The sequence below is a fragment of the Haliotis rufescens genome, unplaced genomic scaffold, assembly GCF_023055435.1.
Source record: "Haliotis rufescens isolate VD_foot unplaced genomic scaffold, xgHalRufe1.0.p SCAF_16, whole genome shotgun sequence".
In the NCBI taxonomy this organism is placed as follows: Eukaryota; Metazoa; Mollusca; class Gastropoda; order Lepetellida; family Haliotidae; genus Haliotis; species Haliotis rufescens.
In genome coordinates, this window is record NW_025963846.1 from 14,262,270 (window position 1) to 14,334,358 (window position 72,089).

The 72,089-nt window shown below is 40.4% G+C and overlaps 2 protein-coding genes across 4 annotated transcripts in view; one reads left to right on the forward strand and one right to left on the reverse strand.

The window, feature by feature from the left end:
- LOC124136268 (paired box protein Pax-8-like) overlaps positions 1-14,622 on the forward strand; it is a 17,102-nt gene extending 2,480 nt beyond the window's left edge. For 2 of the 3 annotated variants that reach the window (XM_046502149.2, XM_046502158.2), the window contains exons 2-5: positions 5,147-5,202; positions 7,948-8,168; positions 8,961-9,405; positions 13,628-14,622. In XM_046502149.2, coding sequence (XP_046358105.2) covers positions 5,190-5,202; positions 7,948-8,168; positions 8,961-9,405; positions 13,628-14,046 — 1,098 coding nt within the window. In that variant the 5' untranslated portion in view covers positions 5,147-5,189 and the 3' untranslated portion in view covers positions 14,047-14,622. Of the gene's footprint in view, positions 1-4,858; positions 5,041-5,146; positions 5,203-7,947; positions 8,169-8,960; positions 9,406-13,627 lie in introns of those variants that run through there. The other variant, XM_046502142.2, reaches the window with a different exon arrangement.
- Positions 14,623-33,585: 18,963 nt separating this feature from the next.
- On the reverse strand, positions 33,586-53,244 carry LOC124136286 (protein mono-ADP-ribosyltransferase PARP3-like). Its single transcript, XM_046502169.2, has 11 exons — positions 53,123-53,244; positions 47,388-47,601; positions 46,562-46,687; positions 45,853-46,038; positions 44,180-44,533; positions 43,663-43,725; positions 42,931-43,026; positions 42,361-42,444; positions 40,694-40,871; positions 39,787-39,930; positions 33,586-38,900 (listed from the first exon to the last, which is right to left on the reverse strand). The coding sequence occupies exons 2-11, from the start codon at positions 47,580-47,582 to the stop codon at positions 38,725-38,727; spliced, it is 1,602 nt and encodes a 533-aa protein (XP_046358125.2). The 5' UTR covers positions 47,583-47,601; positions 53,123-53,244; the 3' UTR covers positions 33,586-38,724.
- Positions 53,245-72,089: the final 18,845 nt, after the last annotated feature.

A 72,089-nucleotide genomic window follows, 5' to 3' on the forward strand; every position in this document is an offset into this window, starting at 1 on the left:
GCAAATGATGGTTCTTTAATTTTCCTTAAAACTAAATAATCGTCGCGCATGCGCACAGTCCCAGACAAAATGATTGTTAATACCATATTGCCTTACATGCCCTAAACAAATTACACCATGCATGTTTAAATTCAGAATGTTCAGATTTCATCCGTTCTCGTGACTCCCTTCAGTATGTCAGATTAGATTATTCGACGGATACTGTTTTACTATTTCTTGCCTTTATGGAACATATTGTATACCCCCCACACACATTTGTTTTATTTTTACAACCGGTGATCGCGCCACAATTTATCGAAAACTGTTCCAATAATGTACACTCTGGTCTTACAGAACTGATTGTTTTTCAGTGAGTACTTGTCCCGCAAGCCTACATGTTGCGGCACTGGAATTGGATGGTATTGCTGACAAAACTATCTTGGTTCAAATCTGTTTGAAATTAGCTATTAAATAGTTGTAAAATTGAAATCGCTGTATCCGACACACACAGTTCGTGAGGGAACAAATACCATATTGTTTAATGACACCTTGGGTGTCATTAAAATTTCAAGCTGTGAAATAATCGCTTCCGAAAATCTCACAACTTTTCTCAAGACTGCAAGTATTGAAATGGTTCACCTCGTTGTATAATCAGTATTTCAACCCGCTTGGTGGGATTCCGTCAGCACAGTGGTAAAACAACATGGGTTTATCAACCGTTATATCTGTAATTATTTTTACCCAGCGAGGTTTGATTATTCTAAAGAAATCAAAGAAAAAATGGTTCAGAATTCGTTCAGACGTGGTTATTAAGCCATATTCTGCCCAACGTCCCGCTGGAAGACGCGAGCACGACACCCCCTTAGCTGGCTAACACCTCGCTTGGTCGTCTATGAGTCTCACAGCAGTTCCATCGATTTGTTTCAGAGTGTTAGGGAACACAGGTTTGCAGCAATCTGTTCCCCCTAAACTGGCGTTAATTGAAGATGATTAAGTATTAAACTTGCTCTTATTTTGGTTTAGTAATCCTATGATTCCCTCCTTAAGATGCACCGGATTGTATATATTGCTGTCAGGCGAAGATACATTGTGTCATTAAGGAGGGAAACCATTGTCCCAAAGTAACTTTTATATCCTTTTATGACTTAACTGTTTCGGGAGCCTCCCTCGTGATCGGTCTTTGTCCGGTGGTGTCTATCTTCTCGGACGTCAAGCCGACAAAAGGACGCACAAGTCTGCTCTAATAAGACAAATTATCGGATCTGAAATTGTCCTTATTGTTGTACAACAATGACATATAACGTTTCTTACACCCGTAAGAGCGCCGCCGGGTATTGGGACTCGGCGGGTTGCGTCTCCTGCAGCAGTTCAAATGTTTCCTGGTCATCCCACCAGAAACTGGGGTGGTACTGATTCGTCACACAGGGCTGTATACTAGAAAGGGTGGGTTCACAAGTTATAGTTGATGCCCGGCCAACCCCATATGTCTCTTTTTTGGGCACCAACATACATGTGTAGCCGTTCGTGTATTTTTTTTCTTAAAATCTTATAGTGATGACGAATAACGCTTCAGACGTTGCAGAATATTGAATGTTCTAAATGTATAATTATATTTAGATGACGATATTTTCGTAAGACACAGTTGAAATTTACCTTCTCGAAAATTAAACGTTCAAATACTTTGCTTATTATCACTGGTCGTGAGAAACCTGAACATTGTCAACGTTGCCTCTTAATCAATAAAGCACTTACATCAAGCAAAACATATTTTGAAACATATCCAATTTAAACCCGTTCTTTCTTTATGCTCGGCCCGATGCCATGTTGTTTTATAGAGGACAACAGCTTTTCCTTGTGAATACGAACATCAATAACACAGAAACTATAATTATATAATGAAATTCCCCAAATTTTATAATAATTTCCGTATGGTTTACATGCTGCTGATGTTAAATGACATTAAGAAAGTAAACCCAAGTCTCTTTTTATTAATTATTCTGTCGTAACTAAATTTATCTTTAAATTATAAAAATACATGTAGATCACGTGCCGGTTGTAGATGAAGTGAATGTTGAGGTCAGATTGCGTTATGTTAACAATTGTCTTCGGTTCTGTTTTACACGACACACATCCTGCACCTGCAGTACTCAATTTGAATCAGTTAACGTCTAACAGCCGTTGTTGATGAAAGTTTGATCATTATATGCACCTTTGATGTGGTACGTTCCGGTAAACTCGTGTCAACAAACTGTTGCCAAAACGTTCGGAGCATTGTTGTTGTATTTAAATATTGTTTAATGTTGAAGTTTAACAGCCTGTTAACAGGTAGTTAATCATTTGTCGTTTCTGGTTCAAGGTAAATGGTTTCTATTTTGTTTTAAACCTTTACAATGATTCTCGGTGTAGTGGTAACAGGAGAGAGAGATGGTAGCATGTGTCGCAGCTTCTAAAGGGGTTTCAATCGAACTGTAATCTTTCATCGTGCAAAAACAAACGCTCTCGTCGAATTTACACCGTGTGATCGGTGAAGCGACATATAATTCACTCAAACGTGTTTATTCTCAAACAGATTATTTCATCAGGCTTAAGTTTTTCCTTAGACCTAATCCTTCATTCTCACCACAGAAGAGTCCGAACTAACGACTTGACAAAGGAAACATGTTCCTTTTGCGGCTTATCCACGTAACATTTTACTGCAATACTAGTAATTGCTTCAACGAACCCTCTGATCTGACCGCGGCAGAAAAAGGTGATGAGTCGATGAGAGGCTTTTGAGAAGGGTGTCAATTTCGGAATGTCCCATACACCACGGACAAAAGGAAATACACGATCGCCTCTGGCCTTGGTCATTTCTTGGCACGTGTAGTCAATCTGTGTCCTTAATCGTTCGCTCCGGAGCGGAGGATCGCCTTCTTGTTCCTGTGCTAAGTAGATAACACCCTGTCTTAATCCCCTGTAAGTAGCATCGGGAACATCTTGCATCAGTGTCTCCTCCCCACCTCTTCGCTGATAGATGTCACGCTGATTGTAAGAGGTAACACGATTTTTAAGAGGTAAACACGATTCACTCATCTCTTAGATTTCATATTTCATATATGTCTGTCTAAAGTTTGCGGAAGCCTTTAAAAGCCACTTGCTTTTTGGGTATCTTAAAATTTCTATATATCATCTTGAAATGTCAACTTGGTATCTTGAAATTTGAACAAAATAAATAAGCAGATCGCTCTAAAAGGATTCCGTAAATGTTGATAACATGTACATAATTGAATAATTTCACATGCGACTATATTGATTATTTTGTTCGATTATCTGCATCAGCTGTGAAACAGAATATGTGTATTTCTTCCAGTGTCTTTATATTTACAGTTTCCGTAGATTTGTAATAACCATGTAATAACAAATGTTTTCACTGGTAATACATTGATATGTTTCTGCAGACCATGATGCTTTAAGGTAATAATGGCAGTATAGGCAAATAGGTATCACATTATCGTAGCTGTTTTTACCGAAGTACTATTAAGTCAAGGTGTGGTTTGGTAACGGAGGTTTGTTTTGGGGCTTGCTTCTTTGTATCGAAGGGGTGGTCAGGTAGCGGTTAAAGCGTTCGCTCGTCCCGCCGAAGACCTGGGTTCGATTCCCGACATGGGTACAACTTGTGAAGCCCATTTCTGGTGACCCCTGTCGTGATGTTGCTGGAATATTGCTAAAAAGCCGCGTTAAACCACTCACTCTTTGTTTCGAGTTTCGTCACGTTTCCGTAGATGTTTGAAGTGAAAGACGCGCGCACACCATAACCAAGTCTTTACGGCAGAAATACTGTCAGGCCACATGCCTACAGAGCACTTGTGTGGAGGGTAGATGTATTATTTTATTTGTTTATATCGGTTGTTATATCATTTCTTACGTTTGCTTGTTTGTTTATTAGTTGTTTGTTGTTGTACGCCACACTCAGCATTATTCCAGCTTGGTCATCATCTCTTAAATTTATTACATGACATATATATGCAGCTAAGGACTTTAATACTTTGATATTTACTGACGACATATCTTCATTATAGTTAAAGCTATTTGGAGATTGATATAATGTCACCAGATATATACAACGTAGACTTTGATACAAGTGACTATAATCTTGTATAAAATTTGTTAATTTTATTTGATCAATTTAATAACGGGATTTAAAACGGTTGTGATAAATTACTTCAAACTATCCATCCATGCTTTGTGCATGGGAAAACATACCCGAAACAAGTTTCCAATTATTATAATGATGTGTTTGCTTAAACCTTTACACGAAAAGGATACCAGTTTTGTATTTGATTATTGATCAAATCACATCACCGTTGCCTCTAATGCTGATCAAACCACACCACCGTTGATATCTTCTCTAAGAACATATACTATCATAAGATATTCGTGTGTATTTTGGTTAAAAAAAACCTGTTTCTGTGATTATCATATGTTTATCATTATCATATACCCAAGCTCCGTGTGCGTATCGGGTAGCCGGTGATTCATATACCCAAACAGTGTAGGCGATTATGCTGGAGTATATTTACCTCAGCTCACATACATAAACATGACAATGCACGAAGTACTGGGCAGACAGTGATCTCCACAACAATACCTTCACTACTGTAGCGTGCAGAATAACACTATATGTGACGAAATATAAAACTTGCACTGAGTAAACTCCTAAAAAATGCACCCGTTTACCAAAGACATTATCGTCAACTAAAACTCGCATTTATATGCAACAGCGTATAGAAAGCGCTTGTTTGTAACGCGGCTACCCGTGCATGTGTGAGTAACGATATCTGATAAGGTATTTATATTCGCTCCGAGTTTGAACTTAACCTAGTCATGTGCCCCATGTCTAAGTGCTATCGGTCTATCTACATGTACATATTTCCCATCAACATCGTACAACCTCACAAGGATGTGGGGGATCAGAGTGGTACTTGGAGCCGCCTCGCTGCGCGTTAAATCCACCCGTTTTAATAGCTCGGGAATGCACCTATAGCTCCTAACGCTGTGAACTAGACCCTTAGAGTCGTTGAGGCAAGTACAGCAGCAGCTATGTATGGACCAAAGGGCCTGCTTTAACCGTTTAGAGTCTGATTTGCGCATGATTATTTTACTTAATTCCCCTTGTTTTTGTTTTCAGGTGAAGAGACGTAAATCCTACAACTGTGGAGTCGCCAGGAACCATGCCCCATACAGGTGAAGTTTGGTTCCTTAACCTTGTTGACAATAATCTGGGTGCCGTTGTACAAGACAGCCTTAGCGCTACCTAAGCCTATATTAACATGTGGGAGTTACGAGAGAGAGAGAGATATCAACTTTTGATAGGGATATTTTGTATATTTCCACGGTAGACAAAATTGTTTCTCGTAATATGTCAAGTCTATTTAACTGTATCTGACATACCCCTATCAAAAGTTGGGTAGTATATTTTGCATTTAGTAACCTGTTGTCCACGGTGTGAATTGAGTCTGTTTTATACCTCAAACTTGGACACAAATACATTTGACTCTTTTGGTGGTATAAAAAGCTAGGCTTAACTTGTGATTAGGTCAGACGGAAAGGGTGATAGACATAGACATAGTTTATTAAAGTGTCACATGGCATGAAACAATAACAATACATCATATTTAATTTATCATACCATCCAGCCTAGCTAGGCTTATGAGACACTATTTTAAAACAGTGATATATGCAAGTCACTTTTCCTCACATTTGTCGTATTTGGTGAAGTCAAGTTTTAATCGTTACATTTCACCTTGACATCAAATATTTGACACTACTGTTTCACGTTTGTTACAATAATTGATTGAAAATGTATGATTACAATGCTTCATAGTGAATCATTCATGTAATTGTCATCACTATTTTGCCTTTTCGGTGGATATTTGACTGCTTGTTCTCCAGCGTTTACGTTTTGGATTTGTAACTAGTTTTCTTTTTCCGATTTATCACACGTTCTATTGTTTCATGTTCCACTGCCAGCAGATTTTGTAACATTACTTGGAGATGCAAATCGCCATATCACACGATCTTTTCATGTAAAACAGTCTTCATATTGCGAGATTCTTCCAATGTCATCAGATACATGCGTTCATGTACATCTTATCATAACAGTAGAACTACATGTCAGTCGCATTATGTGTCGCTTCGATTCTCTTTTTCCATCTGTTTCCATATTCTTGTCACAGTACCATGTATCATCACGATTGTGTCAAAAAGTGAGATTGTCGAAATAATTGTCATGTCATCATAATTATTTGAATATCCCACTGATTACCATTTCCACGTTACTCAGAGGCGCCAATGTAACCTTCGTGTTAATTGGTCGCTCGTCACGCCGAATATCCGTGTTCAACTCCCTATACGAGTACACTATGTGACGTCGTTTCTTGGCGTCAACGCTGAAACAATTGAGATACTTCTTTACATGCGACTTAAACACTCATTCGCCCACTATTTTATACATAATCGTTCTGTAAACAAACTGAAACTTCTACACGTTACAACATGTCTTTAACTATTCCCATCATAAAACAGCACGTCGCTCTCGCTGCAAAGGAAATTACGAGATTTTATCAGCTACACATTGAACGATGACTTAACTATGCGAGATTCCCCCGTCCATCTGTCACTTGAGTAGGTAGCTTCTTATATAGCATTTGTACTGTACAATGCAGCACCGAACAACAGAATTCACACAGACACACCAAACAAAACCGAACAATGCGCTTCCTCATTATCCCGGCGCAGAGACGAACGCCATCATGGCTAATGTACCGGCGCACTGTGTTCTCCTGAATTGGCCATCGCGAAGTAAGAGGGGTTAACACTGCGTTATTCACGCACACCTTTGATCAGAGTAAAAATCACACCCATAGTTGCTATAATACTAGATGGTATTTTAACCAGCAAATGCAGAAAATTTCTCAATTGGTCTGCTCCCAACAATTACACCAAGCACACCCGCAGTAACATTCGAGCTTATTGTATATGTCCAGGAAGGCGGGTATGGTTATTAAAACGTACTCGTCGAAGTGTAAGTCTGAGAAATTAAAAGACATATGATTGTGTCGCGGACAAACGACAGGCGGGTATAAGGGAAGATGGAGACCTATTGAGTGCCGCGTGTTTATGGGCGTAAAACGACACTCATAGTAGGTCTTACATCTCTCGCTTCATTAAGACATCCTCCGCCGTTGCTCATTCAATACCACCGGTTTCAAGCTGTGAGTTTGTTGAATACGATTCTATAAAATACCTTTCCATAGAAAGTCCGGAGCTTCAAAAGCTTGTTCCCTATGTCGAATGTACGGCTATTTACGGCTTCATTTACCTAGGCAGTCATACGTAATCGACATATATTATTTAAGGTCAGGGTAAAATATTTTTATTATTAGTGTGGGCGATGCTGCTCCTTTCAGAACAGCATAAAATGTCTTCTTAAGTAGTTGAGGCCCACAAAACATCCACGTTTGGGGTGAGATTCAAATACGGTTTTTTTCAAAAAACGCATTCGCTAGTCTTGACAGATCTAGGATGTTTTATAATCAGTGAAACTACCAGATGAAAATACCACTCTCTTTGATCGATGGCGATGGTTGTGTCAGGTGGGAACCGTGTGTCCAAAGAAAACTAATCATTTTTCTCACACGGAACCTTCAGCACATCGTTGTGATGTTGCACACAGGTATTCAAGTGGATGCCAGCTATCATGTTGCTTACAAATGTGGGGGCAGTGTGACGGGAGCTGTTTGACGTTTTATGCTTTACACTATCGACCATCTTCAATGTTTCGCTAGAGGAACACCTAGTGAATACTGTTGAATCTATATTAAACAATGTCATTTTGATGGAATATACATTTTGAACTTTTAATGCACATGTACTGCATGAATTACCTATGTTCTTCATTTAATTACCTATTTAATGTTTACCCTTCAGGCCAGACAGGGGTTAATCAACTGGGAGGGGTCTTCGTGAACGGCCGTCCACTTCCTGACCATGTACGACGACGCATCGTGGAACTAGCTCAGATGGGCGTTAGGCCATGCGACATATCTCGCCAGCTTCTTGTGTCCCATGGGTGTGTCAGCAAGATCCTCACCAGATACTACGAGACGGGTTCCATCAAGCCCGGCTCTATTGGAGGTAGCAAGCCAAAGGTGAGGGTAACTTTAATCTACAGTAGACTACGGTTATAACGAACTGGAGGGGACCACTAATTTTAGTTCGTAATAACCGTAGTTCGTTATAAGCATACATACAGCCTATATACAACAAATGGTCGGGACTAAAAATAAGTTCGTTCTATCCGTCAGTTCGTTATAAGCGTGTTTGTTATAAACGTAGTTTACTGTATTTCTAATCGTATCGTCACATTTCTACTGTTGGAAACGATACACTGAACATGTTTAAATATAGTCGTTCTAAGAGTGTGGGTTCGAATCCCGGATGGGGCCCAACCCGAAAAGTACTAGAATTTGTACTTCACTAAGAAAATGTTATCCCAAACATAACATTTGTTACATTTGGCCACTTTCTAAATGGCATTGTGTGTTCAAAGACAGGAGTTAATTAATTTCTCATTGACGTCTCAAGTCATTTAGCGACTCCATCCATTCTATCCTTGAAAACATTATCCGTTCAGATACTGTCATATATGTTTTCTACATTCATAATGTATTACAACCAGTGGACATACCTATCCATGGATCTTCAGCAACCCATGCTGGTCCTAAAAGGCGACTAACGGGATCGGATGGTCAGGCTCGCTGAACTGGTTGATGCATGACATCGTATCCAAATTGCGTAGTTCGATGCTCATAATGTCAATATTTTGATTGTCGATTCGATTATTTACAGACTGATGTCATATATAATATAGCTGAGTTTGACGTTAAACGACACGCAAAGTCAACCTGTGATGTATATTAATTGCCCCTGTCCCTCCACAGCAAGTGGCCACACCTCTGGTGGTGAGGAAGATCCTGGAGCTAAAACAGCAGAACCCTTCCATCTTCGCCTGGGAGATCCGCGACCAGCTGCTGGCACAGAGAGTCTGTGACGACACCACCATACCCAGCGTCAGCTCCATCAACAGAATACTCCGCAACGCCAACGCCTGTGCCTCCGACCAGTCTCCCTTCGCCATGGACCTGGCCACCAGGTTTTCCCCAGCCTGCTCCCCCGCCCCCATGCCCTATGTGTCCATGCCGTCCTACCCCGGGGCGTGGTACCCCCTACCCATACCCGGGCTCTCCTACCCTCGCCTGGTCCAGCCTCTGGGGGGTGAGGCAGCTGGCAAGCTGGGGGAGAGGGATGAAGAGAAGGAGAGAGAGAAAGAAAGAGACATCGAGAGAGCGTTGGGAATCAAAAGGAAAGCGGAAGACAAGGTTAAAGGTTAGTAGAGTAATTTCGATCATCTCAACAAACCAAAACCTGACAAAAATATAATTATAGTCTTAATAGGAATATTACGCTGATTTTAACTCTAGCTGAAAAAAAATGTGACGAAAGTAACAATCGATTTCAATGTAAGTGCTAAGCAACAATTGTACGTCAGGAACACCACATAAAATTACAGGGTTAATTTCTTTTCTGAAAATTGTTCTTAATGCCGACCAGGAGCGCCTGAATATAATAGTGAATTCATAATAAATCAAGGATCTTTCTTTGATAGGGCACCTTATTTGTTCTAAAATACAATGTTTTTATCAAGATGGATTATTTTCCCGGCCTACCCCAGGTGATAAAATGCTGGATACTTTCGAAAGTCTGTTCAGCTAAAGTACAGGGGGTATATTATCTTCTCGGGGATAATATAAAATAATAATTTCAAAACCTTTCTCCATATCATTTTTAAAATAGGTTAATAAATATTTAGAAAATGAAACTTAAAAATATTCAAAGACAGCTTTTTTCAGGTTGTTCCTAATGGTCTCAAGGCACACCTTATGACATAGTAATTAAATTTGCATTATAGCTACTTTTGATAATGTTACAGTAAGAGCATCAATGTTTTTATAACAGCCCCTTATTAATTTTAAACTCCTTTAAACGAAGAAATCTGCACCTTATGGCAGATACCGGCAAAAGTGTCCGTTTTTTCTATTTTATGAAAAGTACAAAAAAGTCAACTGGGTATATTGTACGGTAAAGAAGCAGCGTGATGGTGACCCTAGAAGAGCACGTTTATTGTATTTGCACATAGCTCCCACGTAAATATGCAAACGGCGTGCGCTAAAAAGTGAAAAGCTACACACAAAAGACTCTTTAAACGAAAGGGCGATAACATCAAATCATTTCTACGACAAAACTAAGTGATCAATCAAAACGGTCCCGATCCATCAAGCTAGTATTTCATTACATTATTAGAAATTAATAGACTTAAGGCTAATTTACTTATTAGTTTGACACGAAGCATACGCCTTAATTGAAATAAAACGCCTCATTGCTTTAAGTGAAATCCTAGCGAACGAAGCCGCGGCATATGGGAGAAGTAGCGGGTAGAGCCTCTCCAGACTTACGTGCTGGGGTTAGCAGATTGTTGACCATATTGTCGAATTAGGATGCAGGGGATCCTAAAGATCTTACAAGACGCCAAAAAACATGTTGTTCCCCTCAAAAGAGAAATATATTAAAGAAAGAGACGGAAGAAGAAAGCCGCCCTCCACCACCCTAATTCAGCCCGGGAAGGAATTGTTTCCAAATATGAATAAATCATAACAGTACATGTTCCTTTGGCGAACACCGAGAAACAGTTTTCAATGGATACTTGTTGGCTGTCATTGTACTGATGCCCGTCAGTGTTAAACATTATACCACCGGGCAGTTCGTCCTGAATATAGCCAGATCATAAATCCAACCCTTGTCTCACACACGACCTATCACCCGCTTCTTTTTGTCAGAGCGATCGTAAACAAACGTTCTTTAGAAATGTCGAAAAAGCTTTAAGTTGTTATTGATACAAGCAGATGGTAAAACCATGACTTTTTTAAAGTCCACCCTCCCCTTCGCCTAAAATTAATCTATATCGCACCTGAAAACGGTCTTTTCTCAATGACTAGAAAACAATAGGGTATTTTTACCTGATTTTTATCAAATTGCTTATGAATATTTAAAGCTTTGTGACATGCTCTGACGAACCCCTAATATTGCCCTGTTGAGCTGTAACAGCGCTGGGTAAATCTGGGATTAATTAGCCAATTAATGAAGGAATCTTTATACTGATATTCAGCCGTGATGAATTCCCCTCAATGGCTAACACCCCCTCTATTGACTGGTCACAAATGATTTGTAGAGGTCGGACCTGAATGGCTTGTTTCATTCAAATACCCTGGGTTCGTGATTGAATTAAAACAACTAATTAGTGAACCTGTAGCAATCTTAATTAGCGACATCGATTGTTCATACGTTTCTTGAATTAAAGGGGTTTGTGGCATGTCAAATAAATTCAAGAAATTTATAAAGAATCCATAAGGAGAAAATGACCCCAAAAGAAATTTCAAAATTGAAATAGTAATTTCGTTTATTATTCACACACATTCTATGGTAAAAAATGAAATAAAATACTTCATATGCGCAAGAAAAGAAACGAAAGGGATCACGGTTCATTGTGCACAGCACCATGCCTAGACACTGCTGCCGTGATCAAGTCAGGCAAACGCAATTTATGATAGTTTGTGACGCAATCTCATTAGATTTTAGTGTCTAATTAGAAAAAAATGAAAACAATCACAGTAGAATATAAGAAGCAGATGGGTGCTACTTTCACAAGAAATAGCATATTTTGTTTTATTTATTATTATAACAAGAGCATTGATGGTAGAAAATTAACATTAGACAAATATATATAATAACAGTATGTTTAGTCATGAATTCCAGTTTGTTGTTTATATTTGTATATGAGACAATAAAATCCCAAACTTAACGCCTCTTTAACAAAGGTAAACACAGAAAATACATGTTATTCCATTTCGGGATGTTTAGATTGATACCAACATTCGATATTATTTACTACATAATATGCAAATAACTTCAACATACTTTAATATACAAATGTGTGAGACATGCTCACACATTTCTTGAACGCCTGGTGTCATAATTAATTTTCAGTGATCCATTCATACATTTTCACTGCTATTTTGCCTTTAACGCACAATGGAATTTGTTTCGGCAGATAATCGAGACCGGTTAATATCTGGCGTTGACGTTATATATATTCATATATCATTGACAGTTCAGTTTGTGTGTTATATACGTTTATATACCATATGTATTCAGGTGGTTGGGATGAAGAGCCAGATGAATTAAATATACCTATGTTATCAACATGCAATTCAGAACATTCAAAATCAAATACATCATTACGTATCTGTTTGCTTATCAAAACAGACAAGTAAAGTTATAATTTTAATACAACATTAATAGTTTACATCCCATCTACACGTCTCTAATTTTACTATTTTTACCAATACTGAACAAATGTATGAAATGTTTAAACAAATGTCATAAAATGTGTAAAACTGTCAACCGGCACTACATAAACTATGACAGAGAACAGGTTATATTAACGCAAATATCATTATTGAGGCTCAAGAGAAAATAGATATAAATTCATAAAATTACTTGTTGAAATTTTAGATGATGTGACTAGCAAAAAAATAAAAACATGAGCCGCCTAAAACTTCACAGAAAGCTCGATGTTGATAGCTTGTAGTTGTGGATAGAGCATCACATATGGCGGACAACTAGTAATTACAAAGAAATAAAAAGTTGGGGCCGTGGGGTGGTTAAGGTCAGAATAATGTGGTTGTCAGTTAGAGAGCTGAAAAGAGCCCCCGGGAGATGAAGACGACACCGCAATCATACCAGCAGGTGCTACAGCTCACAAACACAGGGCAGATTAGCGCTGTGAAAAGATCCAAATGTTTAGCCAAATGATTTGATCGTAAAGGTTATAAATAATTCAAACTGAGAAGCATATTGCTATTGTGATTGCAAGGTTTTGTAAATAAATGCTTGGGCGAGAGGTGGCCACAAAGCTATCGTCACTCGCTCCGGATGTAAGCTCGCGTGAGACTGGACAGAAGACGTGATGTTGCACCGCGATAATTATACAGGTTTATTTATCATTTTAAGTACACGTAGTGCACGCAAAGCAAAATGAGAAAAACGCAGAATAGTGTACACTAGAATTTGATCAGGAAATGGTCCTCTTAACTCAGGGTTAGATGTGCAATGATGAGACGAAAGGCAACAAATAAATACATGTTTGTTTGTTGTTTATCGCCGCACTCAGCAATATTCCAGCTAAATACATTATGTAAATGTAAGGACGAGAACCAAATTCAATGATCCCTTTATCATAATAAAAGTTATGATCACACTCATGACTGTTAGGCATTTTACGCGTTTTTAAAGAGCGATAAATGAATGTAGTGCGGGATTCGCATTGATCTTAACGCAACTTTAATTATATATTTTGTCCCATTTGTGTCACACTCCTATCATCAATTGATGCTCAAAACAGCTGTAAATGTCACGAGTCGGGTGACCCCTACGCAACAGGCACTCGCACTGTCTACTATAAATGTTGACAGTTACATTTTCTTCTCTTCAGTTGAGGACAAACGACAGGAATCGGACGATGACGAAACACCTGAAAAGAAAAGACGGTTGGAAAAGTGTGAATCGGATTCTGAAGAAAATACACCGGTGTCTAGTTCCCGGACTAAAAGTAGCGAGACAGCGACGGTGAGCAAGCGAGAGAGAGACAATTCAACGCCTGCAAAGTGCACCTCAAGTCGGACGGAGAGCAAATCGAAAACTTCCGAGGACTTATGCAGTGTGACTTCGCTCAGTAATTCATTCGGACTGTGTGCACGTACGCCGATTTGCTTCTCACGAATGCTGCCGTATCCACTGATGCGTTCCAGCTTTTCACCCTACCCAACTCAACATCCGGGCGCCTCAGTAGGCCTGTATCCACTACACGTGACTCCCATGCGCCCTGGTTTCAGTCACGTGCCAGCATCATGAAAACACCCACTTTGAACATATAAAAAAACCTCAGATCGTCGGTTCAAGTTGGCATCCTGTATGCGACAACTTGTGATTGATAGCCCATGCAAACGGCTAACATCGACGGAGCAAACATCGCTGTTACCGCCGCTCGATCGCCTTCGACCTAAATGCCACTTGGTATCGTCACGCTAGTGAACAGGAAGTGACGTGGTTGTCAACATACCAACAGAGGCCGAAGTGAAGGTCGGTGATAGTGCCAGATCGCCAGCAGAGATCTACCAAATGGACACACCCAGCAGTTCCCGAGTTTGCTTTCTACAAGGACTGTTAGTGTTGAATTTGTATTTATTGAACGGAACTGTTTCCCAGAAGGAAATATGTTTGTTGATTTCTGTCACACGTCTCTACTGCATTTGCATTTATTTAAACACTTACATGAAGTGCCCCCACTGGTTTGCATTAATCATATCTAATACTTTAAGTGTGTAGTTACCAGGTCTTCGAAGTGTAAATATTCCTTGCAAACTTTGCTAATTTATTTTGATTCGTATTTTGCTGTCGAAGCTTACGAAATAAAATGTTAAAGAATTATTTGATATTGTTTGTCTTTACTTATGACTCTATCAAGGATCACATTTTGTTTCAACGCAATCAGTTGAAACGCCATAGTGTCACCGGATTTTCTGGTTCATCGATCTCTTGTTTACACGCCGCCGTCGCGTGGCAGGAGTATTGCTGTACGGCGTCAGGAACAAACACCTTTTTTTTAATGCAAATTGTTTGAGTGGCAGGTGCTATCCGCAGGGAAGGACATGTTAACTCTTTTAACGAACACCTGGTGTCATAACTGGCTTTCATTTATCCGTTCATATAATCTTCACTATTTTGCCTGTTATGCCAATTTGGATCTGTTTCGTCGGATAATCGAAGTTGGTTATTCTCTGGCGTTGTATATTTACGTACACCTGGTAACCATTTTCACTTGACGGAAATAGCAGGGTGCACAACAAACCTTTGTTAATTCTTGTTTATATCATTTCTCTACAATCGGATCCGATTATGTCAGGCAAAGTTAAATGTTAAATAACTGTTGTAATTATCTATGATGTGATAAGCTCACAAGCCTGTCATGTTGAAGTTACAAGAACAATATACATATAACTTTGTTTGTTGTTTAACGCCGCACTCAGCAATATTCCAGCTATATGACGGTGGTCTGTAAATAATCGAGTCTGAACCAGACAATCCACTGATTTACATCATGAGCATCGATCCACGCAATTGGGATACAATGACATGCATCAACCAAGTCAGCGAGCCTGACCACCTGACCCCGTTAGTCGCCTCTTACGACAAACATGGGTTGCTGAAGACCTATTCTGATCCGGATTTTCACGGGCCTCATATAACTGAATATATTTTTTGTTATGAATTTCAGTTTGCGAGGCGCTTGTGGTCAGTGTTCTTATATAATCAGGATCGTGCAATGGACTCTGCGATTAGTAGGCACTTCTTATGATTATGGAACTGTGTTTTGTCGCATTTATTTACAATTGTTTACACCTATAGAATGAGTCGAATATTGGTGTGAACTGAATCCGAAAACACGGTAGTCGGACTCGCTGGCTGTTCGAGTTTGATTCCTCAGGTGTCAGGATCCGCAGTTCTTGAGTTCAAATCCTTTGATCATTGGTCTGTCAGTACTAACCCATGCTCCTGGTGTTCTACGAAGTGGTAACGTATACACTAAACGACCGGTGTCACCTAGGATTTCCTCTCTAACATGAAGCTGACACTACCGAAATATTGGGTCGGTGGGACAGCTTCGTGGTTAAAGCGTTCGCTCGTCACACCGAAGGCCTGGGTTTGATTCACCACGTGTGAAGCCCCCTGAGGTATTGCGAATAACTCTAATCACTCACAGAAATATTGGTCAAAGTAGCGTTGAATTGAAAACGACGATGCCTTGGGGGACGCCTCTATAAGGTATTCCCTGTGAAGACGTCTTCTCGTTGTATATGTGGCATCATGTACAGATGTACCAGCGTGGTTCTCTTGGCACCTATGTCAATTGGAAACATTTGACTTTCTACAATCTCGAACTTGCTTCTTCTAGAGTCTATATCTGAAATTATATACCAACACCTACATAATCGCCATGTCATATTTACCACAATTACTGAACATCGACATATGTTTATCCACGTGGTATGAAATGTCATGATTCGAGTTACTTGAATTGTCAGGGATTTCATAGACCTTGGTCGAATGAGAACTGGGCCCCGATCCTCAAAGCGATCTTAGCGATACCACGTATGACCTCAACCACACTATATAACCTCACAAACAGGTGGCCACGTAGGACCTCTACTGCCATATAACCTCACGAACAGGTGGCCACGTCTGACCTCTACTGCCATATATAAGACCACAAACAGGTGGCCACGTAGAACCTATATTGCCATATAACCTCACCAACAGGTCATATAATGGCCACGTATAACCTCTACTGCAATATATGACATCACAGACAGGTTAGATTATGTAAAAACAAGAATTCTGGACCAAAAACGAAAATGCACAGAATTTCTGCAGTGCTAAATCGTAACAACCACCTCTTAAATGACACGTTGTTTGGCGAAAACGGCACTATGTTTTGACTGGAGAGAAAACTGAAGCTTGGACACTTTCAAATTAAGTAAGGTGTGTTCTGATATCACGTTATCGGGTATACAAACTGAAATACTCAGTAATTATAAAATACTGGATCAATGTGGTATTGACAGTACGAAACCTAGAAATGGGCTTCACACATTGAACCATGTGGATTTTTTGTTTTGTTTTGTTTGTTGTTTAACGCCGCACTCAGCAATATTCCAGCTATATGACATCTTCCCGAGGCAAGAAAGTTAAGTGACTTTAAAAGTCCAGTTTCCACCCTTGCTGAACTAGGCTGGAATTACTGGGGTCTATCGTAGCGCCACCAGTGGCTATTACCAGTTATGTCCCTGCTAAGCCTCTCCTATGGACCAATCAGATTCCACCTCTCGTATCACTTGCGTTTGCTTCACACAAAATGGTGGCGCCCAGGCAGGACGATCTGATCTACAATCAAGATCTATATTGTGATAAAACGGGAAATGCATCAAAATGCGTGAGCACCTTGATTAAAAACATGAAAAGATTTGGAAAATATCTGCTGACGAGTTGGCGGTTCACATGCTTTGCAAATCCTGCAATCGATCGAAATCTGCACGACAGTTTACGAACCGGATTTTGATTTCGTTGCGCGATTTTGATTGGACTATGCATGGACTCGTTAGTCCAGCCAAAATGTAACTCGATAATACCAGCCTAGTTCGGCAAGGATGAAAACTGGACTTTTATAGTCAGTTAACTCTCTTGCCTCGGGAAGATGGCTATATGACGGCGGTCTGTAAATGATAGTCTACACCAGACAATCAACTGATAGCAATATTCCAGCTATATGACGGCGGTCTGTAAATAATCGAGTCTGGACCAGACAATCCACTGATTGACATCATGAGCATCGATCCACGCAATTGGGATACGATGACATGTATCAACCAAATCAGCGAGCCTGACAACCCCCGATCCCGTTAGTCGCCTCTTACGACAAGCATAGTCGCCTTTTATGGCAAGCATGGGTAGCTGAAGACCTATTCTACCCCGGATCTTCACGGGTAGAACCTATGTGGGAAATAGGGTCTTTGGCGTGACGAGCCAACTCCTATCCAGGCTGCCCCCTTTTTGTGAAGAGAGCAACACATTAGGCTAGGTACACGCCTGCCTCTGTGTATATTTAATTTATATGTTTTACATTTTAACTTAAGTACTTAGTAAGTTAATGAGTTTGGTTTAACGCCGCTTTGAGCAGTATTTCAGTTATATCACAGTTTGCTAGCTTTTGGAGGTATGTGTGTAAGTCCAGCCATATGCGGGGTTGTGTATGGTATTTAAAAACACAGAAACATAATCAGGGCGAACCGGGATTCGATCCCACGACCATACGTTCTGACAGGGAACGAGCTCTACATAGCGAATTGCGGTACCTCAGACGATTGGGTTACCCTTGCGACCATGCGTATAGTTTGCAATAATTGTTAACAGACGTGGAACAAATCCTTCACTGTTTACCTGAACTATATCTTCACTATTAAACCTTTCGCCTAAGGTGTGTTCAATATGTTCCTAGTAACATAAATTATTTCTTTACTATTAACACTTTTACGAAAACTTATGAACCCTGTTACTATAATTAACTTGAATATTGTTTTAAACCGTGCATTGTTCTATTCCTACTTTGAACATAAAATAAAGTTTTGAATGAAAATATTTTGAATAAAAAAAATCATATTGTTATTGTATGATGTTAACTCGGTTGCACCTATAATACTTTTGTCTGACAATTTGTTTTATGATAAAGTGAATACAATTATTATTGTCATGTTGGATTAATATCTATTTATAACCAAATTAATGACGGGCGTAAATGGCCATTAATAAGCTGGTAAACAAAGCTGAGAATGAAGGACTTCCTGTAGGTGTAAGTTTGCTCAACTTCAACAGGACATAAGTACATGTATGATTATATTCACTCCAGTAGAAACATCTGGTAGAATATGCAAATACTTGTGCATGAGAATATTTCTGAAATTAAACCTGCCTTAACAGACAGTTCGTATTGCGATATTGTTTGTTTGTTTGTTTTTCGCCTATAAAATTATTGCGGTGGTCTGTTTGTTTGTTGTTTAACTCCACACTCAGATATATGTCAGCTATATGACGGCGGTCTGTAAATAATCGAGTCTGGACCAGACATTCCAGTGGTTGATATCATGAGCATCGATCCACGCAATTGGGATCGATGACATGCTTCAACCAAGTCAGCGAGCCTGACCACCCGATACCGTTAGTCGCCTCCTACGACAAGCAAAGTCGCCTTTTAGGGCAAACATGGGTTGCTGAAGAGCTATTCTACCCCAGAGCTTCACGGGTCGACGGTGGTCTGTACATAACTGAGTCTGGGCCAGAAATTCCAGTGATTGGCACCATGAGCACCGATCCACGCAACTGTGATACGATGACACGCATCAACCAAGTCATCAAGTCTGACAACCCGATCACGTTAGTCGCCTCTTACGATGAGCATGGGCTGCTGAAGACAAATTCTAACCTGGAATATTCACGGGTATATAATATATCTAATTATATCATCATAGTGTCTAATTATTATCATCTTATGAATCCTAGTATGCGCATATCTTTCACATTTACAAAGAGCAAGGAGTGTTTAGTTGTAAAGAATATGTAGAATTTAATGTGTCGGGATTGCCTCTGTGCTTCACCATAACAATGCTCGGCGGTTTTGCCTCTAAAAAGAGCTGTAAAAACCCATCCAACAGGCAGGGAACCACAATGGCACATGATTAGCAGAACCCTTTCCTTAGTTTCCAAACGTCGTATGTTCAAAAGGAGCACAATATCACATACTGTAAAACATCGAAATTTGTTAAGAAAATTGGTTTCCTATTTAGAAATTATTATCTTCACGCATCTTGCTTCTTCCTTTCCTAATTTTAAGACAAGGAAATATCACAAACTGGAATCAACGAAACTATTAGTCGTTGAGCCATACCAATAGGACAACGATTCATTTAAACGGGGAATATTTACTTAACATGAATATTTATGTAGTGTCCACAGTGTGAGCCAGCGAACTGAATGTAAGCGCGGAAAGACGTTCATGTCGAGACGATCGCATTAAAACAACACGGGCAGCTGATTTAGCACTGATATCCTCTCATCCCGCCTCCTTCCAACACTCAATGTTAATGACAAGTTAATCAGGACGGTAGCTTCTCTAGTCGCCTATTAGGATATCACACAGGCACCACCCAATGAAGACGTTCATTGACGCTGCCCCTTTAATTAGCTCTCCCACCGCCGTGATGTCCCCGTGATGACAAAAGAATACACCAAGCAGCGATAGCCTTCATTTATTATTAAAAGCGACTGTGTCACAACTTGAACAGTTAAATGACACAATTAAGATGAAATGGTGAAGTTTGAAAGGTAGAAGCGCTGAGGACGTATCTGTCTGCCCGAGGGTCTCTGAGCTGAGCCAGTGAGGCTACACGACAATGGAACCATGAGTGCTGGGGCCTCATCATTTGATACTTTGAACAGGGAAAGATTGGAATTGATTCGCGGTATTTGTTCACAATTTTATGTCTTGTTTGAGCATGATTTTAAATATTTGCACCCGGTATTTTTCTACACATTTCTATTTGTCATTGGAACATCAACACTTTGAGAGCCTATGGCGGTTGCTTCATATCTGTGACTGTGACTACACACGTAGGTTGTGTACAACCTTGAAATGGGGTGTACACTTACCGACAGCAATTTGAATATACAACAAACGAAAATAATAACATATAAAATACACGTATTTCAATTATTTCGACGGCGAAACATGCATGACATCTATTTTCTAAAATATTTTCTGAAACAAATTTCAATAATTTGTTTTTCATTTTATTTATAAATTATGAAGTATATAGGAAATGTGCAAGAAATTATAATTGGGAACCGAAATACTTTTTGTATTGGTAAATCCCGAGGCTCACAGCCCAAATGATACACAGCAAACCAGTTTCCAATGCATAGACATGCATTGTCTTCACTCCCTTATAGCCCGATATTTGTGTCTGTATCGTTTTCTAAGCAATGACTTAACAAAATATATAAGTAGTACATCTGTCCATTCTTATCAAATACCATGTGTATTCTATCTCGTGACCCACGCCATTCATTTAAACATATCCATTTTGTCAGGTCACTCGACGAGATATACATGCTATTTGACAAGAAAAGCTAAATGTCCTCTACACATCTGTGTTAAATTCACACACAAAAATTATTTGAGGGTGAGAGCAAAATAAAAAGACTTAAAATGGAGAAAATTTGCCTTCTTTTTAGACGGTACCATTCTGCTTATTTATCGCACTCATGTGTTTTATGTTGGAAATAAGAGTATTTTAAAAATGACTTGCTATAGATTGAAAGGATATTTTTTATTGCGCACCCCTATGTGACATGTTTCAAGCAAAAAATTACTGTCAATTTGTCCGACAGACTCAGACATAGTTTCAGCAGCCCTTGAAAGCTAATTCTAAAGAAATTATACCAGTAGCAAAAGAAATCCTATCCTGTAAAGCGACCTATATCGTACTTGTGAACTAATGTAAATTGTATTTGTAGCTGAAGGAAGTTCAGAAGCTGGTTTGGGAATGGGAATATATTGAGAGTGAGATAAGATACAATTGGTTAATGTATGTCTTGTAGCATGGGTCAAGTGGAGACATTAATTTATCTGATATAGGTTTCTACGGTAGGATATATTTCCCTATATAAAGTTGGAGATGTATGCTCAAATTAAAAAATATCAACGCCCAATTAAATCATTGATAATTGAAAACTAATAAACTTATGATGATAATTTAATGGAGTATTTGTGCAAACACATCAAAACCGCTTGTCAAGACATGCCAGGACAGACTGACGCCTAGTTTATGGGTATGGAGGTCAAAAGGAAAGTCACGTCTCAAATTGTCTTTTCTTTTCAAACCACAGTATTTGTTACATGGCTGAAACTTGCTGGTGCGACATTAACCTTGAACTCACTCATCTCCTATGAAGATGACAATAACCCGATATTTCACCATTACCTGTGGAAAGAGCATAATATTTGCTGCGCAGAATCTTTTTTGTTGTGTCTGTGTGTGAGCTTTTATTTCAAATTATGAATTTGTTTAAGTTTTTATTTGAAAATATTATTAATGATTAGTCAGCCCATGGTGTCCGCATTCAGCTCAATGAAACACCAGTACATTCGTCTATATATCTATATATTAAAGAGCAATGTTGCGTTATGTCCATAAACATACTCCCAGTTTAATAAATAATGCTTTTCAGTGTATCATTTTTTTCTAAATTTTTATTGGCTGCCTAGTATGCTGTAAGTTGGTGATTGGTTTATTAGCGCGGACCTTGTTAGGGGCTACTTCGTCAAATTAGAGATACTACTGTTTGGAGCAAAAATCCTTATCGGAAACTCATCAAATAATCAACACTTTCATATCAACTCTTACCATAGGATGACAATTCTACATGAAAAGGTCATTAGTTAAAAACGCTTGTCACCACATTGGACGAAGTAATATAGCGATACATCAACACTGTACCAGTGTATCACACTTGGAATTACAAATTGAATCCTGACTCCTAGACGACTACCAACAAAAATGGACTCTACGAAAGGCACATGTTATTACATTGTTAAAACTTAATTAAACTAAATCATAAATCATAAAAGTAACTTAAATCCTCACAAGAAAATATTCCGAAAGTCTGTCAGACCTCAAGATAAGCTGCGTAATTATGTAAAATACGCGAATATAATCGCCATTACCTAATTAAGTTTGAGTTGCCTGTGTACGCATGAGAAATTTCGAAAACACAGTTTGAAAACACTGCGGGATTACCCAAAGTATCCCTAACAATTTGGTACCTGTATTTCTTTGCAGATCTGCAGGCATCACACGTCTGATACTTGAACAGTGCAGTGAATAACGCATAAAAACTGCTAGGTCTCGCTTACTGTTAAGTTGACATGTATATCGTTATTGTGAGTTTATGCGACATGCTACACACTTTGGCCAGCACACAAAAATCCACAAATTAGAAGTAACACGAAAAGGCATTTTAAGCAGAATTATCTTTTTAAAATGTCTATTCATTGGTGTAAAAATACCCAGTAGCCTGGACCAAAGGAAGTGAAAACATATTGAATACCCAAAGAAACTGTCAACACCCAATGTGAATGATTACAGATGAGCAAGTTCTCAGTGGCTCAAAACCTATCTTGAGCCCTGTACATGTAAAACCCCATAAACAGACAGACAGACAGATTTATTTGTATAAGGCCATTTGGCCCATTGTACAAAATAATTTACATTATATTTATCTAAGAGTTACCCAATTGATACTTTTTTGTGTCTGTTAAGAACACGTACATTAATTTTTTTGCAAAATTTATCATTGTATCGTTGTTGGATAGTTGACAGAGTCTTTCTAAACCAAATAATTATGATTCATTGTCTTTGGGATATACATTTCCCCCCGACTTGCATAAAACCCCATAAGCAATGTGTACCACTGAGTACCCGACGCTTGTTTTGGAAGTTAATAACAAGCAAACTTTTACCTGGACACATACACGCAACACACAAATCTAAGTCGAAGAGGCACTCTTATTTTATAACAATAATGTATCAATCTTGCGAACATTGACAAAACTGCGCCAGCCTATATGTCCATTCTATTTAGGAATCAGTACGAAGATGTGAATATCTCTTTCCGTAAAAGTATGAAGATGGCTATAGGTGTATGGTTACCTCTAAAAGCCGCTGTTAGTTAGTGGATTAAAATTTAACGTTGCATCGGCATTTTATTTCGATTATATTTCAGCCATATAGCGACGAGTCCTCTGTTAGAGGAATGAGCCTTATAAAGTTCAGTTCAATCAATAAGATATGGCGATTTTCTACGAAGGGGCAAACTTTGGAAATGACGTCGACAAAGAATGTTTTGCTATGTTGCGAATTGATGTCATAGCAAGTAAAACCTAGTTTATGCTCAAGTATACACTTTTGTTTGTTTGTGTGTTGTTTAACGCCGCACTCTTGCAGATATATGACGGGTGTCTGTAAATAATCGAGTCTGGACCAGACAGTCCGGTGATTGACATCATGAGCATCGACCCACGCAATTGGGATACGATGACATGGATCAACCAAGTCAGCGAGCCTGACCACCCGATCCCGTTAGTCGCCTCTTAAGGCAACCATGGGTTGCTGAAGACCATTCTAACCCGGATGTTCACGGGGTCCACACACTTTTTGCGTGATATGATCATAGCAAGTCCATTTCTTTCTAAAACAATCATTTAAAGATGTTTGGATGAGGGATATGAAACTCCATCGTTTCTTGAAATGAAATGAATGCATCAACTCTTTATCAAGATCTTTAAAGATCAGTTAGTCCTTTACATTTGCTGGAACACAACACCTTGTTTTTAAATATACACAAAGCGCTGTGCACACACACAAATGATATAAATCCAGAGCTGCAGATAAACATCGTTTTTGCTGTTAAATACGCCCCCCAAAATATTCAAAACCCAATTACTTTCATTTAACTTGCGTACAAAAACGCATGCATTAAATGAAAATCTCAAATGTATGAAAACAGCACGCGTAAATACCCAAAGAAGCTTTTTCAGCATACGTACAAAGGAGCTAATTAACACAATTACGAGATAATTTACTTTCCGAATCGATCCCATATTTTTAGAACAGTTATATACATCTAAAACATTATTTCATTTTTTTAAATCTTAAAATGTTCTCTCTATTTTTGAAAACAACAACAACAGAGTGATGAATAGATGAGTGAAAAATATTGGTTACCCAATATAAAATGTAACAACCCAATTAAAATAGATACCCTAGAGTAAAAACTCGATTACTCAAAAAATTATCTTGAGCTCTGTCAATCTTTTATTATCTGTTGTTATTTATCTTTCATATGAAGCCCAAAACACATAAATAACACATTACATGCGACGTTATTAATACTGATACATACAATGAATGTATGGTTAAATCTATTTGTTCGCGCAGAAGCCATGTCGGTGGCATGCACCGAAACGCACGTTTAGCACGTGCAAAATGGCGCATGAGTGTGTATGGCTTCAACCTGCCCATACGACCTTGTTTATCTTAAACACGAATTATATTGTGCACAGATTATTCCATTTGGATGTCACACGGATAGTTGGAAACGCACGATTTGCACGTGTGTTATGATTGCGGCGCAGCAGAGATCAAAACAACAGCCTGCCTCCCTGCTCTCAATAAACTTTCACCCCCGGGTGGTCGTGTCGAGGTAAGTGAATTATGATGCTATTTTTTCCAAACATGTAGGGAATACAACTATGGATTAATCTGTACTGATGTATCCTCTAAACATTCTATGTTTGAGTTGTATGCACTGTGTAGTTAAAACATATTTTTATAAATATTACCCTCTCAAGCATAACTCTCTTGCTCTTGGGCCAACTATTTGTAAATACCCACATAAACGATGTTGCTAACACACATCTAGTGTTCAAACTAAAGCTAGCGACAAGGTATTTATTCGCCTTGTGAGTGAGATTACATGCCTACAGTGTTAGTCATAGTGCACCTACAGTGTTAATTTTATGATACATCTGATCATTTCTATGTTCAAAATCAATAAACGTACACCATGCAGCCTAGTGTTAGGACATAACTATTCCCACTGAGTTGAATAATACATCTCTGGGTACTTAATTATGTATGGACATTGAAATCGTTGTGATTGCAAACCCATCATCTAAACAGGACAAGGGGGGGTAACTCTGTTTTGCGACCGAGCTCATTACAATTATTGTACTTACCTCCCTTTATGATCAGTTTTCTTCAAAACCATTAGTTATTAAACATTTAAAACACTCAAGTAAAAATATTTATATATCTTTGACGTTTATATTTCTAATTCACAAGCAAGCCGGTAATACAAGTCAAATAGTCTGTGATGTTTGTAGAATATAATCATATTTGGGATTTGTTAAGAAACAAAACTGCAAGACATTTTTTAAAGAGAAAAACTTGCATGTTTTGAACAGTATCCCGTGGTAGTTTTGCCTGTTGTCAAAATCTGTCCCCTGTCCAGGTCTAGGTAGGTGGACATCAGATACATTTTTGTGCATAATATGATTCAGTCACTACTGCACATTTCATATGGTATCTAAAGGTGACTAACGGGATCGAGTGGTTAGACTCGCTAACATGGTTGATGCATGTCATTGTGTTGCAATCAAACAATGACATATGTGTCTGTATAAACAGTGTCCGCATTAATCGAATATACTCTTGTTTGGTGGCAATCTACAAATATGCTAGGGTCGGTGGAGTAGCCTAGTGGTAAAAGTGTTCGTTCTTCACGCTGAAGACCCGGGTTCGATTCACACCATGAGTACAATGTGTGAAGCCCATTTCTGGCGTCCTCACCCGTGATATTGCGGAAACATTGCTTAAAGCTGCGTAAAATCATACTTACTCACTACAAGTACACGAACGCGGATATCTTCAAATCACTGAACCCTTGCAGGAACTTATACACGTAGTTCGGTATTTTGAGAGTCGAACAAATTTATTCGGCGTTCCAGTCCGTGATCTATATACTCACCGACAAACGAAATGCGAATACCATATATGTGAGGTTAATGCACGAAGAATTACTCATATTCAAGGGATATAAGATTGGTTTGATGCACAAACAAATATACTGGCATGCTGTGTGAACCGACTCTTATGAACGCCTCACATATGACGTCATAGATCCATGACTCGAGATGCACCATTTGTCTCGTGCAGGATTAGCGTGTACAGTTTTGAAATCATGGGCAGCTTATATATGATAAGAATAAGGACACTCTGTGGTTACACTTGACTGATTGTTAGTTTTGTCCATAATTGGTACACATTGGAAACATCTCTTCTTTACGTATATACTTCTCTACATGTTTTCTATTGTTCGCGTTTCTTTTGGCGGTGGGTATAATGCGTTTGTGTCTAAGGGACTGTGTCAGGACTACAGGACATTTTCGTCTTTAACGATACATCGAGATAACAAGAGTTCGAGTTACCGTGGTTCCACTGTCTTAACGTCGACTACTGTGCAAAACGAAATTGTTTACCATTATGTTCTACACCAAATGGACAATCTGTTTGAGCACAGGCTTCCAGACGACCTCAGCTGACACTACAACTGCCTTTCTACGGTAACTGGGGTATCATTGGGTGTGGACAGCACCCGCAACTCATTCCTACACTTCACCATGAATGCGGAAGGTTATACTTTCCCCACTACTCGGAACATTCTGACCAGCAAAATACACCCCTATATCTACTGACCACATTCTTCACAGGGGAAGTCCAGCATGTCATAGCTTTCTCAGAATGGAGCCCACGTGACCACGGACAGTTGCAGTGTGTAACCCATGTCCAGGCACCTAGGTCGTCTAGGTATAACCTACTACCTGTATAGTTGAGGGACAGGCAATCAAATACGCGTATAAGTAAAAGATTAATCTTCGATACGTAGTGGACCGCCTCCGTGGTCTAGTGGTTCGATCCCCGGCCGCGTCATACCAAAAGACGTTAAAAGATGGTACGTATTGTTACCCTGCATGACGCTCGGCATTAAGAGGCAAAACAAGGACCGGTCGGCTCGGAGTCAGTATACTGTGTACAACCAGACACACACACACACACACACACACACACACACACGCACAGGTGCTTGCACGTCGCTATACAAATGCAATAATCTTGGACGCAAAGGTAAACTCCATTTCAACTCCCCTCATTAGGTAGTGCCGGTTTTAGATCATAACGCCGAAAAAGATTCCACCGGGACAATATAGCTGCATCGGCTTTAGATCTGCATTACATCGAGTTAATGGGGATTGAAGCAACGAGGTTTCGCTGTTTAACTAGTTAGTGTTAAACAGTACGGGACTGTACCTAACTGTTTGAATGGCATTTTTAATAGTGGTTTAGTGTATGCATATCCATAATAAAACATCGAGACTGCCATTCATAAAATATCTTGTCTTCACTAAACAGTACCTATATCATGTTAATTACGAATTTTTGGCGAGGGTTTTTATGGACGACAATGCTATTGATCATGAGAGGCCTCTTAAAGGTTTTCTCACGTCCTTAATATGTTGTAAATGTTGCACCGAAAGGCACTTTTTATCGAAAAGCTGGCATTGATTCGAACATGCTTTGTAAAAAAAAATCAAAAGATTAGAATTTAGTTAGTGAAAGAGTATGATTTTACGCCGCTTATAGCAATATTCCAGCACATTGTACCCATGTCGGGAATCGAACCCTGGTCATCGGCTTGACGAGCGAACGCTTTAACCACTAGGCTACCCGACCTCCCGAATTTAGTAAGAATATGCCATGGTGACGTCTTTGAATAAATGGAATCCATGTTTAAAAAATGAATGCATATATACAGTTCTAGTTCTTGGTAAATACAATCTGCACAGTTGACCCGTGTAATTCAGGTATAATGAAAAGTAAATATTTTTTTATAATCATGTTTCTCCATTAAAGTTTCTCCGTGTATATGTTAGTCAATGTCTACAATCAGGCAGTATGTATATTGACTAAAACGTATAGTAAATAAATCTATACTAGTATTGACTGATTCACACAGGCAATGTACATATTGCCTAGAAATTTAGACCGGATTTTAGACAGATTGACTAAAATGTATTTTATACCCTCATTTCAATTTGGACCAATATACATATTGTCTGATTATAGACATTGACTGCAACATATACATCGTATTTATATGCATGAGATACCATATGGTTATGATTGGTATTTTGGTTTTCGTTGTTTTGTTTGGGGATCGTGGTGTGTCAGGGTATTTGTGGTTAGCAAGGTGTTTCTTTTCTGTTTTATTGGAAAATGGCGGCACAGTGTGTCATCACTGCTTATGGTTGAAAGATATGAATGGTTTTTATAAGATTGTATATAAAATAATCACCCAAGTTTCCATTTTGTTGTCTCACGTTTTCAATTTGCCCAAAATCGTGGCATCAGTGAGCAAACAATATGACAATTATTGTTTATATTTGTTATTTTGTCATAGAATTTATACCAGAAATGGTTAGATAGCGTAGAGATTTTACAGTCGCTTCCCGAAGAACTAATCAGTGCCATTACGGCAACTCCAAGTTGTAGCCGAGGAATTGATTTAAACAAACACTGATACAAAATGTATTATCCCCTGCCACAAAGTGGGCGGGATATATAGGTTTGGGATTTTTTCTTGGAAGCCAATATGTCTACTAGGATAACATTTTGCATTCATCAGTGAATAATTCATATCGTGAGCGAGTTCGAAAACGATAATCGCCAATTTACATTTTTCAGAGTTATTGACCTTGTTTGATCTTTTCAACATCGGGCACAGTCACAGGGGCTTGAAGACGCTTGCTCCAAAAGTACGGCTTCGATTTATATGTTTACTTCATCTATGTCTCACTGTGAAGCTAAATGTATTGGCTTTAAATGAGTATATAGTTTTATAGAGGTATTTACAGTGGAGGGGCGGTCGGGTAGTCTAGTGGTAAAAGCATTCGCTCGTGACGCCGAAGACCCGGGTTGGATTCCCGACATGGGTACATTGTGTGAAGGCCATTTATGGTGTCCCCCGCCGTGATATTGCTGGAATATTGCTAAAATCGGGGTAAAACCATACTCACAATTTACAGTGGACGTTGTTGAATTCGTCCTCGCACGAAGTTAGTGAGTTGGCCTCGTTACGTCCCTTTCCTTTTTTTACTATACTGACACTGGGTTAGAGCCCCTGTGCGCTATGTAACGGCAATTTTCTTTTCGCAAAACACTATAGATGACATTGTGAATACATTATGAATTTATGAATATATTATCAAGGTTGAAAACCACCATCGAGAATAAATATTTTATAGAGTTATTGCCCTTGTTTTTTTACGTTTTCTCAAATGAGGTTAGGGTTCGTTTCCAGGGCACAAATCATAAATTGTTTCATACATCTTCGTGCAACTTTTTACACACGTACCGGCCGCGTCATACCAAACGACGTTAAAATACGGTACACGTTGTCTGGTCGGCTCGGTATACTGTGTCCGAGTGGGCTATTTATGTCAATCTGCGGCATAGTATCTCAGTAGGCGAGCACTATAAAATCGGGATTAGTCCGGACTAGTTAAAGCGAGCGAGCGCACGCGCACACACACGCGCACGCACACACACACACACGTGTGCATGCACGTCGCTATATAAGTACAATAATGTTGGACGCGACGTTAACCCCATTTCACCACACCAAATCCCACCTCACCTCACCAGGACAAGCCATCACCTTGTAGCCTTCATTAAACACATCTCATACCAAACATTCCAAAAGAGATCATTGTAGCGCGTACATTGTAGGAACATCAATAACATTTCTCTAAGGTTATGTTCATGGCAGTTTTAAAAGAATAATCTTACCCGCTTGTTGGAATTAATTTGACATACACCAATGCATACGCCACTTCTGCTTCTATGACGTCTGGTAACGCGCATTAAAAACTCGTGCAACGGAAGAGAGCCCTGATTGGTTTAACCCGTAACCATGCCATCACGTGCCAATGCTGGCGAACACCTGCGTGAAATATACAACGCTTCAAAACTGATCTGACATTTGTTTATGCGTCGTACATACTCTGAGGACGACGAAGCCAACTTGGGAAGAACTTTGTCCACGTTCTTGTGCCCATTCTCAAGCTAGGTCAACACTTTGTAATTAGCTATTGCCAGCTGTGAACTAGATTGTATCTGCGTAATTGAGAATCATCATTGCAATCACGAGCAAGATATGCAATCTTAAATTACTTGAATTAGACTTGTTAATTGGGCCTATAATAATTATAACAAAGTCATAATAAATGTATATTATAAAATAGATGTATATAATGACTTTCTATAATAGCACATAGGTAAAAACAAATCAGCATTGAAACATTGTTTAATATATGCTATTTGGTGTGAGTGAGTGGTGTGTGTGATAAGCATTATAATGTTGTTTGATATTGATTTGCCATCTCACGTGCATCTATTTTAAATCCCTTTTATATTCTTCATTATGAGTGAGTGAGTGAGTTTGGTTTTACGCCACTTTTTGCAACATTCCAGCAATATCACGGCGGGAGACACCAGAAAAGGGCTTCACACAATATACCCAGGTCGGGAATCGAACCCCGGTCTTCGGCGTGACGAGCGAGCGCTTTAACCACTAGGCTACCCGACCGCCCCTCCTTCATAATGGAAATATATACTACTTATAAGAAGTTAAAAGAACGCCCTATATTTAAGTAAATAATATACAATCGGGTGTCCCTTATCCTCTTTTTAGTAATATATTTTAAAGTGTGTTTTAAATGATGTAATATTTTCCCCACATTAAACGAAGTAGCATAGGGAGATCAGTTTCAAATTTTATTTAAATCAGGAAATATACATACTGTCACTTTATATGTATCAGCAGCCAGTGGATGTCGGTCGGCGAAGCAGTACATAGGGATGCGATGTCACAGCTATTATCACTGAACATGAAATTTAGTAGCACTATCTCTGTTGTACTGTCGGTGCTAAGAACAGCGATAATCAGAACTGGGGTTCACTAGCATAAATAAACACACCATGTACATTTCAATAACAACAGTGCAGTAATGCCGGGTTCTGCACGTATTTGCTAAAAATTATGTCTAATGTCACCTTCGACCCTCGGTTATCCAATACATCATATCTCCATTCTATTATGATGTATACCCTTTACCTATTCGATACTTAAGTACTCATGGAAATGAAAAAAACCTGTTTTGCTGGATTTAATAATCGCCACAAAGCATTACGTAGATGTAAATTGAAATAACAAAACAACTGGAAAAGTACTAATCTGGATTTGCTAGTTTTATCTCAGTGCTCAATACAAAATGTACTTTACAGGAGGTAATTTGTAGGCACTTTCAACATTCAAAAATATAACTAAGTCCAAATTGACATGGCTGAAACAGGCTATATGCATTATGCAAATTAGCCTTGGAAAAAAAGTTATCAAAACAACAATAAAAATAACAGCTATGTTTATGTACATAATAATAATGACATGTAAGTTGTTGTTTGAGAAGGGAATATGTTTCTTTTACGTTCTGATATTTTGACGATGATTCACTATCCCACAATGCCACTCACAAATCACTAACCACTGACAAATCACATGCACGTGGGTTTCAAGCACCTGTTTTCACCTGTCGTCAAGGTGTCATAGGTCATGGACATTCACCTTGATCTACTAACACCTGGTTATGCTCAGTTTCACAATAGTCTGTTTTGTTCATATTTTTACACACTTTTACGTGTGAAAAGACATAAAAACCTTTGATACGCTGTATTTGTGCCAAGGCCCAATTAGTACTAATTGAGTTGTTTGAATATTTATATATTTTGTATATCAATTGCATTTATTTAAAATCTGAGATCGAAAAAAACAGGGTTTTTTCATTTCCGTGAGTACTTTATACCTTCATTTTGCGCCCGGTTCGAATGATACAAGGCTTAAAAAGACGCCCAATCAAATATCCCTTTTTGGCTCACCTGACACGAAAGTCAAGACATCTCATGTCATGGCCTGCTTGTCCGGCATAGGAACCTGCGTCTTAAACATCGGCTTCATAAATATTGGGCCGGAGGAGCTCAAATTTACCTTGCTTATTTCCAGCAATGATGACACCTGAATGTGTTGTAAAGGTTCAAATCCGATTTTCAATATGGCAGCCATATGGAAAAGGCTATGTTTTGTTTGTTTGTTTATTGTTTAACGCCGCTCTCGGCAATATTGCAGCTATATGACGGCGGTCTGTAAATATTCGAGTTTGGTTCAGACAATCCACTGATTGACATCATGAGCATCGATCCACGCAATTGGGATACGATGACATGCATCAACCAAGTCAGCGAGTCTGACCACCCGGTCACGTTAGTAGCCTTTTACGGCAAGCATGGGTTGGCATGCACCGGATCGTCACGGATCTGGTATTTGAGCAGTGAGTATTGAGGCTCCACAGACATGTGTAGTCTGTTTTTTTCGCGATAATTTATATTTTGAACTTTATTTGACCAGTGCAATTTGACCATGTCCTTAATTCTCTCAAAATGCATTTCGTCGCACTGTAAACATCATCACATCAGAAACCACTGGACTAATAAAACACATGCTGGTAGTCCTCAAATAATTTTGATGTGAAAACAAATTTTATTTTAAGCAGTGAACGAAGTTAAAGTGATGGATAGGTCCAGTGTGTGAAGTGGCACGGGTGGCCTAGTCGTCTTAGGCGCCACGATTTGCCGTGCAGAGTTACGTCCCTTGGACACGCCAGAAACCTACGGATGGGTTCGAATCCCGGTTCGCCCCGATTATGTATCTAGGTTTGGCAGCACCATGCCCGTACTCGTGGGTTTCACCAAAGTGGTAAACGTCTGAGACCTGCATCACTTCGGGCTTTCCTCCCACATTAAGCTGACACCAGTGATATGGAATACTGTTAAGAGCAGCATGAGACCCAACTCACTCACTCACTCACTCTAGTGCATAGTACATGACACTTTTTATGTACAACTTCTTTTATTATTCTTTTAGATCCAGTGTATTTATAATAAAAGCACGGAGAAACAAGGCACTGGAAAATCCAAGTTGTTCTGTTCCTAAATAGATTATATATTTTTCAATTATGTGGGGGAAAATTCATTAAAAAAATCCAAACTCAAATTGATTCTAAATCTGTTTATTTCACACTTTAAAATGTTTATAAAGTCACTTTACAGGAAATATAAGAAAATGCTTTTACAACCAGAAGCTAAATGTACAGCAACACAACACACCCACACATTTAGCTAGCAGGGATGACCAGGTACTTGAGAGTTGTCTCCCTCTTCACTTGTATTCCAACTAACACCCTTTGGACAAGTTGTTTATTTCATATCTTTTTGCACAATTGTTGATTTCAATAAATATCCCCAAATAGATTGCAAGCATAATGCTGTCGTTTAACAAATGTAAGCTTTACTTATAAAATCCTACAAGTCTGAAGGTGCCAATGTACTTCAGAGTATTTAATCAGATCACAATGGGGAAAACAGCCTGGTCTTGTCTGGTTGTCTGTTCACAATTATAAGTCTGCATTCACATTCACTTTGATGTCCTGACACTGATATCCACATCTAACATTTAACTGCTGAAGATCAGTGAAAAGTACTGAACACTACAAAAGGTACAATAAAAATCCGAACATATTACATCAACTTAAAGCCTTTACACATATGACTTGTGATGAGAAATGTACCGGAAATAATGGTGATACAAACTCGTCGTGAAACTATGGGTACAACCACCTAGCTATGACAGCCCAAAATGTGACACCAGTAATGGCTTTGGTGATCCATCCTCACTATTCTAGGGAATATTATTTCCTCTCTGCCCAAATAATACCATTGGGGAAGTACAATTCATTACAAGTAAGGGTACAGACATCATAGCACATGAAACCGAAAATGAGTCACATAATGTAACCATTTGGGAATCAGGCCAGAACGTTATGCATGAAGAGTGAACACATGTACTATTAGGCTACCCTACTACTCCCTGACACTATCACAACATGGTGGCTTTATCCCTTGGAGAGAGAGGATGTATAGTGATTCTACGCTACCTGACAACGACAACAGGTGATATGATGGGTGCATGACATAAAGTCAGCTGATACGGGATGAGGGTCTGGATATGTGACATCTAGAAAAGTGATTAATGGATTGGACGCAAAGTGTCCATACAGCTAAAACTTGCTTAAGACAATTGATGGAAAAATTGATGAAAATGACATTACAGTACAAATATGTGTTTTACTGAAACATGATAATCCATTTATTTGATCCCATTTCATGGTTTTAAGAGCTAGGCTACCCACACCTGTAATGATACATTCAAAAATTGTTCAATTAGTATTATAATTGAAATTATACATGCTTTTGGTAAAATGATTAGTGGATAAATATATCAAAGTGTTAAGCTGATGAGATATCATAGCATTTGAACTGTTGATAAATATGTCAAAATGTACAAACAGTCAAGGGAGATAATCGAGTTTTATCTCCACTCAAGGGAGGTAAGTAATCCGAAGCTCAACAACCCTGGACAAAATATGAACTATTATTTCAAATGTAACCACTACATGTGAGAGTACAGCATGCTTCGAAATTCCAGAAAAGATCATATGATAAATGTATGTAATATACAAAGGAGAAAACTATTCTAGTCTCTCATCACAGTCCCACCGATGAGCCAGTCAGTTGCTATGGCAGCAATGACCGAGGTGCCCCAATGTGCCCCCTGCCTGGCTATGTGCCTGACAGCACGCACACACCTTGGGTTTATCACAGTCATGCTAAGCTGAAGTGCACTAATTACTGTCTAAAACAGGTCGGAGAAAGTACCAAGAGCTCTAAATTCTACATCATATTAATTCAACTCAAAATATTTTTCCTTATATATAAATATCAATTTGAAATTTAAAATGTTATTTGACTTTTTCGATTCAGTAAACCTGATCATATTAAATGAAATAAGATACTAAATTGTTGATGTCAAATTGCAAATAACCAAATTAAAATAATAAATAATTATGATTTTTAAAAATTCAGTAACATACATGTTAAATTTCTTCAAAAAGTTACGACATGAAATATAAAATTTGTTGGCTCTTGATAATTTCCTTGCCTGGTGAATAAAAACAATGTGTTTGACCCTGGGTCGAGCCAGATATGGAAGAGTGACTATGTCCTCAGTAAAGAGCTACTTGGTGGTGTTGCCTGTAACGCTCTGGTTACAAACATTGGAGCAGTCATCATGTGATGCTAGGAACCCTGACATTTTGGATGTTGATCTTTTCAGCACTCACTCCATCACATAAAATATATACTAACATACACTGATAATCTTACTGGAGGAACAATCATGATATTTCTACCCCTTTTTAGAATCGGAAGACCATTTTATGAATTAACTGAATTTTTAAGATCATTTTATAACTTTGGATTTGAAAACTAAAATTGATCAAAATGCTTGAAAATAGGAAAGTTTAAATTAGCTTTCTATGTTTTCAATTCAGAATTAAAAGTGTATGTGAATACAGTTACTTTATGAACTCTGAACATGTACCATCTAAGACTAAATATTAATGAAACAAATAAAACTAGCTACACAATGATATACCGACACTACAACACACTGTGTGTCCTATATATACAAGCAAAGTGAAGAGATAAGACCAAGTATGTTACAGCAGTCTGTCTCAGCTTCCAGCATTCGGGGCCCAAGAAACCCATCACATTATCCAGATGGGTAGTCTGTCTTACAGACTCTGATAAAATATATCCAATACAGCCCATGCAAGTCTATAATATTTGGCAAGTCTAGATTACTGCTGAAAATGAAGAGAGTCTCTAAGCTCCTTCTTATCATATTTTGATTAAGATAATTTAACAACTGTCTTTTTTCTGTAAGATATGTTCAATTCAGAGACTAGATGTCAGTCAACCAGATGGGTAACACTGGACCGTACTGGAACACCCACCCAATCAGACGAGTTGGGTGAGGAAGATAATTCTGTTTGGGAATGAGAACACTGCTAATAACAGATATGCTGTTAACATACTTCTTCTCATATGTTGCGGTACTTCTTCTCCCTGCATCCCTCTGTTAACGAGGAATGCACAACAGTAACAGGACATACAATTTGCAAAAAAATAATCCGGAAAACATTTTAAAAAGAAGCGAACACATCATGTGAAAATATTTTTGGAATATGCTGATTTGAATTTCCCATGATTTCTTGATGGTAATTAAATACTTATGGTTCATTTATTAACAGAAATGATTTTTTCAAAATCAATTTAAAAAAAATTTTTTTTGCATATATTAGGAATGAAAATGTTATGACACATTTTCATCTTGGGTATTATTTGTCAGTTAGACTTAGCTTCATCAATATCTTCATAAACATAAATTGAAAAATGTATGCTTTCAGTACATCCTTGGTATATACATGGTGTTAAGAGGGATGGATGGAGAATGTTATGTACATTCCAGCTACCGATGTGTTCTAGCCTACAGTGGCAATCTATACACCTATGCACAAGTTACACAGCAATGTACATATATATATATATATACATAAATATTTTTTTCAGGCACAAAAGCCTTAATTTTCATACACCATTTGCCCTATAAAAACGGGGTTATTTTCAGATTGATAAATGCAAAAATATTTCCTGAAAATATGAATATTTATAGAAATGCCATGGTCCTTGATTGATGAGGATGGTACAATACTTCCAGGAAATGGGTCCTTTATGTTTCATGACACTAGTATTATGCAATTTAGAAATGAACAAAAACAAAGTTTGCTGTTTCTTGTTATGAAATACAATACAACTATTATACCACTCAACCTTTGATAAGGATATTCAGATATGTCATTTTATTTAAATATACACGTGACATATGATAATCAGTTTTGTGTGTCATGATAAAAATATCCCTGTCAAAAGTGGAGTAGTATATTAAAAAAAAATTGGTTTTAAACAAATAATATATATGATGTAACATAAAAAAGGGGTTGATGTAACCTTAAATGAAAATTAAATAAGAGATATATTTATTAAAAAAATGATTGTTCTTCACAAAAACATGTCTTAAGAAAACAAGTAAACAACAAATATGCAAGTAAAACAAATTCAAATATACAGGAATGAGATAAATATTTAATATCATACCAAATACCATTGAAAAATCAACTCTTAAAGAGTCTAAAGAAATATACAACAAATTGAAAAGTTTTTTACAACAGTTAAGATTATTGTTTACTGAAAGCTAAAATGGAAACCGAGAATACAAATTAAGGATAAAATGTTAATATTAGTAACAGGAGTAAATATTGAACTTGCAAAATGATGAAATATTATGACTTGCATAACAAGGAAATAACAAGAACCTGTTATTTAAACTAGAATCACTACACAAGAAAATAATGGCACTTGGTTTGAGCTCACAACCTCAACAAGGAGCTACGACTATAAACGTATGAATATCAACAAGTAATTACGACTATAAACAAAGAATATCAACAAGTAATTACGACTATAAACGTATGAATATCAACAAGTAATTACGACTATTAACAAAGAATATCAACTAAGATATTCAGGGAAAACAGTCATAAACTATCTGTATATAACACTTAAGGTAAAATATGTTTTAAAATACCAACATATATATATCAATTTGAAACTCTAACAATTGTAATGATATTGTCAACTCTTAATCTTTCAACCATTTCTCTCCATTGTTTTCATCTGTATTGTAAGTAAGTAAGCATGTAGACATGCTACGATTTGACTTTACAGTGCATACATCTTCACACATGTGTGCCAGTACCTGTACCTGTAACGTGATATGCTTATGATACTTATCATACTGCAATACCTACTGATACCTGAAATTAATTTTTACAATTGATGTTGGGTGAAACCTCTTTTTGAGTAAAAGTTAAATGCTTTGAACATGACGGATGTTCAGTGGATGATGTTACACGGCTGGAGGTTCTAGCGAGACATGAAGAATTATGATGTTCAGTTGGTGATGTTAGAGCTGATGTTGATGTTCAGTTGGTGATGTTAAAGCTGATGTTCAGTTGGTGATGTTAAAGGTGATGTTGATGTTCAGTTGGTGATGTTAAAGCTGATGTTGAGGTTTCAACAACAAAATTAAGGTGATGTTTAAGAGAGCTGATGTTGATGTTTAGCAGGTGATGTTAAGCTAATGGTGATGTTAAATCAGTTCCTGAGCCGATGTTCAGTAGGAGAACTCCATGAGCAGCAAGTATCTGATGCGGTTCTGACTCTCCTTGTAGATGAGGTATTCACTTTGGGAAAAACTACTCCCAGCAAACTTGGACTGGTGCGTGGGCTTGCCTTGTGGGACGGTCACCGTGGCGCCATCAATGGTCAGGGTAGTGTCCAGCTTGGGGTCTGAAACAGACAAGGGGGTCTGTGTCATTTTCTGAATAAGTAACAGCAGCACCAATTACAGAACATGAGGCCAATAGCTGAGAACTTGTTGTGTTTGTTTGTTCGTTGTTTAACTATACAACAGAGGTCTGTAAATAATTAAGTCTGGACCAGACAATTCAGTGACTGACATCATGAGTACTGATTCTATGCAAGTCGACCAGCCTGACCACCGAATCCCGTTATAGTCACCATTTATGACAAACATCGGTTGCTGAAGATCAAATCTAAAACGGAGTTTCAAGTCTTCATATGAGGGGAGAACCATTATCTGAGAATACGGGTTATGCAGCGGCAAGGTCTAAGACAACCCAAACAGCCGTGCAGAGTGGCTTCCCTTATGAGTGCCAGGTTCCTATTATTGTTTTACAAATCCCAGATATGCCCTGATTAAAATCCTCTTTGTGAGAACCGTACCCTAGCTCATTGGTTTTATGCACATTTTGAGTGGTAAATGTCTGAGGCCTGCATGACTGGGATTCCTCTTACATTAAGCCTACACACCATGATATATACTCTTCACTGATGTGAAGAACTCCATTGTCGCAGACCACAGTGGGGATTCCGGGATTCTGCTCCCTAGCAACCGATACTGGTCATACGAGATGACCTCATGGATCGGGTGGTCAGGTGCGGTGACTTGGTTGTTTACGGGTCATCATACCACAGCAGATCTTTGCTTATAATATCAATCACTGGATTGTCTAGTCCAGACTTGATTATTTACAGACTGCCATCTTACAGCTGAATATTGCTGACTGCATCATCAAATGAACACACAGACTGACATACTGGTTATTAACCAGGAGTCACATTGATCATTGATCTCATGGGACAGACCACTCACCTGGTTCGGTCCGCCCCTTGGCCACAATGGAGTCAAATCCTTTTGGGGCCGTAACAAGGCTGCAGTCGTCTCGGTCGATGTGCTTCTCCTTGCCGAGGGCGACTTCATTCAGGAACATGATGCCGGTCTTGCCATTGGTGCCGACTGGGGAAAAGAAGCAGATTGGCAATATATAGTACTGATACTTAAATGACATCCCCATTTGTAAACAACAGGGTAGTATGGTAACGTCAACACATGACATCACATATAAATGAAGAGTGAGTGAGTGAGGTGAGAGTGAGTGAGTGAGTGAGTGAGTGAGTGAGTGAGTGAGTGAGTGAGTGAGTTGGGTTTAACACCACTTTTAACAGTATTCCAGTTATATCGCGGAGTGTCAGCTTCAGGTGGGAGGAAAGCCTGAAGTGATGCAGGTCTCCGACGTTTAGCACTTCAGTGAAACCCACGAGCACGGGTATGGTGCTGACAAACCTAGAAACATAATAGGACCGAACCGGGATTCGAACCCACAATCATAGAGAGAGGGCATCAGGACTGCCTCTGTGATCTAGTGGCTAGACAGTACATAGTTTGAACCCTGGCCATGTCATACCAAAACACATGAAAGATGGTACTCATTATTACTCTTCCTGACACCCGGCTGTTTTGGTATGAGTCAGCATACTGTTTCTAAGTAGGGTATTCATGTTGAACTGCAGCATGGTATCACAGTGGGCCAGCACCATAAAACTGTCAATAGTCTGTACTAGTACACACACACATGCACACGCACACAGAGACACACACACACACACATGCATGCATGTCACTATATAAGAACATAATCCTAAACACCATTTCATCTGGCCTCTCACGCATCAGAGTTGACGATACACCTGTGTAATCCTTGCCTCCTGACACTACTCACCGTAGCCAGCAGACTTCCCGTTTTCGGAGGCGAAGTAGATGCCCCTCCCTACTCTGCCACCACTGTGTGGCATGATACGCAGACCGCTCTTCAAGATGGCTGCAACGACGGCCACATTGGTTCCATGCCAAAGCAGCTTCCTGTTGTCAAGTTTGTTATGAACTGCGAACCGAGAATCCTGTAAAGCAAGCAACCCAAATAACTTTATACTTTATTCCGACATCTTTCACAGCTACAGTAAGCTAACTGAGCACTGAAAATTTCATATTGGGCCCCGTTCCACAATGCGATCTTAGCGCTAAGACTGTCGTAAGTCTATGTTAAAGTATGGGAGTTACGATCGTCTTACGGCTACGATCACTTTGTGGAACGGGACCAAGATATATACTACTCAAAATCAGTTAAGGATCACCTGATTCTTTCATATTACAAAAGTTAATCTGTCGGGCTTTGAAGGAATCGGGTGGTCCCAAACTTTTTTTGAGTACTATTCCTACCTATCTATTTTCATCTGTTAGTTAAACTTTGTAGAGGTCCACTGCATGAGCATGGGAGTCCAAGGATGATGGGATGTGGTATGCAATATTACTTCTAGTTCCAGTTAAGCTTACCGTATTCGACGTAATAAGCGCCCAGGGCGCTCTCAAAATTAGAAATAGGGGGATCCTATTAGAATACTATTTTGGTGAAAAAAAACAGTCGAAAGATAAATTTCGTGGTTTGTACTGACAGCCTGAAATGTTTATATACGAGAGATACATTTTTTTTCGGAATTTAATTGCCCATAATTAAGGGTGCATATAACAAACGAGTGCGTATTATATGCGAATAAATAAGTGTTGTGTACATTGATCAATCAGAAGGGGTGCTAATTGGGATTGTTCACTAGCCAATATATTAGCAAATATCGCTGTGGGTGCTTATTAGAGCGGGGCGCTTATTACGTCGAATACGGTATATGTTTTCATATGCTTGCACATGTTTAGTCGTTTATCAAAGATGGGGATTCCAAAGTTAAGATTGTAGAAAACCACCCACTGACACTTTTACTTGGAGTGTATTTCCTATGGGGCTGGGACGGGTAAATCAGGTACTCGGGTCCGGTGGGTACTGAGTAGGACCCGGGTACCCACAGGACTACCTGGACCCGTGGTTAGTCACCTGATATATTGTTTAATGACAAAAATTATCACTTATGTTCCCATATCTTTCTGACAATGCTCCCATTCCTTCTGACTTTTATATGTTTGAATAAAAATAAAACTTCATGCAGTAAACTATAGTGTATGCATGACCAGATCGCTTTACACATGTATCTAAAAACATTTTGCCAGGGCTGCGGTCAAACCTTTCCCAATCGGACAGTTTGTACCTATCTCTTGAGACCTACAGCAGGTACCCGGGTAGGGTCGAGTAATAGGGGGTTGGGTACTAGGGGGGTAAATTTGGACTCGTCCCAGCCCTAATTTCCTACAAACCTACCATTTTGAGTTGTTAAAATGATTTAAACAGACAAACATCTCTGCATCACCTACCATTTGGTTTTCCGCAATAAAATATGTTTAAATCAAATCACCTACTTGAAATGTAATGTATTTTCCTTCATTCTCAGGATGTATGCATATAGGACATAATATTTTGTGTCCGTCAAAGTCCAAAATACTGACCTCGCCATCCCTATTGACCTTCCAGATGTGCTGAATCTTGACCTTCCTGTAGCCTTCAGTGGAATCCTTGTACTTGTTGAGAACCTACAACAGTGAGCGAGTGAAGAGAGGGCTCGGATGTTGTTTGGAGACTAGACATATGAGCAAAACGATATATTGTTAAAAAAATAAAACTATGAGTTGAAATATTTTCTTTACAAAAAACGCCTTGCAACAATGTATTTGGGACTGTAGGTATGTGGCAGACAATTTAAAAAAATTTCAACAATTCGAAATGTAGTAATTTTTTGAAAACAATTTCTGTTGCAATTTATTTTTGTCAATAAAATCACAGCTCTCCCCCCCACCCCACCCCCCACCTCCCAAGAATATCAAACAGAGGTCCATAATAGCAATTTATTTGAAGGGTCGTGTACCAACAACGCAATTTCAACAAAAACATAAATTATTTTTTTCTCGAAATTTACTTTTTCATTCTGTTAAACCCCACTGACTACTGGCCTGTGTTTTCTAACCATACTGTTCTCTCTTCCTACATTCAACACGGGCTACAGGAGAACTCCTTCTCACCTTGAATTCCTCAGACTTAGGATCAACAACTTCAAGGCCACACTTGAGAAGGTGATAGTTGACATCAATGGGGTTGGGGATAGCTGCATCCTTTGACTGAAAAAAACAATACATAGATAACCATTTAAAATCTCTTCATGCACTGTCATCAACAAGTAAAGATTTAAAATCATAACATGGGTTATATTACTAGCAGAGTGATAGAAGGCAAATTAATTCCATTGTCAGCTTTATTATTATTTTTCATTTTTGTTTAACGCTCACTCAGCAATATTCCAGCTATATGATGGTGGTCTGTAAATAATCAAATCTGAACCAGCCAAATCAGTGATTGACATCATGAGTATTGATCTACACAACTGAGATACGATGACTTAAATCAGTGGGACTGACCACCCCAGCCTGTTAGTCACCTCTTACAACAAGCATGGGTTGCTGAAAAACAATTCTAATCTTCATGGGGGCTGTTAACAATGTCAGTTAACTCTCAGTTGGTTGATTACCAGTCTCACATGTCATGGGCCTTGGCCTATAGTTGTGATGAATTCTTCATAGATACTGTCCATACTCAGATGCCACATTGGCCAAAGCATGCCCAAATGAAAAAATTGCATCTTACTACAATATGTGGTATCAAGGTCATTCTGCCCTTGGAACTCAATTGGATAAAACCAGTATCCCATCAGCAAAATGCAAACGAAGCAAGAAGAAAATCATTGAGAGATGACTTACAGCTGCGATAGCCTTGTCCTTGTCTTTCTGTAGGCTTTGAGCCAGCTCGATATCTCCCAGCACCTGAAACCCACATGTTGCCAAACATTAACAGCACCACATCCACCTTCTTCCAGGACCTGAGGAGGTCAAGGTCATGCAAGTCAGTTGCTATAGTTACTCAAGACTTTTCTAAGATCACATGTTTTCACAATTAGAATAGGAGACACATTTCATCCTAGTTAGTTATAGTACAATACATTATTCAAGATGAGGATGGGAACAAAATATTACATTGTTGGACAATGATTCATATGTTGTGACAAATTTATATCACTTATATTACAAAGATGCCATCATAATTTTACAATGAAACGAAAGTACCATGCTCCAAAAAGTTTGTCACCAATTATTGTTACTGTCTCTAAACAACAAGTACTTTACAAAAAGTCAATTCCTTAACGCCCATCGCTCCCCAGAAAGATATTGTGGATTATTTAGCAACTTATTAACCAAAGAAACAGAAGACTGAACATACCGACAACATGTCCATTTTCTTCTGGAGAGTCTCTGAGTCGGCAATAGATGGGGGAATCTTGCGACCGAAGTCATGCGGAATCACTGTGTAGAACCTGGACGACAGCTCCCTAAGTTTGGCCGCTGCAGGCTTGCTCTTCTTCAGTTCATCTTCGATCTCCTCCAACACCTCGAAGCCTTTAGCTATCTGGGTCTTGCTCAGCTTCCCCAGCGGCATCTTCTTCACATCGATGTCAAAGCTCTTCATGGCGTCTTTGAACATGTCAAGATCGAAGATCAGATTGACCAGTTTCTGTGTGGTGGTATCTAGAGTGCTGTCTGCTACTTTTCTTCCCTTTGTGTCAACCATGGCAGGCTGGAACATAGAATCATGGGTAACACAGAAGTCAAACATGTCATTTCCAGTAAGCCTAGTACATAATTATAAAACAAATATTCCCCACAGAACAGACTGTATAATGACTTTTTCTCACAGAACCAATATATAGACAAATATTCCCCACAGAACCAAGTATGTGTATAGACAATTATTCCCCACAGAACCAACTACATATATAGACAAATATTCCCCACAGAACCAACTACATATATAGACAGGTATGTGTATAGCCAAATATTCCCCACAGAACTAACTACACGTATAGACAAATATTCCCCACAGAACTAACTACATATATAGACAAATATTCCCCACAGAACCAACTACATATATAGACAGGTATGTGTATAGCCAAATATTCCCCACAGAACCAACTACATATATAGACAAATATTCCCCACAGAACCAACTACATATATAGACAGGTATGTGTATAGCCAAATATTCCCCACAGAACTAACTACACGTATAGACAAATATTCCCCACAGAACTAACTACATATATAGACAAATATTCCCCACAGAACCAACTACATATATAGACAGGTATGTGTATAGCCAAATATTCCCCACAGAACTAACTACATATATAGACAAATATTCCCCACAGAACTAACTACATATATAGCCAAATATTCCCCACAGAACTAACTACATATATAGACAAATATTCCCCACAGAACTAACTACATGAAAAGACAAATATTCCCCACAGAACTAACTACATGAAAAGACAAATATTCCCCCCCGAGAGCCTGTGGGTTCTCTTGTCTTGTCCCAGTATCCCATGCTTGTCATTAAGTCTACCAAAATGAGCATCAGTGGTCACACAGTATATAACATTGTTGTGTGGCATCGTCATCATGCTCGCTGAGGGCATGTATTACTGTTGGTTTGCCTGACACATGCTAGTTTGATGTAACTGGAATATTGCTGTCTGTAGAGCGTAGAATCTCACTCACTCACTCACTCACCCATACCCACATGTTGTAAGTTAAACCCAAATGGAGGTTATGTTGCCTCGTGCAGCAGTTCTCACATCTCAGAGTTGTGTCCCTTTAGGTGGCCTGTCTGGCGGACTTGGTGGATGCATGTCATAGATATCAATTGCGTAAATTGATGCTCATGATGTCAATCACTGGATTGTCTGGTCCACAATATAGCAGGACTATTACTGAATGCGGCGTAAAACATTAAACATACATCACACCTAATTTTCCTAAGAAAGCCACCATCAACTGAGTATGAATGCCCACTACTCTGTTGGTACAACATCGTCTACATGAACTACTTACAGCATCCACTTCGTCCTCCTCATCATCATTGGCCATCTCGATGAGCGTGTACTTTCCTGGCACGGGGTTGAAGCTGCCACGGTTGGCCCATTTATTCTTGGTTTTGTCCTGAAACTTCTTCTCAAAATCTTTTGTTGCTGCAGCCAGCTCCATTGGTCCCTTCAAAGCATTGGCACCAGACTCCCCCTGTAAAATATAACAGGAAACCTGAACTAGCCCAGTTGTTACAGCATTTCTACATCACACCAAAGATAGGTGTTCAATTCCCTACAAGACCATCATGTGCAAAGAGCATTCTTGGTATCCTGGACATCATATTGCTAAAATTCTTTTTTCAGTTTATTTGTTTATGGAACTTACTTTTTAAAAATTCTGGTTGGTAGGGGGGAACAAAATATAATAAAATTCATTTCAATTTTGTTTTGTTCTTCGAAAGGTTATCATGATACATTCATAATGTGTGTCAGCTCAAACGTCTCACCATTTAACCCATTGTAACCTTATTGACTTCAAAATGTTTTTATGGTGAACTTGAACGTTTTCAGTCAGCCAAATAAAAATATGGTGCTTTTCATTTGTTTTAAGATCGGTTGAATCCACAAACTAATTTTCTTAAAAAGTTTCGCCTAATACTAAAAGTGGCATAAAACCAAATCACTCACTCATAGAAGTTGCAATGATAAGGACACCTCCAGCGTAACACACTTACCACTCTGCCCCACCTGTTCCAGATGTAGTACTTGCCACAATTGCTCAGCACCTGTATCACGTAGTACTTGTTGTTGTTGAAGCCGATGTTCGTCTGGTTCAACATGCAGTCATAATCCCCCTCCACCTGCAGACAACACTTACATGTAGCATCAACTACAACCTTGGCGCCATGTATAGGGAGTCATCTGGAACCCCAGAGACCATATACTGATAAAAACTAACCGCCAAAAGAAACGCGAATACCATACATGTTGGCTAATTTTGTTTTGTTTATTTGTTGCTTAACGCCGCACTCAGCAATATTCCAGCTGTATTATGATGGTCTGTAAATAATCGAGTCTGGACCAGACAATCCAGTGACTGACATAATGAGCATCGATCCATGGAATTGGAATACAATGACATACATCAACCAAGTCAGCGAGCCTGACCACGTGATCCTGTTAGTCGCCTTTTACGACATGCATAGTCGCCTTTTACAGCAAGCATGTTACTGAAGACCTGTTCTACCACAGATATTCACGGGTCAGTTGTGAGTACTGAGGCTCCACAGACATGGTCAGGTTTTTTTGCTATAATTTATACTTTGACCTTTATTTGACATGTGCAATTTGACCATGCACCTTAATTCTCTCCAAATGCATTTCCCCGCACTGTAAACATCATCACATCAGAAACCACTGGACTAATAAAACCAACACTTCACGTTTGTTCAATGACATGCATAGACCAAGCAATCTTGTTATTCGCCTCTTATAACAGTTTGATGAAGATCAGAAGAAACCTGGATCTTCACAGGGGATATTCCCATCTTGTCTGCTTACGTCATAGGAGGCACTCCCTGGGATGAAGCTGTCAGGCTTGTGGGATTTCTTCTTGCCCGCATCTGCAGCCTTCAGCGTCTTGATGGTGTCCTTCAGCGTAGGCGTCTCTTCCTCTTCCTCCACCTCCACCTCCACCTTGGCCTTCTTGCCTCCAGCTTTGCCCTTTGCCTTCCCGCCCTTTCTCTTTGGAGGCATGTTGATGATGTCCTGTTATCTGTAAACCAAACTCAGGCATTGTGACATGGTCTTGTACGGTCCTTGAAGCAGGGTTGGCCTTCTGTGAGGGTAGTGTTGTATGAGGGTAGTGTTGTGTCAGGGTAGCATTGTGTGAGGGTAGTGTTGTGTGAGATAGAATTTTGTGAGGGGAGTGTTGTGTGAGATAGCATTGTGTGAGAGTAGTGTTGTGTGAGGGTTCTCAGGGTAGTGTTGTGTAAAGGTAGTGTTGTGTGAGATAGCATTGTGTGAGGGTAGTGTTGTGTGAGGGTTCTCAGGGTAGTGTTGTGTGAGGGTTCTCAGGGTAGTGTTGTGTGAGGGTAGTGTTGTGTGAAATAGCATTGTGTGAAGGTAGTGTTGTGTGAGATAGCATTGTGTGAGGGTAGTGTTGTGTGAGGGTTCTCAGGGTAGTGTTGTGTGAGGGTAGTGTTGTGTGAAATAGCATTGTGTTAGGGTAGTGTTGTGTGAAGGTTCTCAGGGTAGTGTTGTGTGAGGGTAGTGTTGTGTGAAATAGCATTGTGTGAGGGTAGTGTTGTGTGAAGGTTCTCAGGGTAGTGTTTTGTGAGGGTAGTGTTATGTGAAATAGCATTGTGAGAGGGAAGTGTTGTGTGAAGGTTCTCAGGGCAGTGTTTTGTGAGGGTAGTGTTATGTGAAATAGTATTGTGTGAGGGTAGTGTTGTGTGAGGGTAGTGTTGTGTGAGATAGCATTGTGTGAGGGTAGTGTTGTGTGAGATAGCATTGTGAGGGTAGTGTTGTGTGAGGGTAGTGTTGTGTGAGGGTAGTGTTGTGTGAGATTGCATTGTGTGAGGGTAGTGTTGTGTGAAATAACATTGTGAGGGTAGTGTTGTGTGAAGGTTCTCAGGGTAGTGTTCTGTGAGGGTAGTGTTATGTGAAATAGCATTGTGTTAGGGTAGTGTTGTGTGAAGGTTCTCAGGGTAGTGTTGTGTGAGGGTAGTGTTGTGTGAGATAGCATTGTGTGAGGGTAGTGATGTGTGTGGGTAGTGTTGTGTAAGATAGCATTGTGTGAGGGTAGGATTGTGTGAGGGTAGCATTGTGTGAGATAGCATTGTGTGAGGGTAGTGTTGTGTGAGGGTAGTGTTGTGTAAGATAGCATTGTGTGAGGGTAGTGTTGTGTGAGATAGCATTGTGTGAGATAGCATTGTGTGAGGGTAGTGTTGTGTGAAATAGGATTGTGTGAGGGTAGTATTGTGTAAGATAGCATTGTGTGAGGGTAGCATTGTGTGAGGGTAGTTTTGTGTGAGATAGCATTGTGTGAGGGTAGTTTTGTGTGAGATAGCATTGTGTGAGGGTAGTGTTTTGTAAGATAGCATTGCGTGAGGGTAGCATTGTGTGAGGGTAGTGTTCGGTGAGATAGCATTTTTGTGAGGGTAGTGTTGTGTAAGATAGCATTGTGTGAGGGTAGTGTTGTGTAAGATAGCATTGTGTGAGGGTAGTGTTGTGTGTGGGTAGTGTTGTATGTGGGTAGTGTTGTGTAAGATAGCATTGTGTGAGGGTAGTGTTGTGTGAGATAGCATTGTGTGAGGGTAGTGTTGTGTGAGATAGCATTGTGTGAGGGTAGTGTTGTGTGAGATAGCATTGTGTGAGGGTAGTGTTGTGTGAGGGTTCTCAGGGTAGCCTTGAGTGAGGATAGTGTTGTGTGTGGTAGTATTGTGTGAGTGTAGTGTTGTGTGTGGCAGTGTTGTGTGAGGGTAGCATTGTCTGAGGGTTACATTGTCTGAGGGTAGCATTGTGTGAGAGTGGTGTTGTGTGAGGGTAGCAGTGTGTGAGGGCTACATTGTCTGAGGGTAGCGTTGTGTGAGGGTAGTGTTGTGTTAGAGTAGGGTTGTGTAAGGGTAGCGTTGTGTCAAATATCCATTTTATTATATTTTGCAAAATGCCATTTCCTTAACATACCAGTCAGACAGGTTAATCCACAATTTGCTTATAAATTAAGCCCCACATTCAAATCCTGTTCTCAGTGACAGAAGTTTCCTATATCAGGACATTTATAGAACCTGCTGGTGATGTTATCAGCTGTGTCTGTGTAACACAAGCACTATCATTATCCTCGACTTCCTTGTCAAGCTGTCAGTTGGTAAGGGACCAGTCATTAATTACAGAAAGGGTGGGGGAGGGGAGGTTTTTCAGAGGGAATCAGGAGAGGGTCACCAAAAAATAAGGGACGGTCATAAAAAAAATAATACATATATTCTGGTAGACTAACACTTAGTCAATGAAAAAATTCCTTTAAATTTTTTTTTTCTTCATATTAAGAAATGGCTAGAATGATGCCCAAACATAGGACTCACTCAAGGGCTCCGGAATATAACAAGATTCTCGTAGAGTTCTATTCTAATTATGTACCTATGCATCGTGGAAGGTCATTAATGTCATATTTATAAATTTTTCAAATGTATGTAGTACATGCATAACACTATTTAACGCTAATCTTGCACATTTATAATTTTTAATCTCTTTTTTTCCATTTCACTAATAAGTTATTGAAGATGATGCATTATTCGAGAATAATTTATGTTTATGAAAAATATGAAAGGATACTCTACACTACAAAGATCATGTTATTTTTCAATGCCTAGAAAATGAATGGCACAAACATGCATGAAACACTGCTTGCATTATCTTCCAACAAAACACACCAGCATTCATTCTGGATAGCAACCCCATGTTTGTATTTGTGTAGCCATGATACCCAGTGCACCGTAACCACCTCATTATAAAGCTGGTGAGCAGTCGTGCAGGACATAGCTGATCTATAATGGGGAAGCACTCAAGGTCACTACTACAAGGTGTGAATACACTGGAGATACACACCTAGACATAGAACCTGTCATAACCTGACCAATCAGGATCTCTCTCAATAGGGGATTAAATATATTTATCAACTAAAGCTGTCATTCACTCTTGTTTCGTACTGTAAATGTGTTATCAAGTTTTGTTTGTTTGTTTGTTGTTTGACACCGCACTCAGCATTATTCCAGCTATATGATGGTGGTCTGTAAATAATCAAGTCTGGACCAGACAATCCACTGATTGACATCATGAACATCGATCCATGCAACTGGGATACGATGACATGCATCAACCAAGTCAGCAAGCCTAACCATCCGATCCCCTTAGTCGATCCTTACGACAAGTATAGTAGGCCACCCCTACCTTTTGAAAACCAAATGTAGTATGTTCTTGGCAGTAAAACTGACTGAGAGAGGATTTTGATACTTTGGACCCCTCCCTTTTAAAAATGCTGGATCTGCCCTTGTGACAAAATAATTATATTTCATATTATTTACAAATAACTTATCAGTTTGGTCCATCATGGAATAAAGAGAAGATCGAAAGTGATGAAGATTATTATCACATAGCTTATGTGATAAATAGTTCCATGTCAATGAAAATATACATATGAGAAAATAGGGAAATCAGGTGTTGTCACAGTCAAGATATGCTTGTTGTAAGAGGCAACTAACGTGATCGGGTGGTCAGGCTCACTGACTTGGTCAATTCATGTCATTGATTCCCAATTGCGTGGATCGATGCTCATGATGTCAATCACTGGATTGTCTGGTCCATCTAAAACAGGGGGACGGTCGGGAAGCCTAGTGGTTTAAGCGTTCGCTCGTCACGCCAAAGACCCGGGTTCGATTCCTGACATGGGTACAATGTGTGAAGCCCATTTCTGGTGTCCCCCGCTGTGATATTGCTGGAATATTGCTTAAAGCGGCATAAAATCATACTCACTCACTCACTCTAAAACAGGTGAGAGTGTAGCAAGGAGCCTCCAGCAGAAGAAATTGTCACCTGAAATTCACTTGTTCAGGTGCTTAGAGCAAGGTTTTCTCCCAAGACCAGGAAGAATTCATGACCACATCGGAGGGTGGCAACCTTAACATGGGTCCTTGTGAGACACAAGTGTTGTTTATATTATGTTTATTTAACTTTGAGATAACATGTAGTACCTGAGTAGTTAATAAATAAAGAATTAGGGTAGGTTTATGGAAGCATTATACATATGGTATTTGAAGGTAAGGAGTGAGTGAGTGAGTGAGTTGGGTTTAACGCCGCTTTTAACAGTATTCCAGTTTTATCGCGGGGTGTCAGCTTAATGTGGGAGGAAAGCCCGAAGTGCAGGTCTTAGACGTCTGTCACTTCGGTGAAACCCACCAGCACGGGTATGGTGCTGACAAACCTAGAAACATAATTGGGACCAACCGGGATTCGAACCCACAATCATAGGTTTCTGGCGTGCCCAAGGGACGTAACTCTGCACAGCGAATCACGGCGCCTTAGACGACTGGGACACCCGTGCCCCCTTGAAGGTAAGGGCTAGATTATGAGCAGAGAATTAATTGTTAAGTAGACAGTAATTACTTCTGTTCTTTACTTCATTTGAGTAGGATAATCATAACTTAAATGTATTCACTGCATGGTTATTGTATGTAAAATAATTATAAATGAATTAAATGCTGCTAGCATCCTCAGTGCATCGAATATTTAACATATAGAGAGGTGTTGAGACCTCTGACAATAACAGTGCATTAAGGGAGCAAGGTGGTGCTGTATTTAACTACTGTTAGTTCAGATCCATGCACATACATCAAGCGCTTGAGTTAATTTTAATTAATCCACCCAACGTCTGTGTTAACGGCTATGTGCTCAGCGTTTGGCATCCAGCTCGTTGAAGAATCAACCGATAACCCATCGATATTCCATGAATCCCATGGAGCTGGCGTTTGTGTGCCGCGGTGTTGAGGGACACCGTGCATAATTATCTCCTTGTTCACGTGCAGATGGAAACATACAAACATGTAGGGTTGCAGGAAATGACCTGATAATTCGAAGTTAAGAGGGTCACATTGATCTGACGGTGACCTGGTGGCCTATTTCTCACCCTGTGGACGTGAACGGGCAAGACGTGTGCATTTCGCGCTTGCGTTATAACGAGGGAATATCACGGAGCTGTAACCCGGCGAGGTAAACCGGCGAGGACAAGCCGAGTCACACGTATAATCTATCCCCTCCAGATAAAACGAGATGTGTATATCCAGGCTATGTTTACTTTGATCCTTTCAATCTGTATCTCAGCATATTAGACAAACACCGACCGTTCTGGGGCCTCATTTACCAGATATCGCTCACACACATTCTTAACAGATGGCCATACAACGCTGGCCACAACAAGTGCCACGCCCACCATTGGGAGGCCCTGTTGAGGTTGGAAGAACGGGTGCCATGACTTGGCTATATAAGTCTTATGCGATGAAATATTGAATAAGAAACAATACGTACATAAACATAAGGATATAGCCAAGGAGTTTTGCACAAGTAACTTTGAAATATATATGTACTATATTAGATCAGCATGTACTAACGGTGCAGTGCGCTTTCGGGAAGAAAATTAATCAATATATTTCTGCAATCTACCACATCTGCAAGTGGTGGCGTTTCTCCACCATTTATTCTATATTACATACTCAATGCGGACTATTACACACAAAACGCATTACCTTATAGTAAGACAACGGTTGTTTGGAGAGATATATCAGCAGGCTGGTAGACAACCGGCAGCTAGAGTCTTAGCTCGGCTCTATCGCTGTATATACCGGCCGGCCCGACATGTCTATACATGCCAGCTCTAAGCCAATCAAATTGGAGGGATCATGCAACGTCACGAGCGGGTTTCTACATGAAGCGAGGTATGTTGCAATACCTGTGTTTTCATTTACTTGCACGTTGCGTGGGAAAAGTGGTTGGGTTCGCGTCGCACTCTATTTCTCAACGTTAATGCATGGCTTATGACATTAACATCGTCCCTTATATGATAATACGCGTCCCAATAATACGCCCAACGATTCATTTAATAAAAGTTCCAATACTTTGTATTCAGTCATCTGAGAGAGGATCTGTTGGTCAAAATGGCCGCTCATGTTGGATATAATCCTTGGATGATACAACACCCTCTCTGCTTGGGGGGCGATGTCCCTTTCTTCTGTTACTCCGTGATAGAATTGGTCTTCAGCAAACCATACTTGTTGTAAAAGGCGACTATACTTGTCGTAAGAGGCGACTAACGGGATCGGGTGGTCAGGCTCGCTGACTTGGTTGATGCATGTCATCGTATCCCAATTGCGTGGATCGATGTTCATGATGTCAATCACTAGATTGTCCGTATCAAGTGACGAAACATTTCAATGTAGACCCCGAAGTTATGTGGCGGACACTGACCTCGAATATTGACTCGTCATATGATCAGTATTGACCTGTCACTTGATGAATATTGACCAGAAACCAAGATAGCGTCTGGTACGCACATTTTACGGTTCAGCTAAGTTACTGTACTGAAACAGAGGACGGTTTAAAGGCTTCATAAACTTTAAAGTGGATTTCGGTTTAACAAAACGAATGATTACTCTTGACGAGGTAAATATCCGAAAACAAGGACCCTCGGACCCGACCCCTTCGGCGGTCTGACCACATCAGGGGTCGGGTCCTCGGGTAATTATTTGTAGAGTGTAACTCATGACAAGATAGTGTGGATGCATGGTAAACTTCTTGACAATACTTTACCATCGTGACGTCCATACCCGTGCTCATGGGTTTCTCCAAAGTGGTAAACGTCTAAGACATGCATCACTTCGGGCTTTTCCCCACATTAAGCTGACACGCCGGGATATAACTGTAATACTGTTAAAAGCGGCGTTAAACCCAACTCACTCACTCACTCACTCCTCCCACATGAAGCTGACACGCCCTGATGCAACTGCAATACTGTTCAAATCGGCGTTAAACCAACCTCATCCACTAACTATTATATCATGGCATCAGTTACAAACTTATAAATATTACTTAAGATATCAAATAGAAATGAATATTTTAAAAAGTAAATAAAGGGAACCTTTTGCCATGGGCATGTCGTCTAAAAGATGCAGATCCTGTTTTTTTTTGTCATTTTACTTCTTAATAGTACATACACATGTATCGTGAATGAGAACCATTTATAGAACAAAACACCTTTCAGTGTACTACTCAAAAGAAGTTAAAGAACTTCCGATTGTTTTCATATATAGTTAATCTGTCGTGAAATTAACACTTCTCACTGACCTTTTAAAGAAAGGGACAAGGTTTTCTGAAGATGCTAAAATACCAGAAGACAGGAACGCGAAAGGGAATCGACCTTGCAAAAACCAGTACGTCTATATATAAGTTCAAAAGACCCATGAGGATCCGGGTTAGAATAGGTCATCGATCAGCAACCCATGCTTGCCGTATCAGGCGACTATGCTTGTCATTAGAGGTGACTAACGGGATCGGGTGGTCAGGCTCGCTGACTTGGTTGATGCATGTAAATGTATCCCAATTGCGTGGATCGATGCTCACGATGTGAATCACTTGATTGTCTGGTTCAGACTCGATTATTTACAGACCGCCGTCATTTAGCTGGAATATTGCTGAGCGCGGCGTGAAACAACAAACAAACAAATATAATGTCTATAATCAGATCGAGTATGTAATATAAACAAAAATCAACAAGACACGTCAAATCAAATTTTCAAAAGAAACAATCTAGCCATGAATGATTAACCCCAAAGGCGTTTTTCATTTCTTGGTTTTTGGCTCCATCGTCCCAAAATGCTGTGAAATGTGTACATGACTCTGTGTCTTGTCTTCTAGGTTAATAAACTGCAGTATATATGCTTTAGAAAAGTTATTTTCTCCCTTACAGATATATGGCCACTTATTTTTTGTTTTAAAGCATACGTAAAGCTGGTACTAAAACATGCCTAAGAGTCAGTACCATTCAGTACAGAACATCGATCGCATAACCTGAACAAGCAGATCGCTGCATTTTTGTCCGTAGGGAAGACAGCGGCCCTTCCCTATCTGCCTCGGACAATCATCTGACAGTTCCCAAGATAAGCGTGAGGATGTTCGACAGCGGTATACCGGTATAATGAAGGAGCCGGAAGTAGCGGCCGCGTGGGAAACAGGCACGACTGGTCTACAGCTGTACGCGTGTCGGTCAGTAGACGGTGTCCCCTCACTCCAGGCAGATACGTCTCAGCCAGAAACACAACGGGGAAGTGCTGGAATGCGAAGCAGTGGCTCTTAATATATACTACTCAAAAGAAGTTAAGGATCACCCGATTCTTTCATATTGGTAGTGTTAATTTGTCATGGCATGAGAGATTAACTATTGTAATATGGAAGAATCAGGTGATCCTTAACTTCTTTTGAGTAGTATATAACCGAATCTGAATTCAACCCAACTGGGTCAGAGCACAGGAGCTTATGGAGAAATTCATGCATATTCAAGACCCATCGCCCCGAGGGTGTTTGGCCCATGCATGAGCAGGGCGAAACTACCATTGCAGCATAAAAGCAGTTGCTTAAAATTACACATAAAAAAGCATAATTCTTTTACACATCACGAACAAACTTTTTAAAAATAAGAAAACCTCAATTCACCATAAAGACCGCTAGTGAGCATAATATTGGTTTTGGTTACACTTATAATTAGCCTAGCAGCACCCTGATATGCACGAATTCCGCTAAAACGTCCATTGGTAATTAGGGTAGTGAATGGGTTGCGTGCTTTGTAGGTAGAAACTATAGTGACGATGTCGGAAATAATCTGGCTAGGGGTGGACATACCAGTGGTTGACTGTGTTTGCCTTGACCCAGGTGTGTTATACACAAGGTCAGCCAGGTTACATATGGTCAGTCCTACCTGTCCTTTAACTTCCCAGAAGTAGCATTGTTCCGTCCAGCCGATCCCCCATCTCACCGCCTCGTGTATTTGGGCACGGGTTATTGGGGACGCTCTGACCCGGAGTCGCCCTAAATGAGGGGGCCATCCTCGCTTCTCAAGGCATCCGGTGTACCACTCAATTTATCTTGGCATCGGATTTAAGAACTAATGAGTCGTATTAGTGTACACAGCTGGTACGGGTAAATTTGAGTTTGAGTTGAGTTGAGTTTCACATTCAATGTATGACTGTGTGCGCAAAAGCTTGGGGCTTAATATTTCGATTTATCACTCTTTTGCAAGAAAAAAAGACGTAAAAGTAATTTCAATATTGAAATACTGGCATCATGCAGCGTACCAGATAAACACTTCATGGCATCCAGCGTTCTGCACTGCGGCATGCAAAATGCCACTTAACAGGGCTCGGCATCAGATGTAGCACAAAGGGGTTGGCACCCTCCTCAATCGAAAAAAAAAGAATTTCTGAAAGCCTGAGGCAGTAACTTAACACGTATCCCGAGGTGATGACCCCACACCGGCCCCTGCATCCTCACAGGTGCAAATGACCCGTGACGATTCCGGGGTAGAATAGGTCTTCAGCAACCCATACTTGCCGTAAAAGGTGACTATGCTTGTCGTAAAAGGCGACTAACGGGATCGGGTGGTCAGGCTCGCGGACTTGGTTGATGCATGTCATCGATCCCAATTGCGTGGATAGATGCTCATGATATCAATCACTAGATTGTTTGGTCCAGACTCGATTATTTACAGACCGCCGTCATATAGCTGAAATATTGCTGAGTGCGGCGTTAAACAACAAACAAACCAACCAACCAACCACGGGTGCAAATGTCACCTGCGCTAGGGATGGTCTCAAGCTATTGCTGTTACTGTACTTTGTTTAGATGTGCGTTGACGAAGGTAGCAATTATAATATGAACTGCATTATATTTGCTTGAAAAATATGATGGAATAGTTCAATTCTATGAAACGGGATAAGTCTTGAAAGGTTGGGATTTTTTTTAACAAGAAGTATTTGTTGTTCCACAGAAGATTTTTTTTGCCAGCATCTGACTCAGCTGATGACGTATCTGAATTTGTACTATCAGCCAAAGGTATGGTAACTGGTGCAACAAGGCTGGTATTCCACGCCATCACGTTGGCGGCACTGACGTTCTACTTCAAGAACGTGATCTTCAGGCTTCTGCCATATCTCTGGTTTGATTCTCGCAAAGGCTTCGTTGATGAACCCATTGACCTGGGTTAAGTACATCAAACCATATTATTGGAAATGTCCATCAGTATTCAAACTTACACAACTTTTACATGTCAAAAAATGTCAAACAGTTATGTAACCTAGGTAAATATTAATATAAAACATGTCTTGGAAATGAACTTTAAATTATAATATGTTATATATTTAGTACATTCTCCTTGTACATATCCCATTGTAATTGTCTACCTGTACCGATCTGTCCACATCTGTCAACAACCGCCGATTATCTGTAAAGACAAAGGTAAATAAAGAACTGAATTGAATTAACATGTGTGAGTTTGAATGATTTGTTATGTCTTGCCACGAACTCTTAACAGTTAGCACAGATAAGCTCAATAGGGTTGAGCTGACGTACGTAAGACAACGTGACCGTGTCGTGCCACCAGGACATCTGCCTTGTACTTTACTGGTTTCGGGGGCACGGGTGGCCCAGTCGTCTAAGGCGCAGCGATTCGCTGTGCAGAGTTGCGTCCGTTGGGCACGCCAGAAACCTATGATTGTGGGTTCCAATCCCGGTTCGCCCCAATTATGTTTTTAGGTTTGTCAGCACCATACCCGTGCTCGTGGGTTTCACCGAAGTGGTAAACGTCTGAGACCTGCATCACTTCGGGCTTTCCTCCCACATGAAGCTGACACGCCGTGATATAACTGGAATACTGTTAAAAGCGGCGTTAAACCCAACTCACTCACTCACTTTACTGGTTTTTCATTCAGGCGAATTTTCTCCTTGAGTTGAACTTTCGTTTCAGATGGTCTGAAGTTGACCATGAAAGATGTCAAATAGTCCTGCATGGTCGCCTTCAGACTACTCATGGTTTACGCGACAGTACATGCATGGTTCCCGGCCGTTATGAAAAATGGCGTTATCCATGACATCGACACTAGGGTTGTTTAGATTGGGAAGTAGCTGGTTGGACCTGTCTATGAACACACAACCAATCATACCCTCTGATAATCACCAGTTTTCTTTTCCGCCTCGAAAACAAGCTCACATCCATCAATAAGCTCACGGGTTCCGGCGTAAAAAACAATGACACGATTACCTTTACTTGATGGTAGCATGGGTGCTTTTAGTCCATCTGACGGTAGCCACATGTTGTCCGTGGAATGACCCTGTTCACCAAGGTTTCATCGAGGTAAATGATCTGGAAGCCCTGACTGCAGTGAAGTGCGGAGATAATGTAACCTCAATAATAGAATGGAATATTTTCCTACTACTCGGTCATCGCCACGTGCAGTGTATCGAAATCCCATCTTGCGGAGAGCAATACTTAAAGTAGTCCGTGTCTATAATTTCCTCCAGAATTCTACTACTAGTCGAGGTTACCTTCTGTTCATAAGCCTTGTACATTGTACGCCTAATCACCTCTGTATCAAAGCTGCCTGATAGCCTTTTACGTCCCTGTTTTGATTTTGAGACGACCCCTACCTTCTTTGTTTATTTTATCATACCATAGACTTGTTGGTATGAATCCCAAGGAACGTGGTCTCCCTACCTAAACTAATAAATGTTTTCCCTCTATCTCTCTCAAGTGTTAAGAACTTGTATATATTTTCTACCACAGACTCGTCACAGATATCGGCTACCCTGACTATAGCTTATGCAGCATGCAGCATGGGGGCAGTCGTGGCAAAACAAATGCAGCGTTATTTCTGTTATTTTCTAAGATGCACGTCTAAATTTCTCTCCTATTGACTTGTTTTTTGTTGATAAGATGTTTTATATGTCCTTTCGTCCGTCCGTCCGAGGGGGCACGGGGGGCCCAGTCGTCTAAGGTGCCGCGATTCGCTGTGCAGAGTCGCGTCCCCTGGGCACGCCAGAAACCTATGATTGTGGGTTCCAATCCCGGTTCGCCCCAATTATGTTTCTAGGTTTGTCAGCACCATACCCGTGCTCGTGGGTTTCACCGAAGTGGTTAACGTCTGAGACCTGCATCACTTCCGGCTTTCCTCCCACATTAAGCTGACACGCCGTGATATAACTGGAATACTGTTAAAAGCGGCGTTAAACCCAACTCACTCACTCACTGTCTGGCTAATGCGTCTTACGACCTTCACCTCAATCAGCAGGCGATGTCGATACCACTACCCTGAACTCCAGGCAGACCGTCTTGATTTGATTAATTCCTGCTAAATATGAAGTAATTTGGACCAAGTGGACCCAGTTGGTTTGAATTCCACGCCTGCTTTGATTACGATCGTTGGTGTGTCAGCACCATACCGTGTCGTTTCTTCGAGCTTTCGTACGACCGCAACTATTCAAACCAGCATTATAGCCTAACCTCACTCCCCATCTCCCCAACTGACGCTTTGCATTCGCCACTGTGCCAGAGCCGAAAGGAGTGTTAATTTCTTCTTACTTTCTCTTTACCCATAATTTCATTATGACCATTCGCGCAGCCATGTTTCTTGTGTATCTCCTGATTTCAGAATAAGTTCCAAGCCACCTGTGCTGGTCGAAAGAGACCCCACGCTCGACAACTTGGTTGATACCGTCATAGTACCCAGACGGTGTGAATCGTTGTTCACAATATCGATCACCGGATTATCTAGTCCAGACGCGATTATTTACAGGCCGCCGTAATATGGCGGGAATATTGCTAAGTTCAGCTTTAAACAAGCAAATATACAAACACTTCGGTAGTTCCGACTGAAAACGTGATTTTATACACAATAGGTGATGATGCATATTAATACTTGAAGATGTATATTAAGATACTTTGTGGGGAAGGTGCACCCCTCTTCATAACAACCAATCCCCGGGGGGATTCCGTGCCAGACTATGTCCCCACTACATCATAATTGCTGTAAGAGCCGACCACTATGTGGATCGGATGGATAACCTCTGTGATTTGATTGTTGTAAGAGCCGACCACTATGTGGATCGGATGGATAACCTCTGTGATTTGATTGTTGTAAGAGCCCACCACTATGTGGATCGGATGGATAACCTCTGTGATTTGATTGTTGTAAGAGCCGACCACTATGTGGATCGAATGGGTAACGTCTGTGATTTGATTATTGTAAGAGCCGACCACTATGTGGATCGGATGGGTAACGTCTGTCATTTGGTTGATTGCATGTCGTCATACCCGATGACGTGTTACTCAATCAGTGCTTTGCGTGGCCAAGATATGTTTCTGTATAGACCGTGCCATCGCTGGGGTAATGCTAACGTTAAATAACATTACCTCACTCACACACAACGAGGGGGTACGGGTGGCCTAGCCTAAAGAGCAGCAATTCGTTGTTTAGAGTTGCGTCCATTGGGCGCGTCAGAAACCTACGGTCGTAAGTTCGAATCCCGGTTCGCCCTGATTATGTTTCCAGGTTTGACAACACCATACCCGCGCTCACGGGTTTCACCAAAGTGGTAAACGTCTGAGATCTGTATCAGTTCGGGATTTCCTCCCACATTAATCTTACACGCTGTGGTATTCCGGTAGCTTGAGAGTTTCTAGGTCTTCGGTCCTGACCGCACTCAAGCATATGTGGGGTGTCTCCTTGGGCAAGCGACTTTGTTCGAAATGTGCCTCTGTTGTTAACCTGTTGTTAGCGCCTAACAGGCAGCTTGGGTTGCATACTCCCCAGGGAGTTGAGAATGATTGTTGATTGTACACTGATCAAGTGACCGGGGTAATAACAGGGCTTCGAGCATGCCCCTGAGTGGTGTGGAAATATGCGCAATATATATAGCCTATTATTATTATAACTGGAATACTGGTCAAAGCGGCTTTAAACCCAACTCAATCACACACACAACGAACGTTGTCAAACATCATTTTGATGAACATACACAACACCGGAAGTAGTTTTGGAGCCAACGCACTACTACCTCGAACGGAAGTGTCACCGGAAAGACGACCTACTCGTTTCGACCAAACTTCAATCTCTAGACAGACACTTGTTCTTCTTGTTCGCGCCCAATTCTGAAGCTGTATTAATATTGTTTGTGAAAGCGATTTTTAAAATATTTTTTTTCTCCAGTTGCAAAGTTAGTAACCAATCATTATTTTAATGTGCCTAACTACGTTGTTTGGGATTAGTCTTGTCTCATGGTATAACACTTCAAGAGATGTCACTGTCCCTTGTGGCCGGCCCACTGGCTGTGTTAAAGTGGATGGACCTGCAGTTGGTAATTGATTCGTTTGTACTAGCCTTAACTGAGAGGTTCAAGTGTTAACATATCATGTTCCTAATATTAAATTGCAATCGCCATATTACTTACTGTCTGGGCTTATTGTATTTGCGACCGCCTCCGTCCGCCCGTTGAGTGGAAGGTCCGGGGTTCGATCCCCTGCCGCGTCATAACAAAGGGGGTAGAATAGGCCTTCAGTAACCTTGCTTGCCGTAAAAAGCCGACTATATGCTTGTCGTCAGAGGCGACTAACGAGATCGGGTGGTCAGGCTCGCTGACTTCATGTTCTCAATCAGTGGATTGTCTGGTCCTGACTCGATTATTTATAGACCGACGTCGTATTGATGGAAAATTGGTGAGTGCGGCGTTAACAACAAATAAACAAATCATCCCAAATCGCCCTGTCTGGCGCTCGGCATTCAGGGGCTAAAACAAAGACTGTTCGGATCGGAGTCAGTGTACTGTGTCTGAGTGGGGTATTCATGTTAGCACTATAAATTGGCATCAGTCCGGACTAGTACAAGCAGCCACACACACGTGCATGCACGTACGTCGCTAAATAAGTGCAATAATCTTAGACGCGACGTTAGACCCCATTTTACCTTCACCATCACCTTATTGTATTTGCCATTTGAATAGTTATGTCTTCTTTGTAACTAAATGTCAGTTTATGTAATTTGCATATTCAGTCTCGCCATTATGTCCGAGTCAGCAGGATATTTAATGTTCACAGGACCTCGATTTTATGTGTTCTTCAAGAAATTAATTCTGTGATTTCTACAAGGCGTTAAAAGCGATACGTGGGCGGCGTGTTTGTTGAAAGGTTTCAAATTCAAACAGAGTTCATTAAACGGTGACGGAGAAGTGGCTGCAAGCATGTGTCGGTGACGTCACTATCTCCAGCACGGCAATCGTAAAGTCTGGTACCGTTTTGGTCAACCATTGACCAGCATGGTAGCACGACACCCCCGCCCATGTCACCAGTAAGCCGACGGATGACACCCTGTGGAATAGCATCCCATTCATCCTTGTCAAACTCATCGTTTTGTTTGTTTGTTTGTTGTTTAACGCCGCACTCAGCAATATTACAGCTATATGACGGCGGTCTGTAAAATAATCGAGTCTGGACCAGACAATCCAGTGACTGACATCATGAGCATCGATCCACGCAATTGGGATCGATGACATGTATCAACCAAGTCAGCGAACCTGACCACCCGATCCCGTTAGTCGCCTCTTACGACAAGCATAGTCGCCTTTTACGGCAAGCATGGGTTGCTGAAGACCTATTCTACCCCGGAATCTTCACGGGTCTCAAACTCATCGTAGAGTGATCTTGAAACGTATAAGTACCAGTAGAGTACCAGCAGATACACATATCACGGCGACATCTCGATGAGTATACGAAGTCTCCATCCTTCAGGTTACTGACAAAATGAGAATCAAGCAGTGTGCAGACGGGTTGTGATGTCTCTTGCCGACTAGCGTGTCCTGTCTCACGTGATTAGCAACAGTTGGAAGCGCGGGAATTCTCGTGGACTGGAGTGAATGAGCTTGATTTTACGCCGCTTTTAGCAATATTCCAGGAATATCACGGCGGGGACACCAGAAATGGGCTTCACACATTGTACCCATGTGGGGAATAGAACCCGGGCCTTCAGCGTGACGAGCGAACGCTTTAGCCACTAGACTACCCGACCGTCTCTCTCGGATCGGAATATGGACTATTGCTGCAGATTGTGTGGCCCTGTTGACATTTACAAACGTCTGAGTAGCTCCAGTGACCTTGAGCTCTCGGGAAATCTGTACATACTCTTGCTGTGTGAGTGAGTGAGTGAGTTGGGTTTAACGCCGCTTTTAACAGTATTCCAGTCACATCACGGCGTGTCAGCTTAATGTGGGAGGAAAGCCCGAAGTGATGCAGGTCTCGGACGTTTACCGCTTCGATGAAACCTACGAGCACGGGTATGGTGCTGACAAACCTAGAAACATAATCGGGGCGAACAGGGATTCGAACCCACAATCATAGGTTTCTGGCGTGCCTAAGGGACACAACTCTGCACAGCGACATACGACATGACTCCCCAAAATCCTTTCAATTGTTACATCTGATTCTTGCTGTGATGTGATAGGACCAGTACTGGGAAACAGGAGGCACGGGTGGCCAAGTCGTTCAAGGCCCTAATTCGCTGTGCAGAGTTGCATCCCTTGGGCAAACAACCTATCATTATGGGTTCGAATCCCGGTTCGCCCCGATTATGTTTCTTGGTTTGTCAGCACCATACCTGTGTTCGTGGATTTCACCGAAGTCGTAAATGTCTGCATCATTTCGGGATTTTCTCCCAAATTAAGCTGACACGCCGTGAAATAACTGGAATACTGTTCAAAACGGCGTTAAGCCCCAAATCACTCACTCACTGAAAAGCTGTTCTTGTATTATTTGTTTGTTTGTTGTTTAACGTCGCACTCAGCAATATTCTAGCTATATGACGGCGGTCTGTAAATAATCGAGTCAGGACCAGACAATCACGTGATTGACATCATGAGCATCGATCCACGCAATTTGGATACGATGACACGCATCGCCCAAGTCAGCGAGCTTGACCACCCGATCCCGTTAGTCGCCTCTTACGACAAGCATAGTCGCCTTTTACGGCAAGCATGGGTTGCTGAAGACCTATTCTACCCCGGATCTTCACGGGTCTTTTATGTATCAGCAGCAGCGGGTATTGGTGGGGTCATACATGTATCAAATGAGATCAATACCACATGCAGATGGAAGTTCGCGATTGATGAAGGTGATGGAGTGACGTCTAACTTGTTCCAGGTGTATGCGAATACTTGAGGCAGACTGCCGTTTGTCAAATGTTTGGCCATAAACATAAACTCACACTCGAATTAACAAAACAGTAACTGGTTTAATAGAAAATATCAGAAAAAGCGAAAGATATCAATGAAAGACATTGCATCACAACCATTTAACATTTTCTAACAACACCATCAACATCAACAACAATGGCAATACAACCGTTTTGTCACTTTGGAAAAAAGTTCACCAACACAGCAGCCTTTCGCTGCGCGTAACAAATAGATAAAATACAGTAGAAAATAATCTACATATATGGGATACATATATGTTTGATAAACAATAATTCCGTTAATTCAAATTTGAAATACAACTGTTTTAAAAAATATATCTATCTGTCGCTATAAGCATAACATATATCTACATCATTCACAGCTACTCGCGTCTTTCCGTAACTCGGAATGACACGAGTGATCACGAATGACACCAAGATGTTACACTTATGTATTACTAGCATCTGTTGTTGGATATTCAATTATTTCTAGCGCTATCGCTACCCTCTCTAATATAGACATTCAAGACCACAACAAATAAACCATTGTTTCGGAAACATCTCTTCCCCTTTTTAGAAAAAAAGGTGACTATTTTTATGTTTGTTGTTCATAAAACAGAAAATCTGAAAGCACATTTGATCCCATCCACTACTATCCAGTGTGTTATATCGCCATTATATCATATGGTAAATATTGATCCGGAAGTGACGTCACCATCTCTATCGCTCCTGTCTCTGACTACAAAATTTCTCTGGCTTGGGTGTGTAGTTGGAATGGGTTTTTTTAGCCCCGTGCTGTTCGAATCGGAACTAAGCATTTGTGGCGAATATGTCCAGCGTATTTATCTTATCAGAATGAAGACTTAATACACTTGATAATTGAGGATGACTTTGCTGAGGTTTATAACAGAAGTCACAATTGCGATAGAAAACCCGGCCGTGGATTCCAAAGATGGCCATGCGTATAGAGATCCACGTGTGCCTGGGGCAGTGATAGTAGTTGCTGGGTTCTAGTACGCAAGTGAGGGCACGACGTCTTCTGTCTTAGCCACAGGGGCTTGTAACGCAAATCATAGCAGCAAAAACACCCAGTGCCATTGCTATAGTACTATAGTACTGACACTGGGAGTGACCATATATCTTGACGCTGCTGTGTTTTTTCACGTTACAAACTACTGTAGTCTTAGCATTACATTAACACACTGCCACTGAATTAGTTTTCATCGGCAAAATAATTTAGTTTCGTCAAATACGAAACGCATTTTTTTGCAAAAATGTCTGGGGTAAAAGGAATAGTTGAATAACGACCATTTTCCCCGAAGATATACAACGCAGCTTCGTATGAAACCATCCACGGTCGTATTTCTGCATAGACGCATCACTTAACGGGCTTGGTTTCAAAAACTGTCAGGCATCATCGACCGACTGAATAATACGTTTATCAGAACTCCCGTCATGTCAGCCGGTTTAGTCATAAAGTAATGGGGGAAGTAAAGGTACGTTATTTGTTTGATGCTCACATCTCAAACTTATTATTTTCTTTCAACATCACTGTTGATTAGATTAGCAAAATATGGACCTCGTGAGCGTTAAAAAACTATCAAACTTTTCACTTAAAAATAGATCTCCAAATTCACTTGCTACCTTGCGAAGGTGGTGTAAAAACATAGTGTATAACATTCTCATTATCGCTGTAAAGGAATTTGAAATTGAAAGATGGTTTGTCGATTTTACATTTGTCCGCTAGGTGTCGCTGGGTATAATTCAGCCCTGTTTTGTACCGTCAACAGATATACATATATCCTCCAGTAACTCCGAATAGTCCTAATCTACGTTCATTCACTAACAATGAAAACTTTGCTACACTACAGATAAACAGTCTAATCTACGTTTTTTTAACAACTGTTGTATACAGTGTCACCTTGTTAATACGGATCACTTCACAGTTCAGACCACAACCTTTGCTCACAAAACCTCAATGGAAGTCCTTTATACAGTTTGACCAACCCATTTGGATGAAACGGAACTGTCGTTATAAACAAAGTCCCACTGAATATCTTTGGTAGACAATGGAGTCCCACGTGGCCTCTTGTATTCTTAATTCTACAACCACGATGTCCTTATCGTTAAAAGGAACTCAATCTCATTAAAATCAGATCTTAGTTCTCGCTACCGCTAGACAAAGATCTAAATTTAACGAGATTGTAAGGAACTAGCTTTGGTCAAACTGTGCACGTCTTTCAAACACAAACTGGTTTGTCTGCCTACAAATATTGTAGGGTTTTTTTTAGCTTAACACCGCGCTCATCAATATTCAAGCTATATGATGGCGGTCTGTAAATAATCGAAACTGGACCAGACAATCCAGTGATTGACATTATCAGCGTCGATATACGGAATTGGGATACGATGTGTGCATCATCCAGTCAGTGATCCTGACCACCCAATCACGTTTGTCGCCTCTTACATGCATATTGCATAATGTAGTTACTCATTACTCTAAAAACACAGACCTAGACCTAGACCTAGGCCTAGACTACAAATGGACAGCACGCCATGGAACGAAGCGCTAAAGCTCATATCGGAATCATCATGTGCCATTATGGGAGTCAGTGTCCGGTGTTATCACTGGATTGTCCGACATCCTTGTCCACTGTGAAGTCAACTCTCGATGTATCGAAGCTGGATATAACGACGTATCTGCTGGAACGAACCAACTCGCATATCTCTGGTGTCCACTTATTGGTGTTGACAGCGGACTTCGCTTGTTCAGTACATCGGAGTTGACTGTATGATGAATGTACACGCGCAGCGCTTGACCACATGCACGTGTGTTGTCCGACATGGTGACTGCATAGCTGATATCACAGATGTCATGTTAATGATAATGTCAAGTGCATATCGTTCGGTATCTTGTCAAAAGGAATATACTCTCTGAGGAAGCTGGATGTAAGGGTTGAGCATGCACTGAAGTAACAGCCAATAGCAGATAAACAATCCGCCATTCTTCTTGTAAGAGAGGCAATGACACGAAAACATCACTATCATCTTGTAATGTGACGTTCACACAATGTGTCCCTGTTCCTTTAGACACATTTTTCCTTCCCTCACTGAACGATCCGTCTCCAAACAACTCCCACAAAGTTGAAGTCAATTCTTAAAATGAACACTGCGTACATAATGACATAGGCCTGTGATTTCTGTGTGGGTGTGAGAAAACGAAATGTAGATTGTCACCTCCGTGAACTGTGTGAGAGACGATCCCAAACTGGACCGATACTGACAATAATATGACACAAGTGAGTGAGTGAGTTGGGTTTATCACCGCTTTGAACAGTACTTCAGTTATATCACAGGGTGTCAGCTTAATGTGGGAGGAAAGCCCAAAGTGATGCACCCACGATCACAGGTTTTTGGCGTGGCCAAGGGGCGCAACCCTGCTTAGCTAACTGCAGCGCTTTAGACGACTGGGCAATCGTGCCCCTATGACAGATGTGATGCAGGTACCACGTTTCATAGTTGTGTGAATGGGTGATTGCTGTATTGTCGCCCACACAACACAAGTATTAGCAAACATTATTATCATGTGAGCGGTCTGGCTAAAGATTACACAATGCATATTTAGGTTGCAATAGGGCACATAACCGGTTGGGTCATGTTGTCACACTCCACACCTATCCTATGCTAAACACATGAACCAGCTTAGGCCCTGTTTCACAAAGCGATCGAAGCCTTACAGCTGTCGTAACACCCAGTCTTGAACATATACTGACAGAATTCGCAGAACCGGATTGCTTTGTGGGGGGCCTAAGGTCTGGGTGATTTAAGTTACATTAGAACACTACACTGTCTGTTCCTGGGGTGACCCAAAATTGCTCTCACTACCCCTTCTTTTCAATGATGGTTTGCAAATGTGTCTTGACTAAAAAGCCTTGTGAAGTACTGATACATCACAACTACATCTACTATGTTCAGTGTTCTTTGTGTTGGTTCTAATTACTCTGACAACTCGCTCCACTCTCTGCATCAGATGACTCTAGTAGTGTAATGAATGTGTCCAGAACATCTGGCTTAACTGCTCCAATCCTCTGCAACAACACATTAGCATAGTCCTGTAAATTCCGACTCTCTAGATCCACAGTGTGCACTTCGAGCAGGAGCTGTTGGAGGAAGCAGACTTTTTGTCAAAAAACAGTCACCTGGAGCAGAATCTAAGAGAATAAACAACCGTTAGACCATAATATCCAGTCACCTGGAGCAGGAGCTGTAGGAAGAAGACATTAGCCTGGAATATCCAGTCACCTGGAGCAGGAGCTGTAGGAAGAAGACATTAGCCTGGAATATCCAGTCACCTGGAGCAGGAGCTGAAGGGGGGAGCCAATAAGGTGGGAATATCCAGTCACCAGGAGCAGGAGCTGTAGGAAGAAGACATTAGCCTGGAATATCCAGTCACCTGGAGCAGGAGCTGAAGGGGGGAGGCAATAAGGTGGGAATATCCAGTCACCAGGAGCAGGAGCTGTAGGAAGAAGACATTAGTCTGGAATATCCAGTCACCTAGAGCAGGAGCTGTAGGAAGAAGACATTAGCCTGGAATATACAGACACCAGGAGCATGAGCTGTAGGAAGAAGACATTAGCCTGGAATATCCAGTCACCAGGAGCAGGAGCTGTAGGGGGAAGACATTAGCCTGGAATATCCAGTCACCTTGAGCAGGAGCTGTAGGAAGAAGACATTAGCCTGGAATATCCAGTCACCTGGAGCAGGAGCTGTAGGAAGAAGACATTAGCCTTGAATATCCAGTCACCTTGAGCAGGAGCTGTAGGAAGAAGACATTAGCCTGGAATATCCAGTCACCTGGAGCAGGAGCTGAAGGGGGGAGCCAATAAGGTGGGAATATCCAGTCACCAGGAGCAGGAGCTGTAGGAAGAAGACATTAGCCTGGAATATCCAGTCACCTGGAGCAGGAGCTGAAGGGGGGAGGCAATAAGGTGGGAATATCCAGTCACCAGGAGCAGGAGCTGTAGGAAGAAGACATTAGTCTGGAATATCCAGTCACCTAGAGCAGGAGCTGTAGGAAGAAGACATTAGCCTGGAATATCCAGACACCAGGAGCATGAGCTGTAGGAAGAAGACATTAGCCTGGAATATCCAGTCACCAGGAGCAGGAGCTGTAGGGGGAAGACATTAGCCTGGAATATCCAGTCACCAGGAGCAGGAGCTGTAGGGGGAAGACATTAGCCTGGAATATCCAGTCACCTGGAGCAGGAGCTGTAGGGGGAAGACATTAGCCTGGAATATCCAGTCACCTTGAGCAGGAGCTGTAGGAAGAAGACATTAGCCTGGAATATCCAGTCACCAGGAGCAGGAGCTGTAGGGGGAAGACATTAGCCTGGAATATTCAGTCACCTGGAGCAGGAGCTGTAGGGGGAAGACATTAGCCTGGAATATCCAGTCACCAGGAGCAGGAGCTGTAGGAAGAAGACATTAGCCTGGAATATCCAGACAACAGGAGCATGAGCTGTAGGAAGAAGACATTAGCCTGGAATATCCAGTCACCAGGAGCAGGAGCTGTAGGAAGAAGACATTAGCCTGGAATATCCAGTCACCTGGAGCAGGAGCTGAAGGGGAAAGACATTAGCCTGGAGGATCCAGTCATCTGGAACTGGAGCTGTAGGAAGAAGACATTAGCCTGGAATATCCAGTCACCTGGAGCAGGAGCTGTAGGGGGAAGCAGTCATTAGTGTCCCCTGTCGCAATATGGTTTGAATATTTCTAAAAGCAGCATAAAATCGTTCCCTCACTCGCAAAAACGCAAGTGGAAGCTGCAGAGAGAGGCAGATTATCGTCAGCTTTCAGATGTTGACCTAACAAGAGACATGAATGATGCAAGATGTGACAAATCATACAGACTCAGGCTGATCTTATGAAGGGGCTGAAAAAAGGTCCAATAATAATACATATTAATTTCTCCTACCTGCTCAAATGACATAGTGTGAAAATTAATCATGCATGGTCTTTTTTCCAACTGCACTCTGGGTAGTCCTTCCAGGAGGTGTGGGTCAAGGTCAAGGCACGTGGCCAGCAGCTGGTCAATGAGAGTTCGAATCCGCTTCTTCCTATGTTCCAGCTTGCGTATAGCTCGTACAACCTGCGGGCACACACAAGGTGAGCACAAGCATCGGGCTACAGAAAGAAGTGAGTGAGTGAGTATGGTTTTACGCCGCTTTTAGCAATATTCCAGCCAGGCGGGGAACACCAGAAATAGGCTTCACACATTGTACCCATGTCTGGAATCGAACCCGGGTCTTCGGCATGAGGAGCGAACGCTTTAATCACTAGGCTACCCGACCGCCCCTACAGAAAGGAAGATTCAGAGAGGGTTTCCCAACAAGGGAAGGAACATTTGTGAAGGTGTTCTGTCTGTGTAGAAATAATGGTGTACTTAATTAAGATTTATTAATCTTTCAATAGGGATAATCTGTATGTATTTAGACTGACTACCATTTCAGTTCAAATTGGGTATTAGAATGTTAGACTTTAATGTTTTGAACAAACTTAACACTCTTTATGATGACATCAATGTAACACTAAAATGTTATTTTGTTTGGAGTACGAGTACATCATGAAAAGGTTAGAGATGAATTCTTTCAACAATGTGTGCCAAAAGTAACAGTATTTCTTGAGTTTTAAATCAGTTGTACTGTTTTGGGGTGTCATATTACTATGTACATTTTTTAATGTGGTCAAAAATCGTCAACTGACACGGGTCACATTTCCCACATTGGTGAAAACTATGATCATGGTGCTACCATATTATGGCAGTAGCGGAAACAAACAATCCTTGATACCTGTGTCGGCTCTGTGGTGGAAAAGGAGCCCAGTACATTATGCTTGTCAACGGCACTGACCATAAAAGAGATCAGGTGGCCAGGTACTGTGATTTGTGAGGGTGTGAGGTATTACTGGTATATCGGTAAATTAAGTTTCATTCTTTCCACGATACGTATCACAATATCATTTTTTCATGCTTGATATATCGGGTGATTTTAAATTGCGATTTTTTTATCATGTTATTAATGTTATATACTTGCCAAATGCCTTCGCTGCCCAGGAGCGAGCATCCGGGACCCGAAGATGGCTGTGTATTTATTGAATGAGTAAACATTATGTTGTACCATCATCTTGTATTGTTCCATGTAAGAACTTCATTCATACCTTAATGTATGAGATTGCTTCTGTACTAAAAATTTAGAATTATACAATATATCATGATACGTATCGCAATACGGCCTTGTGTATTGCAAAATATTGTGATACACTTTAAACCTCCAATACCCATCCCTAGCAACTTGGCAGATTGTGTGTAATTGTGCACTGACTCGGCAGGGTTAGAACAGAAAAGCTTTACTAGCCCGGGTAAACATATATGCCTATGTAATGCTAAAAGTTTTAAAAT

Coding starts and splice junctions, on each gene's coding strand:
- LOC124136286 (XM_046502169.2), bottom strand. CDS start 47,582: ATGCCTCCAAAGAGAAAGGGCGGGAAGGCAAAGGGCAAAGCTGGAGGC. Junction 42,445..42,930: donor CTAAGTCTGAGGAATTCAAG/GTGAGAAGGAGT, acceptor TCACTGTTGTAG/GTTCTCAACAAGTACAAGGA. Junction 38,901..39,786: donor CAAGGGGCGGACCGAACCAG/GTGAGTGGTCTG, acceptor TGTCTGTTTCAG/ACCCCAAGCTGGACACTACC.